At 53.7% G+C, this 68,860-nt stretch overlaps 2 protein-coding genes and 1 long non-coding RNA gene across 4 annotated transcripts; 2 read left to right on the top strand and 1 right to left on the bottom strand.

Moving 5' to 3' along the window:
• Window positions 1-2,375: 2,375 nt before the first annotated feature.
• MYCL (MYCL proto-oncogene, bHLH transcription factor) lies at window positions 2,376-8,852 on the bottom strand. Its single transcript, XM_002715192.5, has 3 exons — window positions 8,642-8,852; window positions 7,776-8,280; window positions 2,376-4,962 (listed from the first exon to the last, which is right to left on the bottom strand). Exons 1-3 carry the CDS (start codon window positions 8,720-8,722, stop codon window positions 4,358-4,360), a joined length of 1,191 nt encoding a protein of 396 aa, XP_002715238.2. The 5' UTR covers window positions 8,723-8,852; the 3' UTR covers window positions 2,376-4,357.
• A 17,660-nt stretch (window positions 8,853-26,512) lies between these two features.
• On the top strand, window positions 26,513-36,154 carry LOC127488921 (uncharacterized). Its single transcript, XR_007916789.2, has 2 exons — window positions 26,513-26,697; window positions 35,279-36,154. It is a non-coding gene; the product is annotated as an uncharacterized lncRNA (long non-coding RNA).
• Window positions 36,155-39,052: 2,898 nt separating this feature from the next.
• Window positions 39,053-59,014, top strand: MFSD2A (MFSD2 lysolipid transporter A, lysophospholipid). Of its 2 annotated transcripts, none has more exons than XM_051856649.2 (14): window positions 39,053-45,887; window positions 47,237-47,365; window positions 48,701-48,825; window positions 54,340-54,463; window positions 54,587-54,665; window positions 55,029-55,186; window positions 55,625-55,715; window positions 55,840-55,961; window positions 56,132-56,215; window positions 56,602-56,685; window positions 56,781-56,893; window positions 57,195-57,338; window positions 57,440-57,616; window positions 58,564-59,014. In XM_051856649.2, the coding sequence occupies exons 1-14, from the start codon at window positions 45,795-45,797 to the stop codon at window positions 58,625-58,627; spliced, it is 1,587 nt and encodes a 528-aa protein (XP_051712609.1). In that variant the 5' UTR covers window positions 39,053-45,794; the 3' UTR covers window positions 58,628-59,014. The 2 variants fall into 2 exon arrangements, with proteins under 2 accessions (XP_051712609.1, XP_051712608.1); XM_051856648.2 differs by having other exon boundaries at window positions 47,234-47,365.
• Window positions 59,015-68,860: the final 9,846 nt, after the last annotated feature.

Below are 68,860 nucleotides of genomic sequence, written 5' to 3'. Positions count from 1 at the left end.
GGTATGAGTACTACCTCTGCTTTCCACCCCAGCTTCCTGCTATGTGTACCCTGGGAGGCAGCAAGTGCTGGCCCAAGTACTTGGGTCCCTGTCACCCATGTCGGGGACCTGGATTGAGTTCCTGGTGCCTCAGCATGGCCCAGCCCTGCTATTGCAGACATCTGGGGTCTGAACCAGCAGACAGATCTGCCTTTCTGCCTTCCAACTAACTAAATAAAATGTTTTAAAAGAGTCTCTGGCTCTGAAGATAGACAGAGCTGGGTTCAAATCCCTCACTCACTCACTGTATGACCTTGGTTAGTGGTTTTTTTTTTTTTTTTTTTTTTTTTTTTTTTTTTTTTTGACAGGCAGAGTTAGTGAGAGAGACAGAGAGAAAGGTCTTTCTTTTTTCGTTGGTTCACCCCCAAAGTGGCTGCTACAGCCAGCGCATTGCAGCTGGCGCGCTGTGCCGATCCGAAGCCAGGAGCCAGGTGCTTCCTCCTGGTCTCCCATGTGGGTGCAGGGCCCAAGCACTTGGGCCATCCTCCACTGCCTTTCCGGGCCACAGCAGAGAGCTGGACTGGAAGAGGAGTAACCGGAACAGAATCTGGCACCCCGATCAGGACTAGAACCCGGGGTGCCGGCGCTGCAGGCAGAGGATTAGCCTAGTGAGCCGTGGCACCGGCCTGGTTAGTGTTCTTTACTCTTAGAACCTCTGTTTTTGAGGCTGGCATTGATGTGTAGCCAGTTAGGCCACTGCCTGCAATGCCAGCATCTCATATGGGTGCTAGTTTGTCTTGGCTGCTCCACTTCCTATCCAACTCCCTATTAAAGTGCCTGGGGTGGAGGGGCCCAGTGCTGTGGCATAGTGGGTAAAGCCCCTGCCAGCTATGCTGGTTTGAGTCCCACATGCTCCACTTCCAATCCAGCTTCCTGCCAACGTGCCTAGGAAAGCAGAGGAAGATGGTCCAAGTCCTTGGGCCCCTGCACCCATGTGAGAGACCCAGAAGCTCCTGGCTCCTGATTGGCCAGCTTTGGTAGTTGTGGTCATCTGGAAAGCAAACCATCAGATGGAAGATTTCTCTGTCTTTCTGCCTGTGCTTCCCCATAACTCTGACTTTCAAATAAATAAATCAATCCTAAAAAAAATAAATAAATAAAGTACCTGGGAAAGCAGCAGAGGATGACCCAAGTGCTTGAGCCCCTGTGACCTACATAGAGAACTGGATGAGGTTCAGGATCCTGGCTTCCCTTGTGGTCATTTGGGGAGGGAACTAGCAGATGGAAGATCTCTCTCTCTGATTCTCCCTCTATCTCTGTAATTCTGCCTTTCTAAAAAAGAACACATACACACATACACACACAAACCCTCAGTTTCCTCATCTGTGGGCCTGGCGTGTGATTGGCATGGCATATCATAAAGAGCTAGCAGAGTGCTTGGGTGTAGGCAGTGCCCCATCAGCAAGAGTTCTTAGTACATTCTCCCTTCTTGCACCTGCAGCAAGTTGATGAGAACTATGGGAGAGAAAGAGCCGTACTTTTCTTTCATCGATCAAGGGAGAAAGAAAGAAACTACCTTTCAGTAAGAAAAATCACAGTATTTCACAAATTCCCAGATAATTTTAAAAGACACCCTGCAAAAAGTCATCATATCACTAAAACGTAGAATAATACCATTCTAAGAACATGGGCTTTATAGTTTTGAAAAGTCCACTTCTTCATTGAATACTTGCCAAAAAACCCTGTAAGGCAGCACTTACCTCCCATTTCACAGATAAGGAAATTAAGAATCAGAGGGGTAAAGCCACAGCCACCAAAGAAGTGAAGGGGCCAGTGCTGTGGCATAGTGGGTTAAGCTGAGGCCTGCAGTGCCAGCATCCTTATGAGTGCCAGCTGGATTCCCAGCTGCTCCACTTCTGATCCAGCTCCCTGCTAGTGTACCTGGGAAAGCAGTGCAAAATGGCCCAAGTGCTTGGGTCCCTGAACTCACATGTGAGACCAGGAAGAAGCTCCTGGCTCCAATCTGGCCCAACTCTGGTCATTGAGGCCATTGAGGAGTAAACCAGTGGATGGAAGATCTCTGTCTCTCTCTGTAACTCTGCCTTTCAAATAAATAAATAAATCTTAAAAAAAAAAAAAAAAAAGTGGTGGGGCTGGGATATCAAGTCTTCTACAAATTGGGCACTTGTGCAATTCACAAGAGAATTTCACATTCACCCAGTCCTAAGCCTACGTTGTTTAGACATGTCTGAAATGGCATTTCAGGAACCCAGAGTGGATTGACCAGGTTAGCAGTGTGGTTAGAGAAATGCAGCCCTCTGGATTGCCTGCAGCTCCCTGAAGTAGTTCTCCTTGGCCCAGGAGGGCCCAGATGGCATGAGCTGCCCCCACTCCGACACGTTTGAGAAATCTTTTATTAGAAGACGTCCCAGAAGGCAACATTTTAAAATCAGGCAATCAATAACCACAGCTAAATACAAAATTTCAGTTAAACTTGCCTTTCAATATAAATCAGACCCTTGCAACAGGAGAATTGCCCAGGAGGTTTTTTTTCTTGTACAAAAACAGTTAACACCACTTTGCAAAAGGCATACAAAAATACAGTATAAAAAAAATACTCCCCCCAGCATAACACCCAACAGCAGCTTATAAAACACAAGCTATTCAGTTGAGACATCAGTCACCTACACCCGACCTGTCCTCCAAAGAGAGTTCCAGAAGTCAGTTGGCTCCTGAAAGTCATGCTCCAGAAGGTAGAAGGGCTGTTTCCAAAACTCCCACTGGGCTTCTCCAAGGCCAGCACACAGCCTCAGAAAGAGACCATGCTGACCAGTAGGTTTGGAAGTAGCAGCTGGTTTTGTAGAGCCAGAGCAGCGCCTACCACCTCCCCTCCCCCACTTCCAAACCCAGAGCCAGTAGGCACCTGCTGTCCAGGGCAGAGGTCTGGAGGGGCTGCTCCTTCTTCCATGTCAGGCTTAGGAGTTCCTGAGGTTGTCCACATGTCACCTGCTGAGGTGGTGGCTTTCCCAAATTGGAGGCTGCACTTGGATTTGACTTGGAGCTACAGAGTCCAGCTGGGGCAAAACCCATCATGGTTGGCTAAGCAGAGTGTCTAGAAGCTCCTTTAAAACACACAGGGAAGCAAGTCCACCTTCTGGGGCCCTGGAGGAGACCCAGCGACTCCCCCCCCAGAACTTCAGTTAGGCCCAGCTCTGGGGAAGGGATCTGACTCATGCACGCTGGCAGGGACCCAAGCTGGTGGCTGCAGAGCCAGCAAGCTCCTTAGAGTTGCATGTGGACCGGTTTGCACAGTTCCACTAGAACTTCGAACTTATCCGTCAAGGATTAAGATGAGAGGCAGGTGGGAAAGAGGAAGTGGTGGAGTTCTCCCTTCAGAGGTGCCTTACACCTGCATGGAGAAAAGATTCCCAGGTAGGCTTCAAGTGCCCCTTGGAAAACACCTGGACAAGGAACAGGCTCCCAAGCCAGGACTCCAAGCTCTCCCCAGGCCCCACCCTAGGCTAGGTCTCATTTCCCTGTGTCTTGGTGAAATATTTCTGACCTGTGGGAAAGCGTGCCGGAGAGGCCATTGCATAACGAAGACAGAAAGAAACCAAAAAAAGTCCCTTGGAGGACAGAAAGGTCCCTCCTGGGAGGAGACAGCCCAGCCCTCCCCGCTCCCCCCAGACAAAGACTCTGGAAGCAGAACTCTGCCAGTGCTGTCGGGGTCTGGGTCGCAGCCCTGAGGGTGGGAGGAGGGGTGTCGTGTGACATGGTGATACATAAATTAAAGGTTTCCACTCCTCAGCTACCGTAAAGTGTCTGACAGTGAGGTAATGGTCCATGTTGATCCAGTTTGCGAGCTTGTCTTCACCCAAGACAGCTCGAGTGTCTCCTGGAAAAAAAGAGCCTCAGGGAGAGCGTCCAGGCCCAGCTGTCCTTGCATCACCCCCAGAGACACCAGCGGGAGCATCCTTTCCCAGCTAAAGCTCAGGCGGAGTGTGAGATTTCATGCCGGCCCGAGCCCCCGACAACGTCGGCCACCTGTTGCATAGCATCTGTCAGCCTTTTTCTTCTGAGCTAGTGAGCTAGGCAGACCCCAAGGCTCCTCGGTCAGCCGCATGCGGAGAAACCGGAGGCGCCAGAGAAGACACAGCACTCCCTCAGAGTCGGCGGAGAGCTGGACTTGGAGGTTTCCAAGAATGCAAGCCCCTATTGTGTGTGCGCTCGCGCGCGCCGGCTGCAATGCATTCTGGGAGCCACTGTTCTGCCGGTCCCACCAGAACCCAAATGTGCAAATTACTAAAGGAGAGAGAAGGAGGTTAAAAATAAGCTCGTGTCTTTGTAGGACAAGACCAGTCGCGCTGGTTTTGGTCCGTTAGTAGCCGCTGAGGTACGCGATTCTCCTCTGCAGTTGCTGCTGCCGGCATCGGAGCTGCCTCTTCTCCGTAGCCATCCTCTTTTCGGCCCCCACCAGGGCTTGCAAGTATTCCAAGGCCTTGCTGAGGATCACTACCTTGGGCGCCTTGGAGCAGCTGGCCAGGGTGGGCACCTGGTCCCGCAAAGCCAAGAACCGCGATCGGAGGTCATTCCTTCGTTTGCGCTCCAGGAAGTTGTGGTTCTTCCTCTTGGTCACGTCCTCCGAATCGGAACTGATGGGTTTGGGGTGGCAGGACTGGGAAACCTGGCTTTCTGCAGGCGGGGAGCTCACCATCTCGTCGTCCTCTTCCTCCTCGTCTTCCTTTTCCTCCGGAGCATCCCTGTCCAGAGCCTCTTCTGGGGGTGCCCCCTCCGGGGCCCCTTCCTGGGAGCAGCTTTCGGGAGGGAAGCGGGCGGCATAGTTGTGCTGCTGCTGATGGATGGAGATGTGGAAGTGTTTCATGCAGGGGTCCAGGAGGTCCGCTCGCACGGTGATGGTGACCGGCTTCCGGATACCCAGAGACTGTCTCTTCTCCACTGTCACCACGTCGATTTCTTCTCCCTCTGTCCAAGGAGAAACAGCAAGAGAAGCAACACCTCTCGTGAGAAACAGGTACCCAGACAGCGGGGGTCAGGGGAGGTAGGTGACATCTCCCCAGTTTAGTTATAAGCAAACTGAAGGGAGGAGACAGCTGATTCGTGTGTAAAGAAGGAAGAAAGGAGGGCAAATCAGCAAGAAGGAAAATATTCTCCAATTTCTTTTTGCACAGTGAGGCTTAGATAAGAACAAAAGGCAGACCCAAGCCAAAAGCCCCCAGTCTGCACAGGCTCTCCCCTCCCCCACCGAGAGGACAGAGAGAAAGAGCTACCGGTCTGGGACAAAGTTTAGCTATAAAGATCTTCCCCGGTCCGACTCTTTCATGCCCCATCAGAATTGTAAATGAGGACTCTGTGGGCAGAGCTGCCCTTTGTTCCTGCCCAGCACAGCCTGCACTTGGGGAATTGTTACTTTTCACAAGTTATAAATCCTATTATTCCCCCACCTCTCTATTCTGCCATCCCTTTCAGCTGAAGACTCAGAGGAGGGAGGGCTACAACCCATCCCTCCTGGCCCACAGAGGGGAGGGAAGAGGCTTCCCTCAGGCTGCTGGGTTCAATGGGTTTCTAAAGTCATCCATCACCGGTGGGGCACCCGCCCCACCCCCTTCCCTGGACCAGAAGAGGTTGGATTTGTAATCACAGGTCTGAGAGAGCTGCAAAGGTACCAGCAACCATCGCCAAGCCACCTGCACCACAGGCAGAGACTAAGCAGCAGGGAGCTGGAGGCACCTGGACAGGTCCCCATCATTTTCTGACTCCAAGTCTTTTAGGTTAACCCAATGAGGAGAGAGGAAATTGGGGGAAAACCCTCCTGCAGCACACATTTTACAGACCACCCCAAGCCCCCCCCCCCCCCCCAGCCACCTTCCTGCATCTCCCCTGACAAATGAAGAGCTCCGTTCTCAGCCTCTTTTGCATATTAGGAAGCTTGAGCCCCTTTGTCAGGAAGGCTTCCATTGTGTGGACAATCGCATTATTTCTCCATTAATAAAACCTGACCATTCAGCCCTCCTGGCCCCAAAGCCTGGGATTGGCCAGCTAAGCTGTGTTTGGAATGCTGTCTTACCCAGCCCCTAGCCCCTATTGGCTGAGCCCTACCGTCAGTCACTCTCCCCACCCCCCCTTCATTGTTTGCAATCTGTTGCATTTTGTTCTAGGCCATGTGGCCTGTGAGTGAACCAGGAGCCCGCAAACAGGTTCAGGTTAAAGGGCAGGTCAGGAAATGATTCCGGAGGCTTCCTTACATCCTGAACCTTGAATTTCCAGTGTGAAACCTCCTGGCTGGGGAAGGCTTGCTGAGAGGGACAGTTTGCTGTGAGACAGTTTGAAATGTTCTTTTCCTTTAACAGACAGTAGAGCCTGACTGTACTCAGATGAGGAAACTTCCCCCTGGCACAGTCAGCTCCAACCCCCTCCTGCGCAAAGGGAGACACTGAGACCCAGGTGGGCCAGGTCCACACCTTTGTAACATTCTGGATCGCAAACTAAGGTCGCCAGACTTGCAAAACAATGCTCTCTCCACTCTAGCACTGGACCTGCCTTTGTAGGGATACATCTTGACCAGTTTCTTGATTTCAAGATTCCTATTCCAGGCACAAGCTCTTGGTGTAGAGAGAAAGCAGGTTAAAAACGACCTTACACAGTAGATCGAAAAAAACATTGGCTTTTAATTTTTCTTGTTCTCTTCATTTCCCTCGAGTGTATGACAACTGCCGTAGCCCTCTCAAAAGCTCACGGCAGAGTTATTTGTAAAAATGACAGTGAGTCTTCTCTGTCCTGATTTACAGGCACCCTGCAGAAAAGCATTTTCTCCAGTGCTGCTCGCGGGTCAAGGCTGCTCAGGTCTGCCCTCAGTGAGGTGTGCACTTGCGCCAAGGAGGGGGCAAAGCAGCCTGGAGCTCCATGGTCCTGAACTCTGCACCTGGCCCAGAGGCTGGCACAAAGTAGACAGGGCTAGTGCAGGTTTACTGCGTGAAAAGGAGCAGGGGAGACCAGCAGGTGCATTGAGCGGGAGCTGGCTTTCCACCTCAGGCTTCTCATATCAGCTACCACGAAGATCCGCTCAGTATCAAGGTTGGGATGGGCGGAGGATTGGGGGAAAGCTGACTAGGTGGCAGGAAGCAGGGGCTCACTTCCCGTGGTTTCTTCCCTCTAAGCCTCAGTTTTTCCATCTGCTCACGGGGAGCATTCATTCCTCCTGGCCCTGTCTCCCGGGTGATGATGAGGATACACAGGTGGTAAGGGGTGGGAGGTAGCGTGGGGGGGTATTGTCGGCATTTACAGTAAAGCAGGTTGGAGACCCAGGTTTTCAAGAAGCTGAAGGCTTTGGCTCTGCACAAAAGGCTCCTCCCCTTCAGCCTCTTCTCTCCCTAGGGGAGTGTGAGTTTCCCAGGGAAAAAAGCAGCAACAAAAAAAGCTCCAAGCTCGGTGACTCCTAAGGACCCCTTCCAGTCTTGCAAGGACAGAAATCCCCTGCTGTCCAACCCGAGTATTGTCCTCTCTAATCGCCAACCCTCCCCCATGTCTCCCTTGTCCCCTGGGGCTCCAATCACCATCAAAGGGACGCTGGCTCCCTCCCCACTTCTCCAAACTGTTTACCAACACACCCACGTGTCAGACAGGCACTGCCGGGGGCTACACCAGCAGCTCCGGCCCGAAACGGGGGGAGGCGGCTAAATCCAGGGCTCCAGAAGCGCCGGCGACTGACTTCCTACGGCGGCAAAGCCTGGGCTACCCAAGGGATGCCCCCCTCTCGGACGGCCCGGGGCGGTCCTTACCCGAGTCACTGGGGCTCTCAGACCCCGAGCAGGCCTGGGTCTTGGGCTCGCCCAGCTGACAAGGGGCGGCGGGCTGCGGGTTGCCGGCTTCGAGACTGGGCGTGCAGTCCGGGGCGGCGGGCGCCTTGGGCGGGTTCCCCCGGGGCGCGCCGGGGGCGAGCCGGTCGCTCACCACTCTCTCCAGACGCTCCCGGGCCGAGAAGCCGCTCCACATGCAGTCGCGGCGGATGATGGAGGCATAGTTCCTGCCCCAAGCTTTCGAGTGGCCCCGGGATTCCGCCTCGTCCCCGGCTCCCCCTCCGGGCCACGTCTCTGGGGGACCAATCCCAGAGGCTGGGTCCCCGGCGCCCGGACCGGAGCCCCAGGGCGGCGACGTGGGGGGCGACGGCACCAGCTCGAATTTCTTCCAGATGTCCTCGCTGGGCGCAGTGGAGCGGTGGAAATCCTCCCCGCAGTCGTAGTCGTAGAAATAGTGCTGGTACGAGTCGAAGTCCATGTCCGCTCCCTGCGGGAGGGGAGGGGACGTGCCGACTGGGGTGCGGGCAGGGGGAGGGGAGCGTCCCCGGGTGCCTGGGCACGGCGGCCACCGGGCTCCGGTCCCTCCCCGACCCCACCAGCTGGCAGCCGTAAGCTGGCCCCGAATCCCGGGAAGCCTGGCTCAGGCTTAGAGCGCCTGGGGAAGCCGCTCACCGTGAGCGGACCCGGCTGCGGGGAGCGAGTTCAAAGCAAACTTTGCCAGCGCCGCCCGGAGCGCAGCTCCCAGGGCCCGGTCGGGCCGGGCGGGGGCGCGCTGTGCCCTGAAGGCAGCCCGCAGCCCGCCCGCCCCCCAGGACCCGCGCCCGTGCCTGGGCCACCCGCAGCCTCACCTCGCTCCCGCCGCCCGCCACCTGGAGCGGACCGGCTCCCCGCCGGCTCGGGGCAGCCCGGCAGCCCGCACACACGCACATGCGCGCCACCGAGCGCGCGGCCCGCACTCACGAGCACGCGCCCCGCGCGCGCGTCCCCAGCCCCGCTCGCGCACGGCGGCCCGGACGCTCCCGGGATCGGCGCGGGAGCGCGAGCTGCAGGCGCATTGTTTCCCGGCTGGCTTATATCTCGTCGCGCGCCCCGGGCCCGGGGACCGGGGGGCGGGTCCTATGGGACAAGCCCCGCCCCGCCCCGCCCACGGCAGTCGACAGGTGGGGCCGACCCCACCTCCTTGCTGAGCTCGCCTGCCGTATTCTGTCCCCTGGAGCCCCCCAAATAAATTGCACCCTGGTGAGCGCAGAGCGGGAGGAGAGCTGGGGAGTCCGGCGGTCGCTTGGTGGAGGCGCGACTCTAGCTAGGCGCAGGCGGACCCGGCCGGTGAACTTAGGCAGCGTTCCTTGCCCGCTCCGGGCTGGGCAGCAGAGCGATTCCCCGCCCAGTCCTGCGAAACCTACTTCCCTAGTCGGGCCCCGCGCGGTTCAGGTGCGTCCGACCCGCGGCTGGGGGTAACCGCACCTCCACCGCGCCACCTGGCGGTTCTCGGTCGTGGGCAGGGGTTCGTCACGGTCTCCGCTTCCTCTTCGTTTGGTTCATTCCGGCTCTGTGGCCCAAACCCGGACCTTAGCTCAGCGAGGAGGTGATGATTGCGAGCTTTGGAACCAGAACCGTAACCTTTCTGAAACTCGGTGCATCTATAAGGCGAAGGGATGCTAAAACTGGCCTCAAAGGGTCGGTGTACGGATTTTGGTTCAGGAAGGGGCCTGGACCCGAGGAAAATTTTCCCCAGGGCACGCAGGGGGCTGAGACCCTTCCCTCCCACACCAAACACTCCGTAAGAGCTGTGCTGCCAAAGGAAAGGAGATGCTTGATGGGAATTTGGAAGCTTCCTTCAAGTGCTCACTTTGCCACTTGCTGGCTGTGAGGCCAAGTCGTTTGAAGCTGTGCCCGGCATCCCAAGACAAGAAGATAGACATCTAACCCCTTGTGTCTTCCGTGCATAGACTACCTTTGGTGAAAGAGGGAGAACTAAACCATACAGCCAGTCTGAGATTTAGACTTGAAGAAAGTAACTTGGGATAGTAGCCAATACATATAGAATCCTCCACCTTGCATGAAGACCTGGTGTCTGTCTACCCTGGCCTGGTTGCCTGCTGTCTCTGTTGCCCTCCCACCCTTGTAGTCTAAGAACAACAGACTACTCATGGTCACCCCAAGCAAGCAATCCAAGCCAGTTAGTGTAGGTGGCGCGAGGGACACAGGTGTGAGTTGATACACGGGTTGGGAGAGAAGGCAGGGAAGATGGCACCCCTGGTGTTGGACATGCTGGGTCTCAGATGCATGTGGAACACCCTTGATGGCAGGATCTAGCGCCTCATAATCTCAGTACCTAGAATAGCTTTGGGTAGATATTGCTGAACTGGCTTCAAGTTATATTGAGAGCCTGTGTGCGCTGCTCTGAGCTGAGCAGAAGGCACAGATCAGAAGGGCTCCAGGTTGGAATCTATAAACAGAGGGATCCAGCATCCTTTGGTGACTTGTTCTGTGGTCCAGAGATGTCAGAGATGATTGGTGTACTTGTCAGGGTTCTTGGAAACAGATGACAAAAAACAACCTTGAATCAATTTAAGCAGAAAGCAACTTTATTGTGAGAATTTGGGGTATAGAATTCATGGGCAGCTGGGGAATCCATGCGTGGAGAATTGGGTCTTTTTCTCTCTTTGGGATAGAGACCTGATTCAGCAGCCTCTTCCCACGGTTTCAAGGTTATAGGAGATATCTGGGGACAGCAAGAGGTGTCCTCCCCCCCCCCCCCAGCAAATAGAAAAAAGGAAGCCAAGTTGTTTTCTGAGAGTCAGGTTGCTCCTTCACTGTGCTGACTTGTAATTATTTGTTTAAGGTCTGCCTTCCTCAGCAGACTGTAAGCTCGATGAGGCAGGCTCAAATATCAGTCTTACTCCTCACTGTAGCCCCAGAGCTTGTAGCAGAGCCTGGCACATCATGGGTGCTTAGTAAATGGGCTGCCTGTTTGAACACAAACCCCTAATACTTAAGCAGAGGGGTACCAGGGCTGTCATTTGTGGCACAGCAGGTTAGGCCACTGCTGCTGTGGCTTGCAACATCAGTATCCTGTATTCAAGTGCCAATCCAAGTCCAGACTACTCTTTAGTCCAGCACAGTAGTGGAAAATGACCCAAATGCTGGCCTGGCCCAGACCTGGCTGTTGCAGCCTCTTGAAAAGTGAACCAGCAGATGGGAGCTGTCTCCCTCCCATCTCTCTCTGTCTCTGTCTCTGTCTCTCTCTCTCCCTTTCTGTCACTCTGCCTTCCAAATAAATAAATCTTTAAGAGAAAAGTAGAGACTGCCAGCCTACCTGATGGAGTCAGATTAACTCTCAGGCCCAGTCTACACTGTAACCTGGTTGAGGTTGTTAATGCAGCTAAAGAAGATACCACTTGGGAGGGTCAGGGTAGCCAAGGAAACCAGAGATCAAGGTGAGTTGCCAAGGTAATCAGCCATATCCATCCTGGCACCATTTGGGACAAAGATGCCGGCCCACATACGGGAAGCTGGAAGCATCACTCTGCAGCCATTCAGTTCAGCCCCCATTTCAGTCATGCTTGGATCAGCAAGCAACCCTCCGAAAACCATTCTGTTCCCCATGTAGATCCGCCCACAGGGAGAAAATACACTCATCAGCGAACAGGAAGATCCAGTCTGCTTCAAAGCCCTGCTTCCCCTTAGAAACTAATGAATTGGCATCTGATTTGAAATATCAGTCTCAGGAGCCTGGTTAATGTGTGTCTGGTCTATAGAGATGCTGTTGCTTTTAGGGCTAACAACTCTGGTTTCTAAGCTAATGTCTGAATCCAGAATGGTGGTAAATGCACCAAGATAACAAATGCTGCACTAGAGATGTTCCATTTTACTGCAATTTATTTTTCCTTTGTTATTATTTTAAAGATTTATTTATTCCTTTGAAAGACTTACAGGGGAAGGAGGGAGACAGAGACAGAGATCACTCCCCAGCTGGCTGCAACAGCCAGGACTGGGCCAGTTAAAGCCAGGAGCCAGGAGCTTCATCTGAGTCATCCACGTGGGTGGCAGGGGCCCAAACACTTGGGCCATCTTCTGCTGCTTTTCCCAGGCCATTAACAGGGAACTGGATTGGAAGGGGAGCAGTTGGAACTCAATTTGGCACCTATATGGGATGCTGGCATTGCAGGCAGTGGCTTTGCCTGCCATGCCACAACACCAGCCCCTTCTTTATTATTCTGAAAACATTTGGGGGCAGGTATGTGGTATAGTGGTTAAGACACCTACATCCCAATATCAGAATGTCAAGGTTTCAGAATTGGTCTACCAATTCCAGCTACTTGCTAATTCACACGCTGGGAGGCAGTGGGTGATGGCTGAGGTACTTCAGTCCCTGTCACCCACATAGGAGACCTGGATTGAGTTTCCAGCTCATGGCTTCAGCCTGATCCAATCCAGGCTAATGCAGGCATTTGGGGAGTGAACCAACTGATGGGAGCTCTGTTTCTGCCTCTCAAACAAATAGCATATCTTAAACAGAATAATATATGCACATAGTTTTTATTCTTTTAAATATTCATTTTATTTATTTATTTTTGAAACACAGAGTGACATCAAGAGAGGGAAGAGACAGAGGAAGAGATATACCATCTGCTGGTTCACTCCTCAAACAGCCCAACAGCCAGAGCTGGGCCAGGCTGAAGCCAGGAGCCAGGAACTCCATCCAGGTCTCTCATACAGATGCCAAAGTACTTTGCTTGAATTCCTCTGCCTTCCCAAGCACATTAGCAGGGAACTGGATTGGAAGTAGAGGAGCTGAGATTTGGAATGGCACTCCCATACAGGATGCAGCCATCACAAGCAGTTGTTGAACCCAGGGCACCACAATGCCAGCCCCAATGTATGTACTTTTTAAAAAATCGACTGGGCTGGGGCATAGGGTGTGGGGCCACCACTTGCGATGCCAGCATCTCACATAGGTGACGCTTAGTGTCCCAGCTGCTCCACTGCCAATCCAGCTCCCTGCTGATGGCCTGGGAAAGCAATGGAGGATGGCCCAAGTACTTGGGCCCTTGCCACCCATATGGGGAACCCAAATAAAGCTCCTGGCTCCTGGCTTCAGCCTGGCACAGCCATGGCTGTTGTGACCATCTAAGGAATGAACCACTGGATAGAAGATTCATGTCTCTCAGTCTCCTTCCCTCCCTCTCTCTCTCAACTCTGGCTTTTTTTTTTTTTTTTTTTTTTTTTTACAGGCAGAGTGGACAGTGAGAGAGAGAGAGAGAAAGGTCTTCCTTTTGCCGTTGGTTCACCCTCCCATGGCTGCCGCGGCCGGCGCGCGCGCTGTGGCCGGCACACTACGCTGATCCGATGCCAGGAGCCAGGTGCTTCTCCTGGTCTCCCATGGGGTGCAGGGCCCAAGCACTTGGGCCATCCTCCACTGCCCTCCCTGGCCACAGAAGAGAGCTGGACTGGAAGAGGGGCGACCGGGACAGAATCCGGTGCCCTGACGGGGACTAGAACCCGGTGTGCCGGCGCCTCAAGGCGGAGGATTAGCCTATTGAGCTGCGGCACCAGCAACATAAATCTTTTTTAAAAATCAACTAGGCAGGGGCCGGTGCTGTGACGCAGCAGGTTAAAGCTCTAGCCTGAAGTGCTGGCATCCATATGGCACTGGTTCGAGTCCTGGCTGCTCCACTTCTGATCCAGCTCTCTGTTATGGCCTGGGAAAGCAGTGGAAGATGGCTCATATCGTTGGGCCCCTGCACCCATGTGGGAGACCCAGAAGCTCCTGGTTCCTCTCTTCACATTGACTCAGCTCTGACTGTTGCGGCCATCTGGGGAGTGAACCAGTGAATGGAAGACCTCTCTCTCTGTCTCTACCTCTCTCTGTAACTCTGTCTTTCAAATAAATAAAATAAATCTTTAAAAAAATCAGCTAGGCAAATGACAAATTTGTTTGTTTGTTTGTTTGTTTTAAAAAAAGTCTTCTTCCATAACCTCACCACCCCTGATTCTCATTCCACAAGGCAGCTAATTATTCAGATAGCTGATTTTAGCCCTAATATTTCTGTCCTTATTTTGAATAATGTAGATAGTCTATTTTTCCTGATTTTTAAATTTTTAATGATATCCTGCAATAGAAGAAGAAATATTTCCCTTCTCATTTTCCCATGCTTGGTCTTCCTTATTCTCTCAGTAGAAGTATAGTTCAACTTTTTTTAAAAGATTTATTTTATTTATTTGAAAGACAGAATTACAGAGAGGTAGACACACACACACAGAGAGAGAGAGGTCTTCCATCTGCTGGTTCACTCCCCAAGTGGCTGCAATGGCAGGAGCTGCGCCGATCCAATCTGAAGCCAGGAGCCAGGAGCTTCTTCCAGATCTCCCATGTGGGTGCAGGGGCCCAAGGACTTGGGCCATCTTCTACTGCTTTCCCAGGCCACAGCTGAGTACTGGATTGGAAGTGGAATAGCCGGGACCTGAACTGGCGCCCGTATGGGATGCTGGCGCTGCAGGCTGGAGCTTTAACCCGCTGTGCCATAGTGCCAGCCTCATATAGTTCAACTTTTAAATAAATAAACCCAAAATATCACAGTATGATATGCTATGACCACATTTTCTTTCTTATGTAATTGTTTTCAGAGTTAAATTATTTCATTTTTCCCTTTTGTTTAGATTTCTATGTATCTATTGCGACTCTAACCCTACACATTGCCACCAGAACTCCAAAGATCAAACACATCAGGTAATCAATCTATCAGTTACATTTTTAAAAAATATTTATTTATGTAAAAGATAGGGTGACAAAGACAGAGGGAAAGATACACACACACACACACACACACACACACACATCTTCCATCTACAGATTCACTCCTTAAATGCTCAAAACAGCCAGAGTACAGCCTGTCTGAAGCTAGGAGACTGGGACTCCAACCAGGTCTCCCATGTGGGTGGCAGGGACCCAAGTATTTGAGCCATCATCTACTGCCAACTGGGCGCATTAGCAGGAAGCTGGATCAGAAGCACAGAGTGGCCAGAACTGAATCAGGCACTCTGATATGGGCCCTGGGCCTCCAAAGAGGCAGCTTAACTCTGTACCATAAAGCCTGCTCCACATTTATTTTTTTGCTTGGAATCATCACTCTTGAAGCTATTTGTTTCCCTGTTGCAATTTAAACTTATGATCTCTCTTTATACTTGTCATCCTGTAAAACCACCATTCTGGAAATTCCCTCTGCTTCTCTGTGCTGGATCCCCTGTTTTCTGGAGCTCAGCTCACTTCTTCCTCTTTCTTGACTTACTTCCTAACTTTGGTGGAGCACATCCTCCAGCAGCCTCCTGAGAAAGGATATTTGTGAAGTACATTTTTTTTTTCAGGCTCCATCCACTTTATTTAAAAACCTATGTTGTGGGCCGGCGCCGCGGCTCACTAGGCTAATCCTCCGCCTTGCGGCGCCGGCACACCGGGTTCTAGTCCCGGTTGGGGTGCCGGATTCTGTCCCGGTTGCCCCTCTTCCAGGCCAGCTCTCTGCTGTGGCCCGGGAGTGCAGTGGAGGCTGGCCCAAGTGCTTGGGCCCTGCACCCCATGGGAGACCAGGAGAAGCACCTAGCTCCTGCCATCGGATCGGCGCGGTGTGCTGGCTGCAGTGCGCCGGCCGCGGCGGCCATTGGAGGGTGAACCAACGGCAAAGGAAGACCTTTCTCTCTCTCTCTCTCTCTCACTGTCCACTCTGCCTTTCAAAAAAAAAATTTAAAAAAACAAAAAAACAAAACCTATAAACCTATGTTGTGGCCACAGCTGGAGCCTGGGTCCTCTGCACGGACACCCTGGTGTGTGTCTTCACAAGGTGGTCGGTGAACTCCTGGTAGGGAGACTTGGTAAGCCGCTGAGGCCTCCCATTCCAGGGCCCCCGGGGCCTCTGGGCCCTCCTGCTGCACCGGCGTCATCCGCCATTTGGTGTTCTCTCGGAGAAGAAGAAGGTGAAGTACATTTTTTAAAAAAGATTTATTTATTTATTTGAAAGGGAGAGTTACACAGAGGCAGAGGCAGAGAGATCTTCCATCTGCTGGTTCACTCCCCAAATGGCCTTGATGGCAGGAGCTGGGCTGATCTAATGCCAGGAGCCAGGAGCTTCTTCTGGGTCTCCCACATGGGTGCAGGGGCCCAAGGACTTGGGCCATCTTCTACTGCTTTCCCAGACCATAGCAGAGAGCTGAATTGGAAGTGGAGCAGCTGAGACTAGAACAGGTGCCCGTATGCCAGCACAGCAGGCAGAGGCTTTACCTGCTATGCTACGTGCTGACTCCACGAAGTACATTTTTTAAAAAGGAGTATTTGTTTCTTTGAAAGGCTCAGTGGGGGAGGGGGGAGAGAGAGAGAGGTCTTCCATCTGTTGGTGCACTTTCCAAATTTCTGCAACAACTTGGACAGGGCCAGATTGAAGCCAGGAGCGAGGAATTCCAACTGGGTCTCCCCTGTGGGTGTCAGGGACTCAGGTATTTTGGTTATCATCTTCTGTCTCCTGGGCACATTAGCAGGAAGCTGGGTCAGAAGTGCAGAATAGCCAGGACTTGAACCAGGCACTCCTAAATGAGATGGGGTTGTCCTAAGCATCAGCTTAACTCTTTGCACCACAACACTTGCCCCCAAGTAAAATTTTTGAAACCTTGCATTTCTGAAATTATTTTTACTGCAACCTTGCCTTTGTTTGAGAGTTTGGCTGAGTATGGAATACTAGAGTGGAAGTAATTGCCCTGAGAATTTTATTTTTAATGTTTATTTATTTTCATCTACTTGAAAAGCAGGGAGAAAGAGAGATGGGACCCCATCCAGATCTCCCACAGGGGTGGTAGGGTGACAAGCACTTGAGCTGTCATCCACTGCCTCCCTGAATGCATTAGCAGGAAGATGGATTAGAAGCAGAGGCTGGGATTCCAATCTGCACTCGATATGGGATGTGGGCATCCCGTGCAGTAGCTTGATCTGCTTATACACATAGTTTAAAATGCTTACACACCTGATAACTTTAAAGGTATCATTCTTCTGTTTCCCAGGGACCATTGTTGAGAAGACTAATACCATTCGATGTTCATACATTTTTATGCAAGATTTCTCTAGAAACTTTTGAGACATACAGTCATCCTTCAGGATCCTCAGGAATTGGCTCCAGGACTACTACAGTTTTCAAGATCTGTGGGTGCTCAACTGTAAAACAGTATGGTATTTGTATATAATCTATACATATGCTCCCATATATTTAAATCATCTCTAGATTACATGTAACACCTAACACAATGTAAGTATTGTGTAAATAGTTGTAATACTGTATTGCTTAGGAATAACAATGAGAAGAAAAAGTCTGCACGCTCAATACAGATGCAATGCTTTTTCAACTATTTTTGATCTAAAGTTGGTTGGATCTGCAGATATGGAAGCTGACTATACTATTTTCCTAAAAGATTTATCTTTTTATTTATTTGAAAGATAGAATGACAGAGAGAAAGAAGAAACAGAGAGAGAGGGAGAGATTTTTCCAGTCACTGTTTCACTCTCCAAATGGTCCAACAAATGGACCCAAGTACTTGGGCCATCTTCTGCTGCTTTCCCAGGCACGTTAGCAGAGAGCTGAATGGAACCCATGCTCCACTATGGGATACCAGTGTCCCAGGCAGCAACTTAACTGGCTGTACCGCAATACTGACCCCTGACAGTACTTTTTGTCCCTATCATTCTGAATTTTTTCATGATGTGCCTTGGTGCAGGTCTGTTGTAATACAAAATTTGACTGACTTTTGTCTTCAGTTCTTGGTAGGTAACCTCTACATCCTTGGAATTTCCCAAGTAATATGAGTGTCTTTGTTATTGATGGGGAGTCCTGAAGTTTATACTAATAAGGTGACTCATGGTGGACCTCTGGAGAGTTTAAGATGACTCATGATAGGGCCTGGACCTTCTGGAAAGACCAACCAGATGTTTAGAGGACTGGAGTTTTGAGCCATATGATAGCGGTGTGTCCTTTGGGGAAGAGCAGGGGCAGGAGATGGAGTCTGTTTGTGCGGACAATCATACACATAAAATGAGCCCCCAACAGAAACTCTGGACACTGAATCTCAGATGCGCTTTCCTGGTAACACTCTGTGTGTGCTATTACACACTGGTGTGCTGGGAGGATGATGTATCCCAAGCTTGTGGGAAAAGAACACCATAAGCGTGCCTTTGCTACAAGAAAAGTGTTCCCTTAGTATAGCACTTATCTGAGTTCTTTGCAGTGTTCTGGTGAATTATCAAATCTGAGGAGGGTAGTGGTAATCCCCAAATTTGTAGCCAGTTGGTCAGTGTGGGTGCCCTGGGAAGCACTGTCTGAGTAGGGCCATGCTGGGAGGACTGTTTCTTTAATCTGTGTGGTTGGCCAAGCCCCAGAGAGCTACAGAATTGTATTGCAGCATCTTTGAGTTCTTTGCTCTAAGGCTTTTTTAAAAAAAAAAAAAAGATTTATTTATTTATTTGAAAGTCAGAATTACACAGAGAGAGGAGAGGAAGAGAGAGAGAAGGCTTCCATCCGATAGGGGGCAATGACCGGAGCTGCACCGATCCGAAGCCAGGAGCCAGGAGCTTCCTCCAGGTCTCCCACACGGGTGCAGGGGCCCAAGGAATTGGGCCATCTTCTACTGCTTTCCCAGGCGCATAGCAGAGAGCTGGATTGGAAGAGGAGTAGCGGGACTAGAACCGACGGCCATATGGGATGCCGGCGCTTCAAGCCAGGGCATTAACCCACTGAGCCACAGTGCCGGCCCTGCTCTAAGACTCTTGATTTGGAAATCCATTCACTCTATAGTTATTTATTTGAAACACTCCCCTCCCCCCAGTTTCTATTTTCCCTCTTCTGTCTTTCTGAAACTCCTGCTAGTTTTGTTTTTTCTCTTGTGTCTACCTCCATGTATTGATTTTTATGATTTTAAAAATTTCAAATAAATTTGAAAAGCAGAATTACAAAAAGAGGGAGAGACAAAGAGATCTTCCGTTTTCTGGTTCATTCCCCAAATGGATGCAACAGCTGGGGCTGGACCAGGCTTAAACCAGGAGCCTGGAACTCCATCCAGGTCTTTCATATGTGTAGCAGGGGCCTTATTACGTGGGCCATCCTCCACTGCTTTCCTAGGCGCATTAGCAGGGAGCTGTATAGGAAGCGGAGCAGCTGGGACTCGAACCTGTGCCCATATGGGATGCCTGTGCTACAGGTAGTGACTTACCTGCTGCACCACAATGCCACTCCCACCTCTGTTTTGTTTGACTTTCCAGTAAAGTTTCTGGACTTCCAATCCTTCTATTGTCTTGACATTTTTAAACTTATTTTTATTTTTAAAATTTCCTGCTTCCTGTTTTCTCTATTCCTCTGGTTTCTTCCCCACTTGCTTTGCCCTTTGTTTTTCTGAGGCTTTCATCAAACATCTGGTGATCCCAGGCTGCCAGTTCTTATTTCTGCTAAAGGGTGAGGCGGCAGGCATTTGGAGCAGTGACCGGGATGTTGCTTAGGGTGCCCAGTTCCCATCCCAGAGTGCTTGGATTCAAGTTCTGTCTCCACTCCTGATTCCAACTTCCTGCTATTGTGCACCCTGGAAGCAGCAGACGATGGCTCAAGTACTTAGGTCCCTGCCACCTGTGATGGGAAACTAGATGGAATTCTAGGATTCTGGCTTTAGTCCGGCCCAGCCCTGTCTGTCGCTGGCATTTGAGGAGTGAACCAGCAGGTGGAAGATCTCTCCTTATCTCTGTCTCTGTTTCTCTTTCAAATAAATGAAAATGAATCAATCCATTTTAAAGTTAGTGATAATCTTCCATTTAAAAATAAATGGAGTGAGGCATGAATTGTTGATTGACAGCTCCATGTACGTGTGTGAGTTGAGGGATATGTTGATTATTGGACCTCATGAAAGGGTTCAGAGGCAGGGACCTGGCAGTATCAGCAAGGGTTCCTTGGAACCAAGGCATTTTTCAGTTATCACAGACAGGGCAAGATTATAAGCCTGGCTGCCAATCTTCTGGGAAACAAGAGGAAAAGGGGTTGAAGGAGTCTTACAGTCCAGCAAATCCTGCCCCCCGGCCTTCAAAACAGTTTGTCATGGTTAGCTGCGCCTGGTGTCCCCAAATCCGGAGCTTCCCAGTTCACCCTGTCTCCTGCCAGCTGGGAGGAGAGCAGTTGCTTACCTACAGAAGTGAAGGAGAACATTTAGGAGTCCAATTGCGTGGACTTTTACGCAGTCCTTCTCTTTTCAGCCCCATCCTATAACCCTGCCAACGGAGGTATCTGGTGCCTCCAGTTTTTGAGCTATTCTTGGGTTCCCACACACTGACAAACTTGCTTCTTGTTCATACTTCTCTCTCTTTCACTCCACTCCCATCTAGGAGCTACAACGCCTGCTTTCCCTGGCCTTTGCCAAGTCAGCTCGTCCTTATTGCACAGTGGTTACGATAGTGCTTGGGATGCCTATATCCTGTTTTGGAGAGCCTGGGTTCAAATCCCAGCTCTGCTCGCCATTCCAGCTTCCTGCTAATGTGTACTCTGGGAGGCAGCGGGTAATGGATCATGTGGTTGGGTCCTTGCCACCACAAGGGAGACCCAGATTGAGTTCCAGGTTCCAGGCTTCTGCCTGGCCCAGTCCTGGCTGTTGCAGGTGTTTGGAGGAGTGAACCAGCAGATGAGAGACCTCTGTTTGTGTGTCTGCCTTTCAAATAAATAAAATGGATTTTTTTTTAATTTAAAAAAGAAAGAAACTCTGTACTCACTAAGCAGACACTCCCAGCCTCTCTCACCTTTAAAAGATTTTATTTATTTATTGAGAGGTAGAGTTACAGACAGTGAGAGGGAGAGACAGAGAGAAATATATTTTATCCGCTGGCTCACTCCCCAAATGACTGCCAAAACCAGCAGCCAGGAGATTCTTCCAGGTCTCCCACATGGGTGCAGGGGCCCACCTTTCTCCCATGGCCTGGAAAAACAGCAGAAGATGGCCCAAGTGCTTGGGACCCTGCACCCACGTGGGAGACCTGGAAGAAGCTCCTTGCTCCTGGCTCCTGGCTCCTGGCTCCTGACTTCAGATCTGCCCAGCTCTGGCCGTTGTGGCCAACTCGGGGGTAAACCAGCAGATGGAAGACCTTTCTCTCTGTCTCTCCTTCTGCCTGTAACTCTACCTCTCAATAAATAAATAAAACCTTAAAAAACAAACAAACAAAAAAAGTGGAACTGGAACGTGAACCCCGGCATTACTGGTATGAGATGCAGGTGTTCCAAATGCTATCTTTTTTTTTTTTTTAAGATGTATTTATTTATTTTGAAAATCAGAGTTATAGAGAGAGGGAGAGTGCTTCTCCTGGTCTCCCATGTGGGTGCAGGGCCCAAGCATTTGGGCCATCCTCCATTGCACTCCCGGGCCACAGCAGAGAGCTGGACTGGAAGAGAAGCAACCGGGACAGAATCCAGTGCCCCGACCGGGACTAGAACCTGGTATGTCGGCACCACAGGTGGAGGATTAGCCTAGTGAGCCGCGGCGCCAGCCATATTTATTTTTTATTTTTGACAGGTAGAGTTAATAGACAGTGAGAGAGAGAGAGACAGAGAAAGGTCTTCCTTCCTTCCCCAAATGGCCGCTATGGCAATCGCTGTGCCGATCCGAAGCCAGGAGCCAGGTGCTTCCTCCTGGTCTCCCATGTGGGTGCAGGGCTCAAGCACTTGGGCCATCCTCCACTGCCCTCCCAGGCCATAGCAGAGAGCTGGACTGGAAGAGGAGCAACCGGGAGAGAATCTGGCGCCACAACCGGGATTAGAACCTGGTGTGCCAGCGCCACAGATGGAGGATTAGCCTAGTGAGCCATGGCATGGGCCCCTTTGCTCATTTTTTAATTGGGTCATTTGTTTCTTTGTTGTTGAGTCACAAAAGTTCATTATAGGTGTGGTGGCATAGTGGGTAAAGCCACAACCTGCAGCTCCACCATCCCATATGGGCACTGGTTTGAGTTCTGGCTGCTCTATTTCCAATCCAGCTCCCTGCTAATGCACCTAGGAAAGCAGCAGAAGGTAGCCCAATTGACTGGGCCCCTGCCACCCAGTGGGAGACCCAGATGAAGCTCCTGTTTCTTGGCTTCCGCTTGGCCCAGCCCTGACCATTTGGGGAGTGAACCAACAGATGGAAGATTTCTCTCTCCCTCTGTCTCTCCCTCTCTCTCTGTAACTATGTCTTTCAAATAAATAAAATAAAATAATCTTTTTTTTTTTTTTGACAGGCAGAGCAAGACAGTGAGAGAGAGAGACAGAGAGAAAGGTCTTCCTCCCGTTGGTTCACCCCCCAGATGGCCACTATGGCTGGCACACTGCGCCGATCCGAAGCCAGGAGCCAGGTGCTTCCTCCTGGTCTCCCATGTGGGTGCAGGGCCCAAGGACCTGGGCCATCCTCCATTGCACTCCGGGGCCACAGCAGAGAGCTGGACTGGAAGAGGAGCAACTGGGACAGAATCCAGCGCCCCAACCAGGACTAGAACCCAGGGTGCCGGCGCCGCAGGCGGAGGTTTAGCCTAGTGAGCTGGGGCGCCGGCCCAATTAATCTTTTTAATAGAGAGCTTCCATTTGCTGGTTCATTCCCCCAGTGGCCACAGCAGCCAGAGGTAGGACAGACTGAAGCAGGAATCCCACCTGGGACTTCCACGTGGGCGGCAGGGGCCCAAGCATTTCGGTTGTCATCTGCTGTCTCCCAGGGTGAATTAGCAGGAAGCTGGATAGGAAGCAGAGTAGCTGGAACTCCAACTGGCAGCCAAACACCACTTTTGCCTGTTCACTCATCCCTCTTTATTGTCTTTTTTAAAAAATATTTGTTTATTTATTTGAAAGTCAGAGTTACATAGAGAGAGGAGGAGAGGCAGAAAGAGAGAGATCTTCCATCCGATAGTTCACTCTCCAACTGGCTGCAATGGCCGGAGCTCAGCCGATCAGGAGCCAGTAGCTTCCTCCGGCTCTTCCACTTAGGTGCAGGGTCTCAAGGACATGGGCTGTCTTCCACTGATTCCCCAGGCCATAGCAGAGGGCTGGAGTGGAAGTAAAGTAGCCAGGACTCAAATCAGTGCTCACATGGAATGCTGGCATTGCAAGCAGCAGCTTTACCCTCTATGCCACAGCGCTAGCCTCTTTACTGTGTTTTTAACAAAGATTTATTTATTTATTTGAAAAGTACAGTTACAGAGAAGCAGAGAGAGAGAGAGAGAGAGAGAGAGAGAGAGACAGAGAGAGAGAGACAGAGAGAGAGAGAGAGAGGAGAGAGAGAGAGAGATATCCTCCATCTGCTGGTTCACTCCCCAAATGGCCACAATGGCCCGAGCTGGGCCTATCCAAAGCCAGGAGCCAAAAGCTTCTTCTGGGTTTCCCATGTGGATGCAGGGGCCCAAAGACCTGGACCATCATCTGCCAGTCTCTCAGGCATACTAGTACGAAGCTTGATGGGAAGTGGAGCAGCTGGGACTCAACCCCTGGAACCTGAACCCATATGTGATGCTGGCACTGCAGGCTGTGGCTTTTACCCATTGTGCCATAGCACCAGCCCCTTCACTTTCTTTTTCTTTTTCTTTTTTTAAAGATTTATTTATTTGAAAGTCAGAGTTATACAGAGAGAGGATAGGCAGAGAGAGAGGTCTTCCATATGCTTGTTTACTTCCCAATTAGCTGCAATGGCCAGAGCTGCGCCGATCCAATCTGAAGCCAGGAGCCAGGAGCTTCCTCCGAGTCTCCCATGTGGGTGCAGGGGCCCAAGGACTTGGCCACCTTCTACTGCTTTCCCAGGCCATAGCAGAGAGCTGGATCGGAAATGGAGCAGCCAGGTCTCAAATCAGTGCTCATAAGGGATGCCCGCTACACCACAGTGCTGGCCCCCCTTCACTTTCTTGATTGTGTCCTTTGATGCAAAAGTTTTTAATGTTGGTGAAATCCAATTTATCTATTTTTTCTTTTGTGGGTTTTGGTGTCATATCTAAGAATCCATTGTCAAATCCAATGTCCTGTGGCTTTTCCCTTATGTTTTCTTCTAAGAGTTTAATAGTTTCAGTTCTTACATTCATGTCTTTCATCCATTTGAGTTAATTTTTAAAAAAGATTTACTTATTTATTTAAGAGTCAGAGTTATAGACAGAGAGGCAGAGACAAAGATCTTGCATCCACTGGTTTACTCCCCCAAATGGCTGCAATGGCTGGAGCTGGGCAGATCCGAAGCCAGAGCCAGGAGCTTCTTGTAGGTCTCCCACGTGGATGCAGAGGCCCAAGCACTTGGGCCATCTTTCACAGTTTTCCCAGGCTATGAGCAGGGAGCTGGATCGGAAGTATAGCAGCCGGATGCACGAACTGGTGCCCATATGGGATGCCAGTACTGCAGCTGGAGGCTGAGCCTACTACACCGCAGTGCTGGCCCTTTGTTAATTTTTTATTATGGTATGAAGAAAAGGTCCAATCATTCTTTTTATTTTCTTCCATTTTGTGTCCCTGTGAGTTTGAATTTTTCTTTTCTAATCCATTTGCTGTTACCCTAGTGGAATTTCAGGAGTGAGTGCAGATAAACACATGTGATCAATCCTTGTATTTAGCCAGAAATCTGCCCTTTCTTTCAAACTGCAACAATTCTTACTTTCATTCCCCAGATCCCAGAGCCAGGTGGTCTGAGAGGGCTTGCTGGAGGAGGGAAATTTGATCTGAGCCTTAAAGATGTCTAGGATTCCAGTGCAAGGAAAGAGTTGGGGGGGGGGGGGAGTGGGAAAGGGGAGTTGGGCTGGGGGGTGGGTAGGAAGAACAGAGGCAGAGGGAGGGCTCTGGGGCCAGCACCAGAAGAATGTAACCCATTTACAGCTGGTTTCTTATCCCGTATCTGTGGCTCTGTTAATTCCGCTTGGGTTTCACTGCAAAGCAGTCCTGCCTTAGAACCCTAAGGAATGTGGCCTTGCCCTAAGTGCTGTGAGAAAGGGGTTCTGAAGACTTTGCACCTCATTTTGCGGCCGACCTGGGGGAAGGCACGGGGCCTGGAGAGTCCAGGACAGTTTTGGAGCAGAGAGGAGAGAGGAGAGAGGTTTCTGTTCGCAACTGTGCCCCATCTGTAGAGTGATTCCCCCTCATCGGCCACCTCGCTGGAGAATGAAATCAAACCGCTGGCAAAGTGTTCAGCGCGGGGCCTGTGCAGAGGAGGGTTGCCCAAATGCCAGTTTGCTTCCCTTTCTTTGGTGATTTAAAGCAAACCATCTGGGCCGGGTCCAGATGCCTGGCGAAGGAGCTTGGACTGCACTGGCGAATCACGGCAGGTTTGCGCGTAGAGGCGTGCACACTTCTGTCTGTGCTCTGTGAAGATCCCTTCCAGAAGACGAGAGTCGGGGGAGAGGGAGGCGGTAATGCAGGAGGGGCATCCTGCACCCCAGCCTGTGCTTGGTGACTCCAGCGTCTCCTATGTGTCCAACGCGTGCGTGGTTTCCAGCAGTGGCCCCCAGTGGCTCATGAGTTGACTGAGCGCTTAAACTAGGGCTTCCAGTTTGCCTTTTTAGCGGTAGACATGACTGTGGGTGGGGGAGGGTGTTCCCCAAACCTGAAGGGCTGATGTAGCCAGCCTGAGCTGCCCCATGCGGGATGAAATGGCGTTTCTGGGAACTTCGGAGGGTGTGATAATGACGGAAGCCCATGGGGCCCCCTGGCACTGCCCCTCATGGGGCCACAATACCAACTGCCCAGGGCCTGAGGATACTTGTGAGGCCCTTGCCCAGCGCCATGGCAGTTTATCCACTCCCTCCTCTGGGTGCTGAGCTCTGGAGACCTAGGTGGAGCGAGGCAATCACCTGGAAATGACTCTTCTGTCCACTAGAGGGAAACCCAGGCCAGAGAGATGGGGCAAGTTGTGCGTGGGCGCCCTGAGGCTGGAGGATCAGGAAGAGGCGGGCAGCCCCAGGAGCTAAACTACCTGGGCCTGGTGCTGTGCTGCTTGCGGGGGGCATCAGCTTGGTGAGAGCCGACCGTGGCACTGTCAGGGGTCATGGGAGCTGCTTGAAGGACAGTGAGTAGAAATTAAGTTCCACATACTTAACACTCAACTATGTTAAAACAAAGACTCCAAACTCATTACTCTCTCATTATTTTACTGGATTTGATTTTTTTTTAAAAGATTTACTTATTTATTTGAAAGGCAGAGCCACAGAGAGGCAGAGAGAGAGAGAGAGAGAAAGAGAGAGGTCTTCCATCCTCTGGTTCACTCTCCAGTTGGCTGCAACAGCCAGAGCTAGGGAAGCCAGGAGCCAGGAACTTCTTCCAGGTCTCCCACGCAGGTGCAGGGGCCCAAGGACCTGGGCCATCTTCCACTGCCTCCCCAGGCCACAGCAGAGAGCTGGGTCAGAAAGTGGAGCAGCAAGGTCTCCAACCAGTGCCTGTTTGGGATGCTGGCACTGCAGGTGGTGTGGCTTTACCCGCTATGCCACAGTGCCAGCCCCTGTATTTGACTATTACCTATCGTAGCTGCTCTGGTAGAAGTACCATGTGTGTGTTACTGTCCAATTTGAACTTCAGAGGCTTGAAATTGGCCATGTGGATATTTACTCTATGGAAACTCAAACATGCCCCAACTCGGGGCTGCCTGCCTCTCCTGAGTCCCCTCCCCAGGCTGTGAAATATTTATCAGGACATCACCGCCCAGGCCTTTCCTCCATCAGGTGTTGCGGGGCAGAGAAAGGCCTTTCCAGAGGTCCCCGCCAACACAGACACGCTGGAGGCTGCCCCTGTGTCGGAGCACCGAGGCGGGGAACATGGCTGTGTTGCAGCAGGAGCCTGGCCTGGGAGGTGCTGGCCTGGTCTGGGGCTTTGCGTGGGCTGCTCCCCTCAGCTTGAAATCTGCATGCCTATCTTTCCGCCTACCTGTGAGTAATTAGAAAGTGTCCCTGCCCCAACCCTCATCTCCAGAAAGGCAGCTTCCGGAGGGCCAGGGAAGCTGTCACCTGGGTCTACACCCCCAGGCCCGTGGGCTGCAATAGGCAAGATGCTGGAGTTAGATCCCTGCTGTGCCGCCCCGAGGAAGGCACTTACCCCCTCTGGTCTTGAGTCTCCTAAGTGTAAATAGGGAACCCGGGACTCATCCTGCCTGGCTGTGGAGAAGATTAAACGAATCAGTCCCCCCAAGCTCTCAGCTGGACGTTTCCACCCACCTAGAAAGTGTCCCGCAACGGTGAAGGCTTCCTGGTTATCGTAGCTGTGGGGGTGGGGAGGATATGGAACTTCAATGGGCTCTGAGCGCCTGATTGACTACCTGGCACCCTGCGTGTCAAGAGGCGCGGGGCGCGGAGCACGAGGAGGTAAATCTGTGATGGCACAGTTGGCAGATGTGCCTAGAACGCCCAAGGCCGGGCAAGGAGCGCCTCTTTCACACCCACCCCCATCTCCGTTCAGGGCTTGAGGGGCCGCAGGGCCGGCAGCCGGACGTCGCAGAACCCGGGCTGCGCGCAGGAAGCAGTGGCCTGGGCTGTCCTGTAGCCTCAAAGCGGCGGAAGGGAGGGAGCAGCCGGCACCTGCATTGTGCGAGCCCCGCTCCCCACCGAGCCGCCGCGGACCCCCGGCGCGTCTTCCCCAGTCCTCTGATGGGGCGGGACGCTGGCTTTGCAGGCAGGTGTTCGCGGGAGACATGTGCGCTTGAGTTTTTCTTCTTGAGTTCCCTCATTCACGCACCCGCCAGTTATCGAGCTGTGGAAGGAATTAGCGCACAAAACATCGTCTGTGATCCCGAGGATCTTCACAGTTAATCCTGGCCCTTCCAGGGATGAGCTGTTTCTCAGCAAAGGACCTCATTTCTCTGGGCCTCAGCGGGAAAAGTGCTGAATTCAATGAGTGGAGGTTTCTCGGCTACCTGGTGGAGTGTTGGATTACAAGAATTTATTTATTTATTTATTTTTAAAGATGTAGTTATTTATTTGAAAGGCAGAGTTACAGAGAGAGAGAGAGAGGAGAGAGTTCTTTCATCCATTGGTCCATTCCCCAAATGGCCACAATGACCAGGACTGGGCCAGGGTAAAACCAGGAGCCAAGAGCCTCTTCCAGGTCTCCCACATGGGTGGCAGGGACCTAAGCACTTGGACCATCTTCTGCTGCTTTCTCGGGTGCATTAGCAGGGAGCTGGATTGGAAGTGGAGGAGCCAGCACTGCAGGCAGGGGCTTACCTGCTTTGCCATAGTGCCAGCCCCAGATTACAAGAATTCTATGTGAGGTCCTTGAAACCACGATTGCAACTAGCAAGCATTAGTTAAAGTAGGATTTTGTTTTAAAAAGTATTTTTGTTTCTGCTGTTAGAGAGAGGGGAAGATAGATGAGAAGTGCCCAACCTTGTGAACTGGGGGCCTGAATAATGTTTTTAAGGATTTTTAACATTGATTGCCAACATTGAAAAGTTATGAAATTTCATCTAAAACTCAGATTTTGGCTCCTTTTGAAACAACTGAGAATCTGGGAGGCTTGTGTTTTATAAGCGGCTGGCGGCGCTAGGCTAGAGGCAGTCTCTTTTTTAATACTGTATTTTTGTATGCCTTTTGCAAAGTGGTGTTAATTGTTGTTGTACAAAGAAGGGGGGGAAAACCCTCTTGGGCAATTCCCCTGTTGCAAGGATTCCAAAGGCAAGCTTCTCCGGAAAGGCAGATCTTTTATTTGGTTGTGATTCTCGATTGCCTGATTTTTAAAACGTTGCCCCCTGGGGCATCTTCTGCTCATAAAAGATTTCTCAAACATGTCAGAGTAGAGCAGCTCATGCCACTGGGATGCCTGAGCCTCAGGAAAGATCAGTAGGCCTGTGAGTGTGCCCAGCTAAGCTGGAGGCCACAAGAACAAGTGCCTGGGCCAAAGAAGTGCCTGAAGGGGAATGGAGATGGCAGGGACAGATAGGTGACAGGTGTCCAGAAAGTAAGCTTGAAGAGCGCAGTGCTGTGCCATAGCAGGTAAGTCTGCCACCTGCAGTGCCGGCATCCCATATGGACGCCGGTTTAATTTCTGGCTCCTTCACTTCCTATCCAGCTCTCTGCTATGGCCTAGGAAAGCAGTGGAAGATGTCCCCAGTGCTTGGGCCCCTGCACCTGCGTGGGAGATGCAGAAGTACCTGGCTCCTGGCTTTGGATCGGTTCCAGCTCTGGCCATTGCAGCCATTTGGGGGAGTGAACCAGCGGATGGAAGACTTCTTTCTCTCTGCTTCTGCCTCTCCGTAATGCTGCCTTTCAAATAAATAAATAAAATCTTTAAAAAAAAAAAAAAAGAAAGTAAGTTTGACAGGCTATGAGGTCTGCGAGTGAGAGAGGAGACAGAACTGACTTTGGGGTTTCTGGCCTGGGAGAAGGGGCAGGAGGTGGACCCATTCACTGACCTAAGGGGATCTGAGAGTCTGGATCAGCCCTGGGGAGATGGGTGGAATACTGGGGCTCTGGGGCTCAGAAGAGGGGTCGGGCTTAAGATTCCTCGCTGGTAAGACAGGGCTCTGGGGAGCAGTAAGATAACCCTCATAGTGTAGGCACAGCCAGAGGCTTGGAGCAGACTGTGAGGATCCATTTATACCTAAGGGGTTAAGAGATTGTCTTTAGGGGAGCTGGCAAGATATTAAAGGAGGAGACAAGACTGAAAGACATCTGCCTCCCCAGGTGGCCTTAGCCTCCATACTGCAGACTGGGCCCTTCCCCGATACCTGAGTGCAGAGGTAGACTGAGGAGCAGGTGGGGAGGAGCCGCTGTGATCAGAGCCCGCTGTGCTCAGACAACAGGTGAGCTAGGGGCAAGCCCAGGGCTCTGAAGTGCCCTCCGGCAGCTCCTTCCTGCCCACCAGGGTGGTGGGCCTCTGGGACACTACTGGGAAGGGGAGCCCCAGTGGATGGAGAGTGAGGAAACAGGACCCCGGGGACACTCTTCTCAGCTGTGGGAAAGTTGGGAGACCAGTGGCACCCAGAGCTGCCTGACTGGCTCCTGGAACCATCCCTGGTGGGATACTTAGCCGGTGGCATTGAGGTCACTACTGAGAAAGGCCTGCATCTTGCTTGGCAGATGGAGATCTGATGTATTGACTCCTGCCATGTTCCAGACACCCACACATATATAGTGCTCGATTGTCATAGAAATCCTAAGGGGAGACACAATCTCCCTACTCCACAGACGAGAAACTGGCATTCAGACAACATTAGTCACATGCGGTGTACACCCAGCTGATGAGAGGCAGAGTTGGGAGGACAAGCCTGGAGCTCAGGCTCTGTCCCTCTGGTTTCTCCTGGGGTGGCCCTGCTCTTGCAACCCAATCACCTTTCAGTCTAACCCTTGGGCTCTACCCTGGTGTCCTCCTCACCTTCACCCTGTCCCTCCCATTCCATCTCCAAATGATTAGCAAATCTGTCAGTTCTGCCCGTCTGCAAATCTTGCATCTGTCCCCTTCCCTCCCTTCTGGCGCACTCTCCCAGTTTGGGCTTCCTGATCTCCTTCCGGGGCCAACACACCAGCCTCCTCCTTGCTTTCCCTGCCTTATGGTCCCCTACCCCCTCCCTCAGTCCCTCTTCCACATCAGCAGCCATAGGGCTCCTCTACAATGCAAGGCTGACCACGTCACTGTCTTTAATTCCTGTCAATGATAGCCTGTTGTCCTCTGGATGAAGTTCAAGTTCCCAAACGGTCAGCAGATCATGTGGGCCCTTGTCACCGACCTCAGCAGCCTTGTACCCACTGCTCTGTTGGCTGGCTGCACACTCAAGCCAGACAGAATGCTGGCCCATCCTCCTCTGAACAGGCCTGGGACTGGGCTTTCCTGCCTCTGAGACTTTGCTCCTGCCACACACGGTCTTTCTCATCCCTGGCTGCCTTCCAAAGCTTAGCTTCATGCAGGGTCCTTTTGCCAGAGGCTGGCATGCCATGGATTAAAGTTTTCTGTGTGGCTCGTTCTCTCCCGTGTTGAACAGCATGGGTCCCGTGGATCCCTCCTCTGCAACCAGCCTACTGCCTGGCGTGCTGGGCAGGTTCGCTATCGCTTATCCCCTCCACAAAGGCCCTGGCTCCAGGTCCAACCCCTTGCCCTGGCTTGGATCTGTTCCAGTGGCAGCAGCAACTCCAGGTTTGGCTCCTGGCTCAGCTCCACCTCTGATTTCTAGTCCTGAATTACCTCAAACTATAGCTCCAGCTCTTGGCCTAGAGCCAGTTTTGGTTCAATATCCAGGAACAATATGGGTTTAGCTTGTGGCCTTGGTACAAGCTCACAAGTCAGCCAATTGTTTCCCTCTTTCCTAATCCCCAGGTCCACTTGCTCAGACTGAAGCTTCCTGCCTCAGTGCTGCCAATCAGTGGGAAAGTATGAAGGAGGAAGAAGCCCAGGACCGAGCACCATGTGGCTCAGGACCATTGCCTGAGTCATGGTGGCCTGGAGCCACCTTGCTGCAGCCTCACAGCCCATCCTCAGGGTGCGGGCCAGTGCAGGGCAACAAACGGTTCCCGGTTGCAAGCCAGCCCCTGCCATTCTCTGAATGTGCAGCTCTGGCCATCTCTGTGGGCCCCGGTTCTCTTGTTCATAAAATGGGGATAACAGATACGTGAGAATGACAGGTGACAATATTGTGGCGTTCTGGGTATGGTACCTGGCACAGAGTAGGTGTCAGTACCTGTGAGGACCTTTGCTCTTCACACTCTGCTGGGGTCAGCTCCTGCAGGTGCCCTGCACATTCCACAGTATCTGTTGCATAAGGGCTCTCTTACCACCATAACACTGGGAGGTCTGGCATGGCCAGCCTGCCAGCCGGGGCTATTGTCCCTAGGGCATCTTGGGCCTTGGGGGCAGAGCTGGGGCATCATGCTGGATCTCCTGCCCAGAACTCCATGTCCCTGACGTCAGGGACAAATATAGGTTCACAGGTTAGTAGGGGAAAAGTGAGTCTCTTTTCCTTGCTGGGGGCTGAGCCTTCGGCACGGGGGATGCAAAGGTGCTTCCTTCTCTACTCCAACTGCCTCTCTGGGTCTCTGTCCTATCCAAGCTCAGAAGGCAAAGGCTCATATGGATAAGAGAACTTGGGGAGCCTGTCCCCAAATGTAGGGGACATCCATAGGGTCTGAGAGTGATGTGTAGGTGAGTGAATAGGTTTGGATGTATGTGTGAGGTATGTGTGTATGGAATGGTACCTATGGAGGGTAGGCATGTTGGAATAGCATGTGTGTAGTATGTCTGTATACCACGGGTGAGTCAAGGTGCGTGGGTCTGTACATACTGTGGGTGATGGGAAGATTTTGCCTATATGTAGTATATGTATGATGCATGTGTAGGATAAGTGAGGGCTGGGTATGTGGTATAAGCAGCGTTTATTGGGAGTCTGTGTGTGATATATGTGTTTCTTGGGAGGGGGGACAGGGTGGGGACATGTGAGCTCACAGTAGGGAGCAGCGAGGTGTTGGAGCATTTGGGATTCCCTGTTGAAGTCTCTGAGTGGCCTGGGCAGAGATCGTCGTCTATTTGCTACAGGATCAGAGGGCAGTGGGGGCAGAGCCAACGGGGTTGAGTCCCTTCCTCCAGAGAGCCAGACGCCCCACGCCCAGCTGGCTGCCCTGCCCCGGAGTCTGCGAACACACAAGGGAAATAAACACAACCTTTGGAAGGCCTGCTAACGTGTCTCGGGGGAGGCCCCAGCTGGTAATTTCTGTGGGCTCAGCTGCCCCTGCTTCCCTGCCATTGACCAACAAATGCAGCTGGTGGGGCCGATGGCCTTGCTGCCACTGACTGGCCCCAGATTTTTGCCTCAAGGCCTTAGCCCAGCTCCGGAGCCCCCAGCGCCTCCTTGCCCAGGGGACTTGGCCTAAATGCTATGTACGTCCCTGGTGGCTCCAGGCCTGAGCCAGGGAGGAGGGTGGGGGAGGAGACTGGGGACTTCTAGGGATAAGCCACACCTAGGCTCTCAATCAGGAGGAAACTAATTTTAACCCAGCTTGGCTCCTCCTCTAGGTGTGCCTCTTTCTTGGGGGGGGGGGGGTAGGAGGGTGTGGCCCCACCCTGGAGTGACGCCTTATGTAACCATCCTTTCTGTGCCTCCTATCACATTCCCATTTACACTCCATGCTGCACATGTCCCGAACCACTTGTATTTCCAGGAATGTGCTCTGCAGCCCACTGCCCAAAGCACCCCACCCACCCTGCTTGGCCAAGTGGAGTCTCCTCTCACATTTCAGGTTAGGTTTAGGCATCAGCACATCTGGATGCTTTCCGAGGTTGAAACTACTAGTTGTCCTCTAGCATCCGTTTTCTTGTTTGTCCTTAGTCATAGAGGCCGGGTTTTTGGCTGCACCCATGGTTGGACTGGAATAAAATTCATTTTTCCCAGAATTCCTTGCAGCTAGGTGTGGTTATATGACTCAGTTCGGCCCGTAGCCTGTAGATCGAAGTGTTTTGTGCAACTTCCAGGGATTATTATTTAAAGGGAGAAGGTGCCATTTTTCGCTCTTTCCTCAGCTGAGGTGGTTGGAAATGTAGGTGTGATGATGAGAGCTTGAGCAACTACCTTGGACAATGAGCTAGAAGCATGGTGTTGAGGATGGTAGAGAATGGTCCAGCAACAAAATGGAAAGTACCAGGGCTCTAATCAGGCATACATCATACTAGCTCTGGGCTGATTATCTCCAGACTCCTAACTGGTTGTACTGACTGTGATTTGGGATTTTTCTGCTACCCACAGACAAACTGAGCCTAACTGACACCCTTTTCTTGGATCAGCCCTCTCTTCTCTGGTCGCCTCAGCGTCCTCTGCCAACACACTCCTCTCTAATTGCTTGGTTATACCTGTTCATTTGACTGTGGGCCCACGAGGGCAAGGTCCATGCCACCTTCTAAGCACAGTACCTACAGACTAAAAAATGTTAGTTACATGAACAAGTGGGTGGGATACAGTGTTCAGGCATGCAAATCTGGGTGGAGACATACATTTGGAGTTATTAGTATAATTGTAGTCATTGAAGTGGAGGGAGAAAAGGGGGTGAAGAAAAAATGGGCTCAAGGAAGAGGTCCCTCTGAACTCTACCATTTAAGATCATGTTGAGGAAGAAAAATCCTAGAATAAGCCTCAGGAAAATCCATTAGCAAAAAAAAAAAAAAAGAAAAGAAGAAGAAGAAGAAGAAAAAGAAGAAGAAAGGCAGCAAGAAGCAGGCAATGCGCTGCAGGGCAAGTGTGCTCAGAGACCCACCCCTGGGAGGAGCTGGTTGCCTCCAGCAGCCCACAGCAGCCTGGGACAGGTACAGATAAAGGAATCATCTGGGCCTGAGCCAGGATGAGAGCAGGGGATGGGGTTGGCCAGAGACATGCCAGCCCTATGGGAGGACAGATGAAGTGAAGCTAGGGAGGGCGGCTAGGCTGGCAGACATGGAGGGCCTGGGAGTCCTGAGGGGCTTGGAAAGCAGGTGATGTGGGAGAGAATGCAGACAAGGGCGAGCAGTTTTCAGGGAGTAACCTAGCCACGACACGCCCGGGAAACACAAGCCAGCAGAAAGTGCTTTCCTGGCCCGGCGGTATTTCAGTCTCCCTCGGATTCCTTCTGGGGAGCTTGGGAAACCCAGGGGCTCCTCGTTTGAAAACTGGCTCATGGGGCTTTCTCTCCATGTGCCCTTCCATTCAACATCTCACTAGAGTCAACCCATGTCAATGCCAAGACCCACCAAAGGCACTGCTGCTGCTGACCAAGCTCAAGCAGGTGTGACGTCACGGCTGGTGTCTCTCCGGTCTGCACTGACGCCACCGCTGCCCAAGGTCAAGGACACCCGTTGGAGGAAAGCAGGAAGTAGAGGTCAAGGGCCCAGGGTTCTAGGTTCCAGAGACATGGGTTTCCACCCCAGTGCTGTTATTCACTAGCTTTGTGACCCTGAGCAAGCCGATTCATTCCGCTGAGCCTCAGTTTCCTTGTGTGCACGGAGGGGGTATAAGAAAGCATCTACCTCATGGGTTTGTAATGAAGCTAAAATAAGAAAATGTATGCAAGCCACTTAGCACAGTGCCTGGCCTAGAGTGGGTAGTTAACAAATGTTGGTGATTATGACTTTTGTTATTATAGTCCTTGCATTCATTAACTTTTATTTAACAAACAACCTCTAGGCATTCCCCCCACATGGGCCCAGTATGTCAGCCAAAATGTATTTCCTGATATTTCCCAACATTTCCCATGTTCCCTTGCCCTCAGTGGCTTTGCACATGGGGTTTGCTCAGCCTCACTTGCCCTCTGCCTGGCAACCTTGCCCTTGGAGCCCCCACTCAGGCCTGGTCTCCTTAAGGCACTTGTCTGGGTCAGATGCTTCCTCTTCTGGGTTTGCCCCTGGCCAGGGCCTTCTCACTGCACAATTGCAGAGGGGACCAATCATATGGACCCCTAGAGTTATGCAATGTGGCAACGCGGCCTGTATCTCTGCTGTTTCCCTCTGTCGTCATTTTTATCAGACTTGTACCGTAATCACTGATTTCCTTGTTGGTTTCTCCCTCAGACTCTGAACTCCTCAGGGACCTCACCTGACCCAGAGTCAGGCCATGACGTGAAGGGATCCTGGCCTAGTTCCTGCATCCCCGGCCCGGCTGGGGAGACAGGACAAACCAACATCAAACATGTCAAGAATGAAGCACGACCACAAGTTCACGTGACCCGGCGTTTTTCTAGAAGACAAACAGAGCTGTAAGGGAGGATGCCGTGGTCAGCATGAGGCCTGGAACAGAGACAGAAATGACGAGAGTGAATTTGGAAGACCCAAGGCCCCACACTTTGGAGCACTCAGCTTAGGGGAGTGCTCAGTCCCAGCCCCCTTCTCAATTTTCACTTGGTCTACAGTGAGGGACTCATAGCTTCACAGCTCTTACAGGGACATCCTGTAGCTATGGGGCCAGCATGGGCAGATGCTCCAGGCTTCTTTGTCATGCATGGTAGCCAGGGGCACAGGCTGAAGCCCAAGGACCCACCTAGAGGATGAATGGACATTGTTCTGAAAAATCACTGGGAGGCGGGCATTTGGCCCAGCGGTGAAGACAGCCATGTCATATACCAGAGTGCCTGAGTTCAATGCCTGGCTCTGCTCTTAGCTCCAGCTTCCTGCTGATGCGGATCCTGGGAGGCAGTGGGGACAGCGCCAATGACTGGGCTCCTACCACCCACATGGGAGACCCGAACTGAATTCCTGGCTCCTGACTTTGGCTCTAGTCAGGGGCCAGTGGATGGGGGTTCTCTCTGACTCTCAAAGAAATAACAATTTGAGTGTTAGCCCTTCTGTAGGCAGGAACCAAATGATAGGGCTTTTAGGAACGAGTTTCTCTTTCTCAATATGGATTTAGACTGTACAGTTGGTGAGAATAAACACTTGTATTTTGCAGGGGCATTTGCATCCGTGTGAGTGTGTGTGTGTGTGTGTGTATGCATATGTGTGTGTGTAGTTGATCTGCATTTAACCACCACTGTCATCCCTACTTGCTCCAAAAGGCCAATTCTGGACAATGAGGAGGAGGCATAGTTTATCCTTTCTCACTGGGAGGAAGACTTTAAAGGGACAGGACCTCAAGGATCAAAACAGCCAAGCCCATCCTAGCTATTCCGCTAAAGCCTATGTCCTGAGCCCCTCCCTCCATCCTCCTGCTGGGTGCTATTCTAGACCAGTAGCTAGAATAGTCTGGGAAGTGTTCTACTGTTCCTTATCCTGTTGATCCTATCCCATGTGGCTTAGGGGGTGAGGTTTCCTGCACGGAGCCTCATGGAGGTTTCGCCCAGGGGAGGGCTGACAAGGTGGTCTCGTTCCGTGGGTGGAGGGAAGGGCGAGTTGAGACAGGAGAATAAAGGTAGGAACTGAATGTACTCTCGAAGGGACATCCTGTGAAAATGCAGAACAGGTTCTGATTGTTTTCCCCTCGGGTGGTTATGTGCTATGCACAATTTTAAATGATGGCTTCCAGTTAGATTTCCCTACAGGAATTCCTGTCCCTTCGGTGCAGTCTGCTGCACATACATCTTGGGCCTGGGGTTCCCAGGGCTGGAGGTGGCCATGGAGGGGACACAGCAAGCGAAGAGGGTGTAGCCTGGCCAGGAAGCTTCCATGAGGTCACTGTGGAGGAAGCACCATGGTGGAGTGAGGGGTCAGGCTGCAGAGGGCTCCTGCTGGGTCCAGAGCAGGCAGGGGAAGCAAGGGGGCCTTGAAGGGGAGCAAACGTGGGGTGGGTCCGTTGGAGGGGAGAGGCAGTCAAGGTGAGCAGCCAGGCTCCCGCAGAGGCTCAGGTGAGCCCCCGCCATCTCCTCTTCTGGGGCCCCAAGGCTTCCAGCCTGCCTTCTGGCTGGAAGGGCGGGTGGGGCAAAGTTAGGGGGATGAGGTAAGAGAAGTGGGGGGTCCAGGCCCTGGTCGCCACCCACCTCCCACGCCTTTCCTCAGGAAGCGAAGCTGTGGGCTGTGCCTGGGCTTCCTCGCTGCTCTCCGCTGGGCAGAAAAGTCTTGATACAAGTGGGATGGAGTTGGGCCACCTGAGGATGCCCCTACATGCCACCTGCTTTGCCCTTCCCCTCCCACGTCTTCCTGGTGGCCAAGAAAGTCCTCAGGCAGCTCAAGAAGCCTTCACGTTGGCTTCTCATCTGGGAGGAAGGAGCAAAGCTCCCAGGAAGAGGAGTTGGGGAAAGAGAGAGCCTCAGCAAGTCACTCCTCTCTCTTCTGTGACACCCCACCCACCCACTCCCGCCCACAGAAGCCCAGAGTTCTGAGACCATCTAGAACTGAGGTCTAGAACAGAGCCCAGCCCAGTGTCCAGCCCCCAAGGCTACATCTGGAGCCCAGAGCTCAAGACCCATCCAAGGTCTCACAATACAACCCAGAACCCAAAGCCTGAGCCAGGCCAACGCTCATCAAAGTTCAATTCAGAATCAACAGAACCAAAGACTCCAGACTGTACAACTTGGAGCCTAACTCGGTTGAGGCTCAAATTCTACCCAGAGACAAAGAGCAGAGCTCAGGACTTAGAGCAAAGCCCAGCTTATAGACCCAGAACCCAGAGAACCCCAGATGCGCTGAGCCTGGAATTCACACCAAAGCTAAGCCTGAAGTCTAGAGTGCAAGCCACCCAGCATCCAGCTCAGAGCCCAGCTCAAAGTCTAGAATCTAGCACAGATCTTATCTTAGCTCCCAACTGTGGTCCAGCCCAGTAGGTGGCCTACACCCTACAGCCAGCCCAGGGCCTAGCAGTCCCAAGGAGGAGGCCAGACTGCAAGCTGAGGAGAGGGGATTCCAGCTCCCAACCAATCCCTGGCAGGAGGAGACAGGACCTGGTGTTTGGGGGAAAGGGGCTCCCTGTGGGCCTTCTAGCCCCAGTCTGCAGGGCCCATCCTGGGCCTCAGAGACCAGGCAAAACACAGCCTGTGTTTCTCTGCAAGGGCAACCTCTCAGAACTCCAGTGGGGTTGGAGGCCAAGTTCTACAGCTGTTGACTTTCTCTGTGACCTTGGGCAAGTCCCTTTCCCTCTCTGGTCTCACTTCTCTTAGAAAGGAACTCAGGTGGTGCTTTGGAGCCCCAGACCCAGAAACTTAGCGGAAAGGATTATTACTGATGGCCCCTTTGCTCACCTATCCTTTTATTCACCAAATATGCATGGAGGCCTGCAATGGCGGAGAGAACAAGGGCAGTCAATGGAGGCAGGCTGGAGCCGCCACCATCTCCGCAGCCTGTAGGAACCAGCATGAGCTTGCCTGCCAGAGAAACTGAAAAAGCAGAGCGGCTCGGTTAGGACGACGGGCTTGCTGCTGCCGCCTGCAAGCAGAGGGACTTGGAGATCACGCTGCAGAGGCCGAAAAAGGCCAAGGAGAAGAGGAACCTGAGCAGCTGTGTGGCTTCAGGCCCCAGACTCTTGCCCCTCCCTTGGACACACACACACACACACACACACACACACACACCATGTCTGCGTTTCTTCCCAGGTCCCAGCGCTGGTGGAGTCCCTGTAGCCCTGAGCCTGCAGCAGGTCCCTTTCGTCCTTTCATGCTTTTTTGCCCTTAGGTGGCCTCCCCACCACCACCCGGGCTGTTCCTGGGGGTGGGGGTGGGACCTACCTCTTCCCATTGTTTTTTATTCCTGTGGGGCACACCCCAAACTAATAAAAGTAGCTTTGGAATTTCTTGAAAATGAAGAATTTATCAAATGCAAGTAACAGGTAGCTTTTAAACAGGGGGATAAAATGGTCTTATTTGAGTTTTTAAAAATCTGGCCGATCGTTGTTGGAGATGGGATCAGAGGGGAGCCGGGAGGCGTCACTGCCACAGGCCACTGGGGATGGGATGGAGGTCTGGGATGACAAGTAGCAGTGTCTTTTTAAAACAATGTTCAGATTTATTTGAAAGGCAGAGAGAGAGAGAGAGAGAGACAGAGAAATATCTTCAATCCATTAGTTCATTCCCCAAATGTCTGCAACAGCTAAGGCATGCCAGGACAAAGCCAGGAGCCTGCAACTCCATTCGGGTCTGCCACGTGGGTGGCAGGGACCCAAGTACTTGAGCCATCACCTGCTGCCTCCCAGGACACACATGAACAGGATGCTGGATTTGAGGTGGAGATGGGACTTGATCCCAGGCATTCTGATACGGGATGTGGGCATTCCAAGTAGCAGCTTAACCCCCACTCTGTCACAACACCCATCTCTCTCAGTATTCTTCTTATTTTTTTTTTTTTTAAGATTTATTTATTTGAAAGGCAGAGAGGGAGAGACAGAGAAAGCCAGATCTCCCATCTGCTAGTTCACTTCCCAGATGGCTGCAACAGCCAGGTCTGCACCAGGCCAAAGCCAGGAGCTCCCACATGGGTAGCAGAGGCCCAAATACTTGAGCCTTCCCGCATTAGCTGGATCAAAGTGAACCAGCTGGGACCCGAACTAGCACTCTCATAAGGGATGCTGGCATTGTAAGTGGCAGCTTAACCCACTGTGCCAAATGCCTGTCCCTCACGGCGTCTTTGTTATACAGCAGGGATGTAGTCAATTTCCTAGTGTGCTGGGAATCCTTTCAGTGGCTGCCCACTATCGTCCCAATGTGAATGTGAGATCTCCTCGCTTCTCAGCCCCGGCGCCTACCAATTTCCATTTACACCCAGCCAGCGCAAGCAGCTCCCTGGTTCTGCACCCACCATTCTCCTCTCCACCGTCTGTGCTGTGCCCCTCCCTACTCACTCCTCCAAACTTGGCTCCATCCTCCCCTGCTCTGTGAGGCCTTCCCCGACCTCCACCCCTCTAACGGAATCTGTTCTCCGCTGTGCACGTAGACAGATCTCTAGGAGGCATCAGCCACATCATTTTGTGACATTCTGCCTGTATTTGTCTCCAAGACTAGACGTCACCCCACTCTCTCCCCTCTACCAAAGGACAAGAGGACCTCTGCCCGGTTCATCTCTGAGCTGCTGGGGAGGCCCAGAGTAAGCCCAGGTAATGCAATGACAAGGCTTCCTTTATAAGCATGCTTTTGTATTTAAGGATAAGGCTCCTGTGTTTTAAGTTTTTAATCTCAGAACGAGGTAAGAAGCTTGTTTTCCCATTGTCATATAGCCTGCCAGTCCGAAGGAAGGGATAAAGGAAGTAAATTAATATTCGTCAAGAGCCAACTGTAAAGGTTGTTTCGCACACACACATTGTCTCCCTGTGTCTTCAGGATAGCGTGAGGAGGCATGATTACAGATTAGATGAGGATCACAGGAGGGAAGTGACATGCCCAAGGTCGCACAGTTAGCTATAGACAGAACTGTATTTAAACTTGGGAGCCTGACTCCAGGCCCAGACTGTTTAACCATCCTGGCTATTCTGTTATCTGTGACTCTTAATCAGTCTGTGATCACGGCACTACCATGCAGATCTGGAGCCAGCCAGAGAGCTTGGCCTAGCCAGAGTGCAGGCAGAGGCAGCCATCACGTTAACAGCGAGTCGCCCAGAATGCTTTTCATGCAGATGAGTAGAAGGAGGCGCCAAGTGAGGGCAGGACTCCAAGGGGACCTGAGCAGGTTCTGCTTCTGCCACCTCGGCCCAAGGCCAGCAACTCTCTTACTCTGAAAGACCCTTCCAACTCTGAGAGGCTCAAGGCCAGTAGACCAAGGCAGGGCTTTCTTGAAGGGACATGGGGTGAGCATGAGGAGGGCAGAGTTCTGGCCAGCCAGGAAGGGAGAGGTATTGCTCAGGCATCAGTCCCCACCCTCTCTGCTGAGGCCAGACACTGGGCTCTTGCCCAAGGAACACCTTACCTGACCTACTGGGCCCTGGGGCCACCTGGGAGCTTTGTCCAACCCCTGGGGTGCCCTTTGTGTATGATTCCATGGCCGGGACAGCGTGGCTCTTTGAGCCAAGGCTGACATCACCCAGTTTCTTCCACCCTGTAATTCTTACCTCTTCTCAGGGGTCAGAGCCTTCCTGAGGAAGTAGGGCTGTCTCTTCCAAGCAGGACCTTGAACTTGGAGGAGTGTAGGGTGAGAAGATGCTGGCACACTGGCTGTCACTGGTGGCAAGGTACCAGCTGTCTCAAGGGCTCTCTGGGCACTCCCCGTGCTCCTCAACCCCCTGAGAACGAAGGCTCAGAAGTCAGACCCACCACCCAGCTCCGTCCCGAAGCTCAGCACAGGGAGTCTCCCTTGGGAATGCTCCACAGCTTGTGAGATCAGATGGGTCAGCCTCGAGGCCTCTCTTGCCTCGCAATTGCCCAACCAACATCCAGGCAGGAACGAGCAGCCTCTAGTGGCTTTAAGGGCCCTCAGATACTTCCTCCCAACAAGACTCTTTCGGGACCCTCAAGAGTCCCTCCAATCCTAATTTTTGCCCTGCTTACTCCCCATAGGGCAAACAAAGGTGTAAGATGGGAAGAGGTGAGGCATTCTCATCATAGCGGCTATTCCAGGAAGCCCTGGCTCCGGGCTCCGCCTAGACCTTACCTCTTCAGTTGCCCATTCCCTTGGAGCCTCCTAACCCCAGATTTGGTTATGGCATTTGCTATTTGCTACTGAGCCATGTGGGTGCCGCCAGGGCATGGGCTTGCCTCCTACTTTTTCCCGAAAGTCTAGATCTCACCACTGGATGAGCTCGCCTCACCCCACCTAGCAACACTGGCATCTGGCAACACATTCAGTCATCAACAATCTCCTAGCACCAACACTCCAGCAGCTCCACCTAGTCATCCTGCCTCAGCAGCACCCTGCTATTCTAGAAATAGCATTTTGCGTCACCAGACATAAAGTTAGCCCCTAACCCTTGGTGTGAGTTTTCTCCCCCTGACCAAAATGGCCTTGGGTTCTAATAACAATAATAGTCATGAAGATCTGTGTGCCAAGCACTGCTCTGAGCGCCCCACTTCGTCCTCAAGCCAACTCTACTAGAAAGGTTTGGTTTTCACCCCCAATTCACAGTTGGGACCAGAGGTTCAGAGAGATTCATGGCTTGCCAAGAGGGAACTGTCATGGTGGTGACAGGCGATGGAGCCGCGTAACCTGCCTCTGGGATCCTTGCCCTTAACTCTGCTGCTAGGCCACCCAGGAAGCTCGGAGGGTCCAGGGGGCCCCCTTGGCAGCCATGCAGCGGGTATGTGATGGCAAAGGAAAAAGCCGCCAGGCTGGGCTTGGTGCCCTGGGGGACACAGACTGTGGACAGCGACAAGAAGAGCTCTTAAGGTTTGTCTTCTACCATGAGGCTGGGCCGGACCCAGCAAGGGTCAGAGACGGCTGAGGGGCGGTCCTGCCACAGAAGGGGGTGCTGACTGCCCCTCAGGGGCAAGCCCTTGTTCTTACTGCTGCTCTAATGAATAGAATATTGTATGGAAGAATGGGCCCAGGCTTCCTTCCAGGCTCCTGAGGCCAGTAAGTACCTGTGGGGTTACCCTTTGACCATCACAGACTGGGGAGCCTCAGCAAGGCCCCCACTGGCTTTGGGTAAGGAGGTGGCAAGGAGGATGGGGATAGGGATGGGACAGTGGGGTCTTCTGTGGTTGGGCTGCAGGCACTGAAGGATTACATTGCTAAATGACAAGCCTATGGCCGGCCATTCTCTTCATCAGAAAAAGGGGTCTGACTCTGGGTTTATGAAGTTTAACCTCTGCTTTGCTTCTCTTGGTCTCAGGCTTTCCATCTATAAGGTGGGGGTATTAAAAACAACCTTTTCCAGGCCGGCGTCATGGCTCACTAGGCTAATCCTCCGCCTGCGGTGCCGGCACCCCAGGTTCTAGTCCCAGTCGGGGCACCGGATTCTGTCCCGGTTGCCCCTCTTCCAGGCCAGCTCTCTGCTGTGGCCCGGGAGTGCAATGGAGGATGGCCCAAGTCCTTGGGCCCTGCACCCTCATGGGAGACCAGGAAAAGCACCTGGCTCCTGGCTTTGAGTCAGCGCAGCGCCACTGACCGTAGCTGCCACTTGGGGGGTGAACCAACGTCAAAGGAAGACCTTTCTCTCTGTCTCTCTCTGTCTCACTGTCTAACTCTGCCTGTCAAAAAAAATAAGATTAAATTAAATTAAAAACCCTTTTCCAGTGGTGTTTTAAGGAGTGAATGTTATGATATATGCACAGCACTTAGCGCAAACCGTGCCCAGCTCACAGTGGGTGCTCAATCATTGCAAATTGCTGTATTAGCAGTGCCCCGATAGTGTTCACAGAGACCAAAGGTAACACATAACGGTGTGTTATGGGGTTCTGTGCTGACCGACTGCGCAGGTGGAGCTGCAAGGGGCAGGCTGGAACTACATTGAGAGAGAAAACAGTGGGCAACAGAACCAGCATTCAAAACAATTTCAGCAGGCTGGAACGAGCAAGATGACATTGGACATTGTTGGGCCTTGGCTTCAAGACATTACACAAAGCAAGGGAAGGGGGAGAGGCCTGACTTGACCCCAGCTCCGGTGAAAAGAATCTGAATGATTTAGTTGACCATAACCTGATGGGAACTAATCATGGGAGAGAAAGCTCTGAAGCCCAGCAGTCTTAGGCTGCATTAACAATGTGTCGTGTCCAGACTGGGGGAAATAATAGGCCTATTGTGCTGGCTTGGTCAGGCCATATCTGGAATCTTGCGTTGCTACACTGACAGACTGGAATCAGGCCAGGAGGGGGACCAGCCTGGCCTCAGCTCCCAGGCACTTGTGCTAAATGCTTCCTGTGCATTTTCTTGTTTTTTCCCCCAAACAACCCCATTAGGGTGACACTGTTGATATGCTCATTTTACACACAGGGAGGTTGACTGGGCTGCCTACCATCAACCACACAGCTAGCACATAGAGCTAGCACATAGAGCCCCAAAGGGCTCCTCTGGTGCCTGTACCTGAGGGAGTCCAAACATTCACTCACTGAACACAGATTCATTACTCCTGCTCCAGTCCCAGGTCCCAGGTCCCAGGTGAGGATTCAGAAGTGAAAAAGACATGGTTCCTATCTTCCAGGAGCTGTTGCAGGTCCGGCAGGGGGATCTGGATCCCTTGGGAAGCACTGTGACTCCATGGGAGTGAGGATTTTAGGGCTCACTGCCACACAGGTTACAGTAGAGCCGCGGGGGCTGGGCCTTGCCCTTTGCCTGGTATTCAACTGCCTGGCTTTGGCTCACCTCCACTCAGCAGTGCTCAAGAGCTGTGTGCCCAGATGGGACTTTCTAGGGCACACAAGGGTGTTCGGTGTGGCTGGTTTTGGGGCAACCAAGGTTCATCTTTCCTCCCCGCCACCAGAGATTTGAAGAAAGGAAAAAGAAGCCTGGCATCGGGACTCACAGGGACAGAGGTGAGTGGCTTCTGAGAGGTCCCGGGCCTCTTCACAAAGCAGACCCAACTGGCCACTAACAGAGCTCTGAGTGCCTGGGACCCAAGGAAAGACAGATCTTCTTTGGCATCAGTGGCTGGTCTCCATTCCAATGTGCCACCCCTTTCGAGGTCCAGATGATGCAGTAGTGTTTCTCAATCCTTTCCTTGACCTGTGTTAGCCCCAACATATCCCAGGGGGCTTCATGCTGGAGAGTAGGGGGCGGGGAGAATCCACACACACGGTAAAGCCTCCTCTAGTTTCTGCGGAGAAACAGCAGGGCTGCCAAGTGCAAAGGCTCTGGACTTGGATACTTCCAGTCCTGGCTTTGCCACAGACCAGCTGTTTGGGCTCTCCATCTCCTGGGCCGTTAATGGGGGATAATAATAGTACCGCCCTCGTATGGTGGTTGTGGGCACCCTGTGAGGTCATGTGTAGCACGGGGGAAGCTCTCCTTAAAAGGCCGCCGTTACAGTCCTCTCCACCACTTGGGAACTCTCTGGCGGCGGCGGTGGAGGCGGCGGCTGCAGTGTCAGCGACCAAGTGGATTCATTTCACCACCACCCCTCCACCCCGATCTAGGAGGGCCCCATAGATGCTCATGACAAGAAGAGGGAATGGCCGGTTTGGGGGAGGAGGTCGAGAGAGGGGCAGCAGTAGGGAAAGTGTCAGCTCGCCTCCTTCAAGCCTGGGGTAAAGGGAGCGGAGAACCGTCCCCAGATTCTAACGGGGACGGGACGGCAGACTCCCTGGTCCCCACCTGTCTTGGGTCTGGAGGGGTTGGGGAGTCCGAAGTCGTGGACTGCAGGCTCAGCTCACTCTGGAGGACGCTGGGCAGGCAGGTCTCTTTCAGCCTCGGGCCTCAGTTCCCTCGCGCGCGTCAGGTGGGTCTCGCAGCCGTCCCCTCGGTTTCAGGCGCTCGCAGCCGGATGCCGGTTCCGGGCCTTGGGGAACGTGGCTAAGCAGCAGGCGCCGCCGGACGGGTGGGGCTGGAGAGAGGGCTGGCGGGCGAGGGTGATTGGCTGGAGGCGGGGTAGCCGGCCTCGAGGATTGGCCGAGAGGGGCGGGGCCGAACCTTTAAGAGGCACGCAGGGGGTGTGCAGGGAGTGTGTGTGTGCCTGCCCTGCCTGCCGGTTCCTCTTAGTGCGCGTCGACCGTGGCCGCGGCTGCTACGACCGGAGCCCAGAGGCCACGGAGGCCGTTAGCGCAGACGAGCATCCCGGGATCCCCGTCCCAGGCGGCGTGGCCCGCGGGACATGGCCAAAGGAGAAGGTGCCGAGAGCGGCTCCGCGGCGGGGCTGTTGCCCACCGGCATCATCCAAGCCAGTGAGCGCCCCGCGCAGGTGAAGGTGAGAGGGAGGGCCGGGGGTGTGGGCAGGCTGGGATCGGGGCGTAAGGGCGGGCGCAGGCCTGGTCCTGGGGCAGTGGGGTTAGCCGGGGGCTATGCAGTGACGGAGGTGGTCTGGGCGCGGGCTCCCGCTTTTGCTCTCCGGGGCTCCGCATGTTGCGCGGAGCGGCTCCGTCGGCAGCTCCACGCGATGCCCGGCTCTGCCGAGCGGGCTCTGCTTCCTGCGCGCTGGGCGGCTCCGGTTTGCCGCCTGGGAAGCGGGAGAGACCCTGAGAGCTCGGATAGTCCCCCTCGGTTCCCCCATCTCTCCTCCTGCCCCCACCCCACCAGCCTACTCTCGCGCCTCAACTCCGCCGTGAGGGCCGCTCAAGTTCATTCATAAGAACAAGGGCTCAGCTCTTAAAGGAGCCGCGTTTCGCCGGCGGCGTCAGCGTGTGAGTGTATGCAGGCGCGCGTTCTGCCCCGCCAGCCCGGTTGCCTGCCCCCTGGACCTATTCATTGACCGAATGAAAACAGGCGGCCCCAGGGAGGGCTCAGAGGCAATATCTGCCTGCTTGGGAGGTGATCACTTTTTTTCCCTTTTAATTTTATTAACTGATCTTGGAAGGAGCTGGGGTGAGCAATTACACTGTTACTATGCATGAGTAATCTCTACTTTCTCTGAGCAACCCCAGCCTCACCCGGAGAGGGGCCAGTCCTGTACCTGGAGGCGCCTTTCCTCACCTCTCCAAGGTCCCCTGGGAAGTGGGGTGGGGGGCAGGGGGAGAAGGGGTGCAGGCAGGGAGCCAGGGGCAGGACAGTTCCTGGGTTTGCCTGGAACTCTGACTGCCTACGGGGCCCAGGGACACGCTGGGACAGATGGAAGGAACAGCTGGGCCTGCAGCCAGCTGGGAAGAGCCCCTGCAGCTCTCCCGAGCTCTCACCCAGTAGGCAGGTGGGTCCCAGCCTCAGCTAGGGCGGGAGCCTGGGCTGGGCTCAGGCAGCTCTTGGCAGCAAGAGGATTTTCAGGTTGTGGCAGCTGGTGCCGGGTGGGGACAGGTCCGCTGCTGGAGCTTGTTCCCCTCTGGAACTTGGGAAGGAACAGGGCTGAGGCCCGGGAGTTCTCTAACGATGGTGGCCTGACCCATTTCCTGAGTCCGAGGGAGACGGCGGTTTAGCTGGCAGTTTCGTCGGGGGGTCAGAACTCCCATTCCTGGTTCCTAAGAACAGAGAGTACCTCTTTCTTTTCTTGTGGGAGGCGAGAACTCCCTGCGTGGCAACAGAGCAAGGCAGAACTGGCTGGAGGGATCCTTCCAAGATAGGGAGCTGCGTTTTGAGCCCCTTTTCACTTTTTCCTCTTCTTTCCAGAAGGAACCAAAGAAGAAACAGCAGTTGTCCGTTTGCAACAAGCTCTGCTATGCAGTTGGAGGCGCCCCTTACCAGGTGACAGGCTGTGCCCTGGGCTTCTTCCTACAGATATACCTGCTGGATGTGGCTCAGGTGAGTAGCTTGAGCTTTCCAGAGCTCCTCCGGCATGCGGAGATGGGAGAGATGAGGCAGCCCTGGGTGGGTTCACTCAGTTTTCCCCATCTGTGAAATGGAACCAGGAATCCCTACTCTGCTGTGCATCACAGTGGCTGAGCAGTAAGAGGGCTGTAGGAAGTACCCAGGAGAGGAGCCCAGGTGCCCCACGTGTCTGAGCGGGAAAGGTCTGACGACTCCCTGCAAGACAGTCGATTGTGGAGGGGAGAGTGGGACCTGCCGGTGATGCTGTTCTTACACCAGGCTGGCACACCATGTCCCTGGCTGCGAGACAGGAAGCTGGCCCTGCTCAAGTGTGGGGAGAAGGTGGGTCCCACCCCTCACCTGCGGAGCAGAGGCCTGTTGGTGGGTGGTGGGGCTTTCAAGCGCTGGGCTAAGTCACAGTGCCCTGGTCCAGGGGGTCTTTGACAGGGAGGGCTCCTTGGGCTGAAGCAGGGCTCTTCTGTACTTTGGGAGGTCTTGGCCAGCAGCCTGGCATCCCGGGAATTTGCCCTGTCTGGATGGGGGAGTGGGAGGCTGTGTAGCCATGGCTACCAAGGCTCCCGCTTGGGCCATCTTTTCTTTGTAGCAAGTGATTTGGCAAGCAGACGGCTTGGTTGTATCCACTTACAGGTGGGGAACACTGAGCCCAGAAGGGACAAATAGCTTCATTCAGCAGCTGGTTTTCAAGTAACTCCCCTGGGCTGGTCCCCGAGAGGAGTGAAATATGAGGAGCTGCAGGCTGTTTTATTGGCTTTGGTGGAGGGGCTCTGCTGGGGACACTGCAGGGTGGGAGGGGCTGCCAGTTTCCCATAGAATAGCAGGGTCTTGGTGGAGGAGGAGGGGTCCAGAGAATCTGTCTTTGGGGGACAGGGGCATGGTGAGCTTGAATGGTCAGCCACAGGCTGCTGTTTAAAAAGCATCTAGAGACTTGTTTTTCTGCATCTGAGATGGACTCGGATTGTAAGATAAAGATCATAACTTCCATTATACAGATGAGGAAACTGAGACCCACGTGGCCACCCAGGGGGTACCCTCTCTGAGATCAGATGATCAGTGTCTCTGGACTGTGAGAGGGAGGGAAGCAAGTGATTCTGGATTCATTCCAGTGGATAGGGAGGGGAAGAGATCTGCAAACGCCCCTAAGGAGGCCCTAGGGCTGCTGTGATGGGAGACCTGTTAACGATTGATTGTGCTTAGCCAGCCCGGGGAAGGTGGTGGAGGCCCAAGAGCAAGCCCTGTGCCTCTGCCTCCCAGCGAGAGTTGAGTGACTGGAAGGCTGAGGGAGGATTCTTTTGCCTCTTCCCTTCCCAGGTGGACCCTTTCTCTGCCTCCATCATCTTGTTCGTGGGCCGAGCCTGGGATGCCTTCACGGACCCTCTGGTGGGCTTCTGCATTAGCAAATCCTCCTGGACCCGCCTGGGCCGCCTCATGCCCTGGTGAGTGGAAGGGACTGCTTCGAGGTGGCCGGAGACGGGACTTCCGGCATATCCACCCTTTGGTCCTTGCATCTGGCTTATCCCAGGGTTGAGGGAGAGCTTCTGATGCAGTGATGTCAAAGCATGGGGTGGGGGTGGGGGGAAGGTGGGGTGTCGGAACCCCAGCTGAAGCCTCACCTGCCAGTCCAGCCCGCTGCTCCCTGAGGTCCACGCCCTGCCCTTGCTGGAGCGGAATTCCAACCTAGCAGCTGAGAGGTTGCCCTCTGGAACCAACCTGCCTGGCTTTGAATCCCAGCTTCACTGCTCCCAGCTATGCAACCTTGAGTGAGCCACTTAACATCCCTGGGCCTCAAGTTTCTTCAGCTGTAATGTGCAGATAATAATTATGGGGTTGTGGTGAGGATGAATTTTTTTTTATGTATAAAGTACTGAGAACAGTGCCTGGCACCCATTAAGTAGTATATAATTTGGCATCCCTTCAGGTTGTTTCCTGGGGGACAGGGGCTGGGATAATCCTGGGAATGGGGTAACCTCTGGCACCTTGGGTGATGTGAACTCTGTTTGCCCTTTGAACAAAGCCAGCACCACTCAGCCCCAGGCTCTGGGGCCAGTGGGGGGTGCCCTAGATGAGACAGCCAGGGAGACCCATGGCACAGGCTGTTAGGCGGGGCTCTGCTTCTCCCCAGGACATCCTGCTTCGGGTGGAGGGGGCCGTGCCCCTTTCATCTCCAGCCCATCCAGGCCCAAGTGGGCGCCTTCCTGCCCCAGGGGCGCCCCTACCTGGTCTCCGGCCTTCAAAGCTTTTCCCGCAGCCCCTGCTCCTCCACAGCTTCCTTTCCCACGAGGTTCCCCCCTCCTCCACCTACCCCGGTCCTGCCAGCCCCTGGCCTAAGCCCAGGTTGTAGCCTTTGATCCTGGTTTCAGAGCCAGAGGCAGGACAGCCTGCCTTACCTGGATCGGCTGCTCCGGGCTCCCCGAGCGCCAGCCCTGAGACTTGGCCCCTTGCCCACCTCCTTGGCAGCCCGTGGAAGGCGGGGCCCTGCTGCCACATCTCCTCATGAGGCCCAGCCAATGGGAGGCAGCTTCTGGGCCAGCTCAGTCCAGCAGCAGCTCCCTGTCCCATTGGGCTCCTCACGGTGGCAGCACTGCTCAGCTAAGGATGGAGTATCAGATCAAGGCTGCCGGGGACCCTTGCTCTCTGGGGAGACACGTGGACTGGGGAGGCAGGGACGCAGCAGGGAGGAGAGCCTAGCAGTCCGTCCCTGTGGGACTTGGGGAGGATCCCTGGGACTCCTGCCAGGCAGGTGTGGCACCCAGCTTGGGGAAGTGGCTGGGGGCTTCCGCACTGGTGTTGGATTCAGCAGGTGTCTGTGTGCATGGCCTTGCCCTTGTCTGAGTACATGCTGACGGCGCTTGAGAGCTCAGGGGCTGTGTGTGGGACCTCCTCATCCACCCCGTGATTAGGACCTGGGCCCCTCCCAGGCCAAGAGCACCCAGCACTCCATTTCTTTCCACGATAGGAAGAGGCGGGCTGGGCCTGACAGGGTCCGTGAGCTGGGTGACCCCTCTCCTCTCAGTCCTCAGGGCAGCCCCTCTTCTAAGTCTGCATTGAAATCCTCTGCTTCAAACTGGAGAGACTGCAGCAATGACTCCTGGAGCTCCCGCACCGCCTGAGCGGGCCAGGGTGTGGCAGCAGGGGCAGCAGGCCAGGCTCCAGCAGGCTGGGCTTCAGGCCTGATTTCTGATTGCTGCGCTTGCAGTTGCCCTGGCCAGGGCCTGTCCTAGTTACCCGGAGGGCAGCTGTCCTGATGAACTCTCCTGACGTGAGCATCACAGCCGGCACTCGGTGTCCTGAGTACTTCTCTTTTCGTAAGATTTTATCTGTTTATTTGAGAGGTAGAGCTACAGACAGAAAGATGGAGTGACAGAGAGAAAGATCTTCCATCCATTGGTTCACTCCCCAAATGGCCTCAAGAGCTGGGCTGATCCGAAGCCAGGAACCTGGAACTTCTTCCTGGTCTCCCTCATGGGTGCAGGGGCCCAAGGAGTTGGGCCATCTTCTGCTTTCCCAGGCCATAGGAGAGAGCTGGATCAGAAGTGGAACAGCTGAGACTTGAACTGGTGCCCAAATAGGATGCTGGAACCACAGGCAGAGGCTTAGCCCACTATGCCACAGTGCCGGGCCCATACTTTTTGACATCTGAGTGTTTGCTGACTTCTCAAAATGACTTCTCCTCTATGAAGCAGGACCAAAGTGCTTACCATGGCCTCTGCGGTGTCCTGTTTCTTCTCTGACCTCATCTCCTAATTCCATCTCTCTTGCTCACTGTGTTCTGGGCCCTGGCCTTTCTTGGACCTGCTGGACATACATCTGCCTCAGGACTTTTGCACTGACCATTCCCCTTGCCTGACATACTCTTATCTCAGATGTTTGCAAGCCTTACGTCTTCCTTGCATTCGAGATTGGTGGTTGTCACCTTCTCACTGAGGCCTACCTTGCTCTCCCGGATGGGAATTGTATCCCAGTCTCATTTCTAATCTCCTGTAGCCCATATTATTTATTTTCTCTATAGCATTTATCACCTTCCAGCATGTTATGTAACCTTCTAAAAAAACTGTAAGGGGCATTCGTTGGTCTAGTGGTTAAGATGCTCACATCTCATAGAGGCGTGCCTGGCTTCAAGTCCTGGCTCCGAACCTGCTCCCAGCTTCCTGCTAATGTGCACCATGGGAGACAGCAGTGATGGCTCAAGTAGTTGGGGTCCTGCCACCCATGTGGGAGACTTGGATTAAATTCTAGACTCCCGACTCTGGCCTGGCGGCAAGCTCCAGCCACAGTGAGCATTTGGAGAGCAAACCAGCTGATGGGCACTATCTGTCTCATCCTAAAAAATTTTTTTATTTTTATTTTTTTGACAGGCAGAGTGGACAGTGAGAGAGAGAGACAGAGAGAAAGGTCTTCCTTTGCCATTGGTTCACCCTCCAATGGCCGCCGTGGCCAGTGCGCTGTGGCCAGCTCACTGCGCTGATCTGATGGCAGGAGCCAGGTACTTCTCCTGGTCTCCCATGGGGTGCAGGGCCCAAGCACTTGGGCCATCCTCCACTGCCCTCCCTGGCCACAGCAGAGAGCTGGCCTGGAAGAGGGGCAACCGGGACAGAATCCGGCACCCCGACCGGGACTAGAACCTGGTGTGCCGGCGCTGCAAGGCGGAGGATTAGCCTAGTGAGCCGCGGCGCCAGCCTCATCCTAAAATTTTTTAAAAAGCTCCGTCTGATATGTATTGGGGTGGGTGTTTTGTCTAATGGTCAGGACACTGGTTGGGATACTTGCACCACATATCAGAGCCTGGATCTGATGCTTGGCTCTGGCTCCTGACTCCAGCTTCCTGCTGGTACAGCCCCTGGGAAGTAGTGTTGGTGACTTGAGTGATTGGATTCTTGCCACCCATGTGGGAGACCTGAGTTGAGTTCCCAGCTCTTAGCTTTGGCACCGTCCCACCCGACTTGAGGGTGTTGCAAACATTTGGGGAATGGGCTTGCAGATAAAAATGCTCTCTCTGTCTCTCGACCTCGCAAATAAATTTAAAAATCTATTTAATATTTTAAAAAGATTTATTTATTTATTTATTTGAAAGGTAGAGTTACAGAGAGAGGGAGAGACACACAGAGAGAAAGATCTTCCATCTGCTAGTTCACTCCTCAAATGGCTGCAATAGCTGGGGTTGGGCCAGACTGAAGCCAGGAGCCAGGAGCTTCTTCTGGATCTCCCACATGGGTACAGGGGCCAAAGCACTTGGGCCATCTTCTACTGCTTTCCAGGTGCATTAGCAGGGGAGCTAGATCAGAAGTGGAGCAACCAGGATGCGAACTGGTGTCCATGTGGGATGTTAGCATCGCAGGTGTTGGCTTAAACCGTTATGCCCCTAAACATAACTTTTTAACTATGGCATATATAAGATAAAACTTACCACCTTAAACATTTGAGTATGTGGTTAGTTCAGTATCATTAAGTCCATCCACATTTTAAAAAAGGTTTTTATTTTACTTAACTTGAAAGGCAGAGCTAGAGAGAAGGAAAACAGGGAGGGAAAGAGAGATCTTTCACCTACTAGTTCATTATCCAAGTTGCCAGGTCTGGACCAGGCCTGAGCCAGGAGCTTCATTCAGGTCTCCCATGTGAGTTGCAGGATCCCAAACTCTTGGGCCATCCTCTGCTGCCTTCCCAGGTGCATAGCAGGAAGTTGGGTCAGAAGCAGAGCAGCCTGGACTTCAACCAGCACTTCGATAGGGGATGCCAGCATCATAGGCAGTAGCTTAACTCTCTGCATCACAACACAGGCCCCAAGTCTGCTGTTTTGCAACAGTCACCACCTTCCATCTCTGATACTCTTCCATCTTTTCAGACTGGACCTCTGTGCCCACTAAAGGCTAACGCTCCATTCCTCCCCAGCCCCCAGCCCCCGGCAACCACCGGTCCACTCTCTGTCTCTATGAACTTGACTGCTCTTGGTCCCTTATGCAGGTGAAATCCTACAGTAGTGGTCATTGTGTCTGGCTAAGTTCATGCAGCACAGCACCCTCCAGGTTTATCCACCTTGTGGCAGGTGTCAGTTTTGTTCCTTCGTATGGCTGAATGATGTCTCTGTCTTTAATCTTTGATTATTATTTTCTGTTCGCCAACCTGAATGTGTGGTTCACCAGGGCAGTGGATTTTTTTTCCTGCTTTGTTCATGGCTATGTCCTAAGTGGCTAGAATCAGGCCCAGCACCTAAGACGTTTTTCCTGAGTAAACATTGAATGTAAGATATGTGCTATCGCTATCCGTGTTTTATGGATGAGCAAACGAGCCTCAAAGAAGTGGTTTGTAGTTGGCAGAGCCAGAATTGGATCTCTGAGTTGTGGCTCAAAAGGCCTTGCTTTTACCACGTGTTCTCTGCTGCCTTTATGTACTGAAGCCACGAAGTGAGTCCGTCCAGAGGTCTGACCATTAGTGACGGTGTGGGCCACGCACGCGGGAGGCAGACATTTGCTGGCTTTACAGTTCCAGCACTGGGCCCTGTCCTCTCACCTGGCTCCTCCATCATCCTTCACCTGGAGTTCTGCTCACCCCCAGCTTCCCTGGGTGTATATTCATGTGTGTGCATGCGTGTGTGTGCAGGTGGAGCATGTGCACGTGTGAGAAGGTATTGGGGGCTGCTCCTGCTCCCAGCCCCCTGCCCTACCACCTGAGGCCTGGGCCCCCACCTCCAGCCCGTAGGAGGCCCCTCCCTGTGGCGCCCTCAGGAGACTCGGGGTCTGGCTTCTCACCTTCCACGCTCAGGATTTCAGGGCAGGAGCCAGGGCCAGTCTGCCCTTCTAGGTGTGGCCATCAGCTTCTTCCCAGAGGCCCTAGCAGGTGGATTCGAGGGGGAGCAGCTTTCCTGCTGGCAGGCACCCCGGGGTGCAGGCAGTCCAGCTGGGCCTGGCTTCCAGGACCCTGGCCCCCAGCCGCACTCAGACCCAGCCCTTCCCCAGGATCATCTTCTCCACGCCCTTGGCCATCATTGCCTACTTCCTCATCTGGTTCGTGCCCGACTTCCCACAGGGCCAGACCCTTTGGTACCTGCTTTTCTATTGCCTCTTTGAGACACTGGTCACGGTGAGTGCGGGCCCCTTCCCAGCGCAGCTCTGGGGGCAGGGGCGAGGGCAGTCCCCAGGGCCTCACGGGTGGTGCCCCCGGCTGCCTCCACCTGACCGGCCAACGGCTTCTCTCCCATGCCAGTGTTTCCACGTCCCCTACTCGGCTCTCACCATGTTCATCAGCGTAGAGCAGAGCGAGCGGGATTCAGCCACCGCCTACCGTAAGTCTCCCCCAGCCCACCTGATCCCACCCCCCAGAGACCCTGGGCCCCTCCGCTCCCCGACCCTCCGGCCACGATTCTTTCCCTGTGGGCCCAGCTCTTTGCTCTGCTCTTAGGTGTGGGTGCGAAGCGATCTGAAAAATAACTTGATCCTTTTGTTGCTCAGGTGAGAACCAGAGAGGTGCAGGGACTAACCAGAGGTCACACAGAACAAGGCCATGAGTTCAGGCCACCGTGGCGTCTGCCCCAACCACCCATCCCCACCCTACCTGGAGCTAGAGCTGGGCTCTCATGCATCCAGCCTCCCTCCTTAGGCCCGCAGGCCAGGAGGCCCCTCCAAAAGACCTCCTTTTCATTGCCCAGGGATGACAGTGGAGGTGCTGGGCACAGTGCTGGGCACAGCAATCCAGGGGCAAATTGTGGGCAAAGTGAATTCGCCTTGTCTCCAGGAGCCCAATGGCTCTGCAGTGGCCTTGGAAAGTGCCAACTGGACGCACAGCACCACCTCGCTCAGAGAAACGGTGAGGCCCCTGGCAGGGCAGGGACTGGGGGAGATGAGGAGCGAGGCGGTCCCGCCCTAAAGATAGTAACGCTAGCTTGCTAGCTCGTGTCTGTGCTTGGTGGGCGTTTGTCATAGGCCCCGTACGTCCACTTTGCACGTAAGGAAAGCGAAGCTTAGACAGGCCGAATCATTCACCCAGGGTCACGGAGCTAACGAATTGCAGAGATTTGGGAAGATTCCAACCGCAGCCCCTTCTCGCTCCACGGCCTGGCTTAGCGTTTTCTCCATTCGAGACAACGGCAAGCCCCGGATGAGTCTCCCATTTCACACAGGGAGACAGCGAGACCCTCAGGGGAATAGAGCCCAGCCTAAGATCATAGCGTGAGGCTGCTGGGAGAGGGGCTGCTGGGACGTGAGCAGCCTGACTCTCTCTGTGTCACCTGCACCTCCTTTATAGCAAAATGCGTACCTGCTGGCAGCAGGGGTCATCGCCTCCATCTATGTCATCTGTGCTGTCATCCTGATCCTGGGCGTGCGGGAGCAGCGAGGTAGGAGGGCCCTGGGGCAGGGGTACCAGGCCCAGCGTGGGGTGGCTGTGTCTTTCAGCCTGGCCCTTGGGCTCTGGGGGAGGCAGATCTCCACTCTCTCCTCACTGTCACCTCTTGTCCCCAGAACCCTGTGAGGCCCAGCAGACTGAGCCCATGTCCTTCTTCCGGGGCCTCCGGCTGGTCATGAGCCATGGCCCGTATGTCAAGCTTATCGCTGGCTTCCTCTTCACCTCCCTGGCTTTCATGGTGAGGGGGGAAAGGGAGCTGTGCTGCCCCGCCTTAGGGGGCGGGGCATGTGATGGGAATGGGAGTGGCTCAGGCTGTGACTGAGCTGAGGGATGGATGGGGGGGGGCAGTGTTGGGAGGCTCAGCCCTGACCTCACTTTGTGTGTTTCCTTCTCCTTGTGCACCCCCAGCTGGTGGAGGGGAACTTTGCTCTGTTTTGCACATACTCCTTAGGCTTCCGCAATGAATTCCAGAACCTACTCCTGGCCATCATGGTGCGTGCGGGCCCCAGGGGGCAGGCAGCCCTGGGTGGAAGTGGCACGGGCCCCGATGGGATGGTTCTCTGGGCAGTGGGAAATGATTCTCAGACTGATCCAAGTCCTAGGGGAGTGGGGTTGGACCTGAGCTCCAGCTGCATAGGTAGAACCTGGGAAGGAGGAGTCTGGGGTTGGATGTTCTAGTTGAGAGCACAGAAGAGCAAAGGTCTTGGTGCCAAGAACCCAACGGAGCTGTGTGCCCAGAGGCGTGGGAAAGGCAGGGCGGGACCGCACCCCGGGGAGTCAGCAGGCACGCCCGGAGGGTGTTACCTGGTGGCTCCTGGGCAGCACTGGAGGGGGTCTGCGGCTCAGACCAGCCTCCCTTAGCCTCTGTCCATCCGCAGCTCTCGGCCACCTTCACCATTCCCATCTGGCAGTGGTTCCTGACCCGGTTTGGCAAGAAGACGGCCGTATATGTGGGGATCTCAGTGAGTGAGGCAGAGGGGGGCGGGGCCTGGGTTGAGTTGGGGGTTCCCAGGGGGAGTCTCCCAGCTGACCCGCCTTCCCGCACTCCCTCCCCTAGTCAGCAGTGCCATTTCTCATCTTGGTGGCCGTCAGGGAGAGTAACCTAATCGTCACATATGTGGTGGCCGTGGCAGCTGGCGTCAGTGTGGCAGCTGCCTTCTTACTACCTTGGTAGGTAAACACAGACCCACCTGGGCTTCTTCCCCAGTGCCCCACTCCCCAATTCTGAAGCTCCGTGGGGGCTTCTATCACAGGCCATTCTGTGGATCCAGGTTGGGGATGGGCAGGGTGTGCCCCGTACGGTTGTAGGGGTTGTGAACTGTGCACCAGGGTGGGCAGAGGGAGCTATAATCTGACCTGTGCTGCACTGCCTTAGCAGAGCACTTACAGCGGCCATGTGTTGGGGGTGGGTGAGGGCGGGGCCTGAGGGTGCAGGGGGAGGGGTCCTCATGGCTGCCAATGGCCCTCTCAGGTCCATGCTGCCTGACGTTATTGATGACTTCCACCTGAAGCAGCCCCGCTCCCAGGGCACCGAGCCCATCTTCTTCTCCTTCTACGTCTTCTTCACTAAGTTCGCCTCCGGCGTGTCGCTGGGTATCTCCACCCTAAGCCTCGAGTGAGTGGGGGTGCCACCTGGGCTGGGGCTCTGGCCGGAGCCTCCCCACCCTGCGCCAGGCCCGTAGCCTCACTGCTCCCCTCCCCCACCGGATCCCACAGCTTTGCTGGGTACCAGACACGCGGCTGCTCCCAGCCGAGGCGCGTCAAGTTTACGCTGAACATGCTGGTGACCATGACGCCCATAGCCCTCATCCTGGTGGGCCTGCTGCTCTTCAAGCTCTACCCCATCGACGAGGACAGGCGGCGGCAGAACAAGAAGGCGCTGCAGGCTCTGAGGTGACAGCTCCCCAGCCAAGCCCCCAGGCCTCTCCCCGGCAGCCCCGATGCTTAGCCACGAGCCAGGCTCTGTGCCAAGAGGGTTCACAGCTCGCGCTCGGGAACCACACAAATGAAATGCCCTGCCTGCAAGGAGCTCAGGTTTTATAGAATATTCTAGTCCATTTTGAGAGGCTGTGACACAAATACCCGAGTCGGGCTACTTGGTAAAGAAGAGAGGTTTGTTTATTTAGCCCATGATTCTGGAGGTTGCAAAGTGCAAACCACACAGGCGCCAGCATTATGGCCAGGGGCCCCGGCTGCAGGGCTGAGGGCCCTCTAGTGGGAGCGGCTCGGAGGAGTGAGAAGGAGGCGAGAGATCTGGGAAGGGTGAGGCTCGCTCCTTTCTGGCAGTCTGCTCCCTCAGGAGCTAACCCAGGCCTCGCCCATCATCCGTCCCCCTGCAGGGTGGCTCCCTGTGGCTGAATGACCTCGGGACCGCCTTCCCTGTGAGGCTGGGTGGGGACAGACCAGGGCTGGGGAGTGTGTCAGTGTCTCCTGGAGTCGCACTCTGCAGATGAGGAAACTGAGGTTTGGCTAGGAGGGGTGAGGGCCTGGCTGGCAAGGGGTGGAGCTGGGCTTTGTGCCCACTGATCTGGCTGCAGAGCCTGCACCGTTTACTACCCCCCTGCATGCAGGACCACGGGGGTGGCCTGAGCCCTGCCTTCTGGGGGAACAGAGGGCAGGGTGGAGTGACTCCTCGTGCCAGCCCCATCAGCCAGCCCTTTTAGTGGCCAGCGGTGTCTGGGCTATGAGGGGGCAGGAACCAACCTCAGGTGTCCTGTGGGTTCCCTGATCCAGCAGCTGGCTCCACCTATAGGGCCGCTAGTTTGCCAGGAAGGAGCAGGTGCAGAGTGCGGGCGGGGTGCAGGGCCCTTCCTCCAAGCTGTCCCCTTGGACTCTTGCAGGGACGAAGCCAGCAGCTCCGGCTGCTCTGACACAGACTCCACAGAGCTGGCCAGCATCCTCTAGGGCCTCTTGGGCTGCCCAAAGCCACCACGCAGAGGGCCTGGGTCCCCAGGCCACACAAGGGACCAGTACCTGTTTGTACACTCGCTGAGCAGCTGGCCTGCAGGTGCCCGAAGGGAACAGAAGACTCCAGAGCGAGCGACCCAGGACACCGCCGGTGCTCCCTGAAGGGCCATCGCTGGCTCCCCTCCGCCTGCCCTCGGGACCAAGCCCTGGGGCTGCTACTGTGAATATGCCAAGGACTGCTGGGACCTAGCCCAGAACACTAATGCAGACACGTTTTATACAGAGACTAATTAATAACTTAATGACTGTGTACATAGCGATGTGTGTGTATGTATATGTCTGAGCTATTAATGTTATTAATTTTCATAAAGGCTGGAAACGGAACGGCCTGTTTCTGTTGTCCTCAGCCTCTCAGCGGGCCCTTTGCTGTCAAAACCGACAGGGAGAGGTGGGCGAAGCCCAGGTGCTGGGGGAGGAGGTCGTGACAAGGGCCTCAGCTCACCTCTGAGGCACCGCTTCTCAGGGCCAGGCCCCAGCTGCGGGATCCACATCACTTTGCTGATGGTCTCATTTAATCCTTGAAACCATGGCGCCAAGGCAGGGCTGTCCCTCTTGTAAAAATGAGAAAACTGAGCTGGAGGGGTGGGTGTTCAGCCCAGTGGTGAAGGTGCCGCTTGGGTCGCCCGCATCCCACGTCAGAGAGCCCGCGTTGAGTCGCAGCGCTGCTTGCGATCCAGCTCCGGGCCAGTGCACACTCGGGAAAGCAGCAGGTGATGCCAAGTATTTGAGTCCCTGCCACCCACGTGGGAGACCCACACTGAGCTCTGGGCTCCTGGTTAGGGCTGGCCCAGCCTCAGCTATTGTGGGCATTCGGGGAGTGAACCAGCAGATGGGAGAGCTCTGTCTCTCTTTGTGTCTGTCTTTCAAATACATAAAAGCTTTTTTAAACATTACTTATTTGAATGAGGGAGAGGGAGGGAGAGAGAGCTCTTCCATCTGCTGGTTCACTTCCCCAAGTGACTGCAACAGCCAGGGCTGTGCCAGGAGCCAGGAGTTTCATCCAGGTCTCCCACGTGGGTGGCAGAAGCCCAAGGACTTGGGCCATCTTCTGCTGCTTTCCCAGGCCATGGTCATGGAGCGGGATTGGAAGTGGAGCAGCTGGGATTTGAACCAGTGCCCATATGGGATGCCAGCATTGTAGCTGGTGGCTTTACCCACTATACCCAATAAAAACTTTTTTTTAAAAAAATGTATTTATCTATTTGAAAGTCAGAATTAGAGAGAAAGAGAGAGAGCTTCCATCTGCTGGTTTACTCCCCAAATGGCCATAATGGCTAGAAATGGGTTGGTCTGAAGCCAGAAGCCAGGAGCTTTCTCTGGGTCTCCCACATGGGTGCAGGGGCCCAAGCACTTATGCCCTCCTCTGCTGCTTTTCCAGGCGCATTAGCAGAGAGCTGCTTAACCCACTGTGGCTTAACCCACTGTGCCACAGTGTGGCCTAACAGGAATTCCATTCCCAGATCTGCTAGGCTCCAGCATCGAGAGCCTGGCAGACAGACAGGGGCTCTGCCCATGCATGCATGCTATGCTGCCCACCCTGTGTGTGCCCGAGCAGGCGGGGCTGCCTAGGCTGGAGCCGACTTTGTGACTGGGGCCTGTGACTCTTTGTCCAATCAGTTGATGCTGCCTTCGGAGGGGTGGTCCCATCATAGCAAGCACAGTGTAAGGACCAACAGCACTGGTGTGATGGAGTGGGGTGGGCAAGGCCCACCTTGCAGCACCTGCCAGGTTTCCATGGGATAAATGCTCCGCCATGGTCGAGTTCAGATCACCAATGGCTGCACTACGTTGCTCAAGGCAGCTCTACCAGGCTGGTAGGATTGCCCCAGCCCATTGCTGGGTCTCACACACATAGACTGAGCCCCAGGGTTCACAGGAAAGTAAAGGTGGCCAGATCTGGAGTGACTTGGCCAACCTCGTTATCTGATAGACCAGTGGGTGGGACCCAGGGAGCAGGGGGCCTGAGACTCGGCAGGGCGGGGTGTGTGTGGGGGGCGTGGCTTTTCCTGCCAAGGCTCTGCCACGTCACCTACACCTGTTCCATAAAGCGTTAGTAACAGGCTCCGTGCACGTTAACTCAATCCATCTTCCTAACCCCCCTATGGGGAAGGCACCATGACGACCACCACTTAGAGATGAGAACTGAAGAACGGAGAATCAGCTTGTGCAAGGTCCCCAGACAGGCAGTGGCGGAGTCCGTGCTGGAACCCGGGCTGCCTGGCTGCCGGCCCTGATCCTCACCATCGCTGCAGGCTGCTGTGTCAGCCACAGCTTTGCCACCAGCAAGCCAAGCTCCACTGCTTGCAGCTGCCACCGCCTGTCAGAGGCTGCGGGGGCGAGGCAGGAGTCTGGGGTCTGCTCTGGCTCAGGGGCTCTGAGGTCGCGTTTCAGGAGGCCCACTTGTACCTCCCCTCCATTTTATTCAACAACCACCAAGTTCTGTCTTTAAAAAAAAGTTATTGGGACTGGGCTGCTGCTCCTATGCTGGCATCCCAGATCAGAGTGTTAGTTTGAGCCCGGCTGCTCCACTTCCGATAGCGCTCCCCGCTAAAGCACCTGGGAAAGCAGAGGATGATGGCCCAAGGGCTTGGGCCTCTGCCACCCACATGGGAGACCCAGATGGAGTTCTGGGCTCCTGGTTCCAGCTGGGCCCAGCCCCAGCTATTTCTGCCATTTGGGGAGTGAACCAGGAGATCGATCTCTCTCTCTCTCTCTCTCTCTCTCTCTCTCTCTCTCTCTCTCCTCTTCCCTCTGTTACTCTGACTTCCAAGTAAATAAAAAAAAACCAGCCTTTTAAAACAGAACATTTAAAATGTTCTGACTTACTCAGCTTTGCTTCTTTTCCCTTCTCAGCCTTCGTGCTCCCCCGGGGAAGGGTTACACCGAGCCTCCGGCCTGGCCTCCACGCGAGCACTCTGGTCTCCCCACAGTCCTCGACAAAGCACCCATGACAACCAGTGGCTCTGCTGTTTAGAAGCCCTTCTGCAAGTCTCCACAGCCTTCAGTCGGAAGCCTGAGACTACGGCTGGCTTCCCCTACCCTCCAGGCAGGCCACCTGCTGGCCCCTCATCCCAGGTGTCTGGGCTCCTGCAGGTCTCTCTGGAGCTACCCCTGCCCTTCCTCCCCTCGGGGCACTCTGAGCAGGCATGCCCCCTTCATAGGGGGTCTCCCCACTGAGTCCAAGGCCAGGCATAGTGGGGCGGGGCGGGGCAGGTGCGGCTGAGTGACTATAAGCTCTGTTAGGAGGGGCCCAGTTCTCACCGGGCCGCTAGGATGCTTCTCTCTGGGTCTCAGTTTCCCCCAAATGTTCTATGAAGAGCCCTTGCCTCTCCCCTGTTTGCTGCTCTCGTCCAAGGACTCCTGCTGCGTTCATGGGATTGATTTAGGAGCAGCAATGCGGGGCCCCAGAGTGTGGGTTATTTGCTAATAATCCAGGCCCTTCTGGACAGAGCAGCACTATCCTGACCTTCTTCCACACTTGGATCCAGCATGACCACCACAAAACCCATCTCTTCTGCTCAGTCCCCAGCTACCTGTGGTCATGCCCACCCCCAACTCCGACACCTCCGCTAGGGACCAGGTGTGGTTTTGGCGCCATCTTCTGGAAAGAAGGGGCAACATCTCAACATTCCAAAGAAAGAATTCCAGATCTGCACAGATATTCCCAGTGAGTCCACTGTGTGCCGTGCACCAGCTCGGCTCTGAGGATGGGGTGATGAAGAACACAGAGCCGAGATTTTCAGTGGGGAATGATGATAAATGAACGGGTAGTTTCAGAGTGTCAAACACACTATGAAAGAAAGAAGCAGGGCAATGTGGTAGAGGGAACTGGCACGGAGGCCTGAGACAGTGACATCTGACTTAAATCACGAAGGGGGAGGATTAACCAGGTGTTGGAAGAAGTTGGAGGAAGTGCTGCAGGGAGAGAAGACAGCTTGTGCAGCCCCCGAGGTGGGAAAGAACTTTACAACATAGTGTTTGTAATGTTCGGAGGGCAGAGAGGGGACCAGTGTGGCCTGAGAGTGGTGAATGGGCTGGCGCTGGGGGGGCGGGACGCAAGGAGCCAGATCCTCCAGCCTTGCAGCCCAAGGCGAGAATTTGATCTTTATTTTCAGAGCAATCAAAAGCCGTTGAAGGGCCGTGGCTCACTTGGTTAATCCTCCGCCTGCAGCGCCGGCATCCCATGTGGGTGCCGGGTTCTAGTCCCAGTTGCTCCTCTTCCAGTCCAGCTCTCTGCTGTGGCCCAGGAGGGCAGTGGAGGATGGCCCAGGTGACTGGGTGCCTGCACCCGCATGGGAGACCAGGAAGAAGCACCTCGCTCCTGGCTTCGGATTGGCGCAGCTCTGGCAGTGGCGGCCATTTGGGGGGTGAACCAACAGAAGGAAGCCCTTTCTCTCTGTCTCTCTCTCTCTCACACTAACTCTGCCTGTCAAAAAAAAAAAAAAAAAAAGGCCACTGAAGACATTTAAGCAGAAAAGAGATTTGCATTTTTTTTTTGACAGGCAGAGTGGACAGTGAGAGAGAGAGACAGAGAGAAAGGTCTTCCTTTGCCATTGGTTCACCCTCCAATGGCCGCCGCAGCTGGCGCGCTAGGGCCGGCGCACTGCGCTGATCCGATGGCAGGAGCCAGGTACTTATCCTGGTCTCCCATGGGATGCAGGGCCCAAGCACCTGGGCCATCCTCCACTGTACTCCCTGGCCACAGCAGAGAGCTGGCCTGGAAGAGGGGCAACCGGGACAGAATCTGGCACCCCGACCGGGACTAGAACCCGGTGTGCCAGCATGCTAGGTGGAGAATTAGCCTAGTGAGCTGCGGCGCGGGCCGAGATTTGCATTGTGAACCAAGTAGGAGGGTGCAAGTGGGCTAGAACATTCAGAGGCTCTTGTGGAGCTGGTGCTGTGGTATAGTAGGCTAAGCCTCCACCTGTGGCACCAGTATCTCATATGGGCGCTGGCTCGAGTCTCGGCTGCTCCACTTCCAATCCAGCTCCTTGCTAATGTGCCTGGGAAAGCAGCGGAAGATGGCCCAAGTGCTTGGGCCTCTGCACTCACATGGGAGATCCAGAAGCTCCTGGCTCCTGGCTTCGAATTGGCCCAGCTCTGGCCATTACAGCTATTTGGGGAGTGAAACGGTGATGGAAGGCCTCTCTTGCTGCCTCTCTCTGTAACTCTGCCTCTCAAATAAATTAATCTTAAAAGGGGTGAGATGAGAAGTGAGTGTTTAGCCTTAGCAGCTCAGAGGCCTGTATTCCCTGTAAGGGTCATGGCTCTGACTTCCTGCTAATGTGAACCCTGGGAGGCAGCAGATGATGGCTCCAGGACAAGGGACACCTGGAATGAGTCACGGCTCCCAGCTTCTCCTTTGCTGAGTGCTGCCAGGAGCTAGTGCTTGCTCGCTCTCTCTCTTTCCCTGCCTCTTAAATAAATAGATGTTTTAAGGATTTATTATTTATTTGAAAGGCAGAGTTACAGAGAGGCAGAGGCAGAGAGAGAGAGAGAGAGAGAGAGAGAGAGAGAGAGAGAGAGATCTTCCATCTGCTGGTTTACTCCCCAGATGGCCACAACGGCCAGAGATGCACCAATCTGAAGCCAGGATCCAGACGCCTCCTCTGGGTCTCCTACGTGGGTGCGGGGGCCCAAGCACCTGGGCCATCTTCTACTGCTTTCCCAGGCTACAGCAGAGAGCTGGATTGGAAGTGGAGCAGCCGGAACTTGAACCGGTACTGCAGACAAGGGCTTTAACCCCCCTGCACTACAGTACTGGCCCCATAAATTTACGTGTTTTTTTTTTTTTTTTGTTTTGTTTTTTTTAAATAGGTGAGATTGTTGGTGGCTCTGGAAGGGGTGGCAGACACACCACATTGCTGTCTGAGAGCTTCCGGTCTACAAAGCGTGGCCGAATAAGCCTGCTTCCTTCTAAAGAGATGAGGCTCGTGCGGAAGCCAGGTCTGCGTTAGGATTCCAGGGGAAGGGAGGTCGGCTTAGTAACACACAGTGAGTTCCAAGTGTAGTAGGCACAGCACTCTGCCTTTATGGGCATTTCCCCTGCTTGGAAAAACTGATGAGAACTGACTGGAAGTGCTGTCGTGAATGTCACCGGGAAGGGCAGGAACTCTGAGTGCCTAAGGGGATCTGCAAAGGCTGAGAGCTCTGGCCTGAGGCTCAAACAAAGAATAGGAGTTAGGAAAGAGAGGCAGGAGCAAGGTATTCTCTCAGGGAGAAGGAGCAGCCTGTGCTAAAGCCCTGTGGCCAGGGAGAGGCCGGAAAAAGAAAACAGGCCAGGGGGCATAAGGACAGAGGGGAGGAGGCGCCAAAGAGGCTGGGCTGCAGGTAGAGGCAGGTGGTGCACACCTGGCCTTGTGTCCTGGTCCTCGTCCTGAGGACAGCAGAGGGAAGCCGGGATGAGCCCCGTGTGTGGAGACACTGCGTCAGCTGCACTGTGCCGAAGGGCTCGACGGGGGTGAGAGCAGGGGGACTAAGGAAGGGGCTTTGCCTGCAAGAGTCCGAGAACAAAGTTCTGGACTGGGGTGGTAGCAGGGGTGGCAGTGCAGACAAAGGACAAAGGAGAGGGCAGGTTCGGCAGCTCGGGGCACTGGATACACTTGAGAGAAAAAAGCAAGGGGAGATGATGCCTAGATCCCCCCCCCCCCTTTTAGTTTAATACATTCATTATTTGTTTAATTTATTTGAAAGGCAGAGAGACAGAGACAGATCTGTGAATTCACTCCCCAAATGCCTAACAGCCAGGACTGGTGCAAGCCAAAGCTAGGAACATGGAACTCAATCCAGGTCTCCCACCTAGGTGACAGGGACCCAAATACTTGGGACATCACCTGCTGCCTCCAAGGGTGCACAGTAGCAGGAAGCTGGATCAGAAGCAGAACTGAGACGAACCCAGCGCTCCTATATGGGATGCAGGTGGCCCGAGTGCATCTTAACCACCACACCAACACCTGCCCCAGTACCTGGATTTCTGTTGGGAAAGAGTGAGTAGCATCTTTATGAAGGCAGCGCTGGGGATGGAATAATTCATTTGCCCCTTGTTGGCATGAATTTCATGTAAATTAAGAGGGAGAAATCAACACTTAGGAATTCTACTGTCAAGAACCAGCCAAAATATCGTCTCTTGGGGGACTGTACCTGACTGTTGCAGTCTGGCCCAGAGACTCCTGCAGTCTCCCCCACGCAGCCCACGTGGGTCCTTGGAATTCATGGAGTTCACATCCATGAAAATTCCTTTCTTGGCTGGATTGAGTTATGACCCCCAAATCAATACTCACAGAGGAGCACAGGCAGCAAAAAGTTCGAGCTACACCACGTGCGGATCCCAAGCAAAGCGAACAAGGTGATGTTTTCCCTGTTGTCGTTTTTAAATCTGTTGTTCACAGGTGCCCTTTGCATGATCTACCTTGCGTTACGACTTTTGTGTTTTTTTTTCTGGGTACTTTCACTATTTTTAAAAATTTATTAATTTATTTTGAAAGTTAGAGTTAGAGAGAGGGAGGAAGAGATTGAGAGAGGGATTTTCCATCCATTGGTTCACTTCCAAAATGGTCACAACGGCCAGGACTGGTCCAGGTAGGAGCCAGGAGCTTCCTCGGGGTGGCAGGGGGTACAAACACTTGATCCATCTTTCCCTGCTTTTCCCAGGGCATTAGCAGGGAGCTGGACTGGAAGTGGAGCAGTCAGGGCACAAACAAGCGCCCATATGGGATGCCGGCACTGCAGATGGCATCTTGACCTGCTACGCCACAGCGCCGGCTCCAGTGAATTCACTGTTTAAAGGCCTCCAAGCACAGTGTGAGGTGCTGGCTAGGGCTCCTAAGCACAAGAAGGCTGTGCTGTGCCTTAAAGAGAGAGCAGGTGTGTCAGACAAGCTGCAGTTAGCACCAGCCGCAATACTCTTGACTGTGCGTGCAATGCTAGTGAATCAATAATACACAATTAAATCAGGTGTCATTAAATGGAACACACAGAAAACGAGGCTGTGTAGCAAGCAGTGGACTGAAATGTTGTGCTCAGAGGCTCAAAACAACTGAATCTTGAATTTGCCTGGGACAGGTGGCCCCGTATTTGCTAATTCAGTGTTGGCAATGACTCTGTAGAACGTAAGGACTGCCAAGAATGAGAATCAACAGCACCTGCACACCTCGGTCTCTCCCACTGCACTGTGAGCTCCTCAGGGCACAGCACACCTAGGATCACAAGGCTTTGTGCCTCTAGGGCCTACCACGGTGCCTGGTATATAATGGAGTCATAACATGTGTTGAGGGAGCAAAGGGAGCCCAGTGGGGCGGCATTATGCTGCAGCCGGTTAAGCTGCTGCTCACGACTCTGGCATGTTAGAGTACTGCTTCTAGTCCTGGCTGCTCCACTTCTTCTTTTTTTTTTTTTTAAACAGTCTTTTGTTCTTTAAAAAAACATTTATTTATTTATTTGAAAGGCAGAGTTACAGAGGAAAGAGGAGAGAGAGAGAGAGAGAGAGAGATCTTCCATCCACTGGTTTATTCCCTAAATGGTCACAACAGCTAGAGCTGGGCTGATCCAAAGCCAGGAGCCAGGAGCTTCTTCCAGGTCTCCCACACAGGTGTGGGGGCCCAAGCACTTGGGCTATCTTCCACTGCTTTTCCAGGCGCATTAGCAGGGAGCTGGATTGGAAATGGAGCAGCCAGGACTCGAACCAGCACACATATGGGATGCTGGCACTGTAGACAGTGGTTTAATCTGCTACATAGCAGTGCTGGCCTTTCTTTTTTATGTAAAGATTTATTTATTCATTTATTTGAAAGCCAGAGATACACAGAGAGAGGAAGAGACAAGAGAGAGAAGTTCACTCTCCAGATGGCTGCAATGGCCAGGCTGGGCCAGACCTAAGCCAGGAGCCAGGAGCCTCTTCCATGTCTCCCACATAGGTGCAGGGGCCCAGGCATTTGGACCATCCTCTGCTGTTTTCCTAGGTGCACTGGCAGGGAGCTGGATCAGAAGTGGAACAGCTGGGACTCAAACCAGTGCCCATATAGGGTGCTGGTGTCTCTGGCGATGGCTTTTACCCATCATGCTATGGCCCCAGTCCCTTCTCTGCTTCTGATCCAGCTCCCTGCTGTTGCACCTGGGAAAGCAGTGGAAGATGGTGCCCCTCACATGTGAGACCTGGACAGAGTTTTTGGCTCCTGGCTTTGACCTGGTTGTGGCCATTTAGGGAGTAAACCTGTAAATGGAAGATCCCTCTCTCTCTGTCTTTCAAGTAAATAAACATCTCTTTTTTTTTTTTTTTTTTTTTTTTTTTTTTTTTTTAAGATTTATTTGAAAGGGAGAGTTACAGAGAGGCAGAGGCAGAGAAAAAGAGAGAGAGGCAGAGAGAGAGAGAGAGAGAGAGAGAGGGCTTCCATCTGCTGGTTCACTCCCCAGATGGCACGATGGCCTGAGATGCGCCGATCCGAAGCCAGGAGTTTCCTCCAGGTCTCCCACGTGGGTGCAGGGGCCCATCTTCTACTACTTTCCCAGGCCATAGCAGAGAGCTGGATCAGAAATGGAGCAACCAGGACTCGAACTGACGTCCAAATAGGGTGCTGGCACTGCAGGCGGCAGCTTTACCGCTAACGCCACAGTGCTGGCCCCAAACAGTTCTTTTTTAAAAGGGAGGCAAGGACGGGAGTGTAGAAGAAAGCAGCAGCGATGGCAGAGGAAGAAGCAAACTGGGTTGGGACATGGTGGTTTGGATTAGATCCAAATCCTCCTCCTTTCTCCTGCAGGGCAGCTGGGCAGAGCTGGGTGAGGCTCCCATCCCCAGAGCAATCAAGGAAGTCCCTGATTGCTGTGGCCCAAGGCCCTTTCCGGGGCGAGGCCCAGCCCAGGGTGAGCCCTCCTTGCTCACCGTGCAGGAGCGGCCTTCTGTCTGGCAGAGGTCGTGTTGCAACTGGCCCGGGGTGGGTGGACTCCGTCCCCATCCCAAGGTGAGCAAGGCGGCCTGGGTGGGGAACTGGGGCTCTCGGAAGAGAACCTAGTGACAGAGAAGCAGGGAGGTCCATAAAAAGGGGCGGGGAAGAGTCCTGGAACCCCTCTGACTCCCCTCTGCCACTGGAGTCAAGACAGTCACTCTTCCCGGACCCCTGCCCTTTAGTGATTCTCGTGTAGCCTCAAAAGGATGCCAGTGCTGGGCAAGGCACAGAA

The sequence above is a fragment of the Oryctolagus cuniculus genome, chromosome 7 (assembly GCF_964237555.1).
Source record: "Oryctolagus cuniculus chromosome 7, mOryCun1.1, whole genome shotgun sequence".
Taxonomy (NCBI): Eukaryota; Metazoa; Chordata; class Mammalia; order Lagomorpha; family Leporidae; genus Oryctolagus; species Oryctolagus cuniculus.
The sequence above is the reverse complement of the archived record's forward strand: the minus strand, read 5'-3'. Positions and strand labels throughout refer to the sequence as shown.

Bases quoted from the DNA above. Each gene is read 5' to 3' on its own strand.
- MYCL (XM_002715192.5), bottom strand. From the start codon at position 8,722: ATGTGCGTGTGTGCGGGCTGCCGGGCTGCCCCGAGCCGGCGGGGAGCC. The intron at 8,281-8,641 runs GTGAGGCTGCGG...CCCCTCCCGCAG, and splicing joins TGGCGGGCGGCGGGAGCGAG to GGAGCGGACATGGACTTCGA. The intron at 4,963-7,775 runs GTAAGGACCGCC...CTCCTTGGACAG, and splicing joins TGAGAGCCCCAGTGACTCGG to AGGGAGAAGAAATCGACGTG.
- MFSD2A (XM_051856648.2), top strand. From the start codon at position 45,795: ATGGCCAAAGGAGAAGGTGCCGAGAGCGGCTCCGCGGCGGGGCTGTTG. The intron at 55,962-56,131 runs GTGAGGGGGGAA...GTGCACCCCCAG, and splicing joins TCACCTCCCTGGCTTTCATG to CTGGTGGAGGGGAACTTTGC. The intron at 57,339-57,439 runs GTGAGTGGGGGT...CGGATCCCACAG, and splicing joins ATCTCCACCCTAAGCCTCGA to CTTTGCTGGGTACCAGACAC.